The sequence below is a fragment of the Pituophis catenifer genome, unplaced genomic scaffold (genome assembly GCF_029215685.1).
Source record: "Pituophis catenifer annectens isolate HBS135680 unplaced genomic scaffold, rPitCat1.0.hap2 SCAF_2, whole genome shotgun sequence".
In the NCBI taxonomy this organism is placed as follows: Eukaryota; Metazoa; Chordata; class Lepidosauria; order Squamata; family Colubridae; genus Pituophis; species Pituophis catenifer.
Window position 1 is genome coordinate 66,907,518 of NW_027256882.1, and position 72,089 is coordinate 66,979,606.

A 72,089-nucleotide genomic window follows, 5' to 3' on the forward strand; every position below is an offset into this window, starting at 1 on the left:
TGTCTGTGAGATGGGGCATCACTGGGATATTGATGATAAATGCCATGGTCAGGCAGTTCCCTTGGAGGAGCAATTATTTTAGGTATACAGGATTGATTTGTCTATAAGTTAAAATCATAAACCTGATTAGTAGCAAATTAGTTTCCCAGGCAATTCTTTCATTAATAATGTGAAATGGTGTCTATCAGTGTACCACGTAGCAACTTTCCCTTAGATTGTACATCCTGACTATATATGAGGGTAACCACTTACAGGGCATACCAATAATTGAGTTGGGAGATTGCAGTGTATTGATGGTTAAATATTCTTGTAGGGGAATAGTTGTAGTTGATGTATCAGCCAAAGATGATAAAAAGTGGTCCTTGTCATTATGACAAGGGGCCTTTTTTGATGGTGATTGTTCTATGACAGGCCTGTCGAACTGGCTGCCCATGGGCCAGATATGTCACATGCAGGCCATGCCCACCCCAGCTCCGCAAAGGCAAAAAACATTGTGATACATCACGATCCGGCCCCTGACGCAATCAAGTTTGACACCTGTGTTCTATGATTACCCTCAAGTCACATACTGATTCATCCCCCTTAACAAAGAGGGTGAAGTTGTAGAAGAACAATGGCACAACACTACTAAAAACGACCCCGAGGGTCTGAGCCAGAGTAACAGAATCCCATCTCTCCATGGATAAAAGTCATCCATCGGGCTAAGACATTTTTTCATTCTAAAATTAGTTTTGAACCCAAATTGTAACATGTCAGTCTGGATCAGCCCTTCAAAGCACAATCAACATCTAATCACAAAGCAGCTATTTTAAAGCTGGTAGATGAAGAAGAAAAGTACTATATAAAAAGGTTTGTTTAGCTAAGCTGTCAGACTTTCAAAATCCAAATTATTTCAGCTTCTAGACTTTCAGCAGTTCTCTCAGTTTTGAAACCCTTGCCGGTTTTCTTGTTCCTTTGCTCCAAGACTCTCTCTCTCTCTCCCCCACTCCGTCTCTGCAAAATGCTAGTTATTAAACTCATTAGTTGCTACTTACTAGACTCAATCATTTTCCTTTATATTTCTCTCTTTTAACTATTAGCATGATCAAATTGGTGTCTGAAAGTGTCCCTCTAAGTCAAAGTTACTATGCGTTGCTGTATACATTGAAAGGAACAGGCAATTTTTACACTGTTGCAAAAAAATACCATTTTCATCAGGTAGAAAGTGAGGAGAAGAACCACTTTGTGAGTATTCAACCTAAAAATTAATTTCCTCTTGGAAAACTACTGTCTTCTGAAGGCTGATTTTCACACAGGCAATCTTTTTGGGGCCCTTGCTTACCATGTCCTGCTGATACTCTATTCTAAGCTGCTCGAGTTCAACTCAAGGTTTTCATCCTCTTTTTGCTGCTCCTGTGAGTGGAAATGCATACAGCAAGGGAGGTTGCAGCAGCAAGCTCTCCCCTCTCCCTGGCTGCGGTTGGAACTTCTAAAGTGCTCTGCTGTACAGTCTGCTTAATGGCAAAGCCAAGTCTGGTCTGTAGGGACAGCTAATTCAATAATGGAGGAGAATTTTGCCTAAAAAATATCAGAGGGAATACTGTCTGGCCTTCTAATGCTTTAATGAATACACGGATGTCTGAAGAATTAATGTTGCTAAAATGTAAATTCATTTGATTTTTGTTGAAAAAGAAAGAAAAAGAAAAGAAAATGCCCTAAACCCCCCAAATTTGGAACACTTTCAGTGAACATAATAATAGTTGTATTAGCTTGTAGTAAGGTTGTGCCAATCCTTTCCAAGAGGTACCTGGGAAAGTGCACAGAGCCTCTTTTTTTTTAAAAAAAAAATAGTTCAAAGCAATTGTACCTTTATATAGACTTGTGTGGCTATTTCAGAAGTTACTCCTAGTTTTTTCCACATATGCGTCCAGGTATAGTCACTTTTTTCACTTGGGGAAAATATGTGTACTGAAGCACCTTTTGCAAAGGATTTACAGAGCCCTGGCTTATGCTGCCTTCCATGCATAATTTGAATTGCTCTAAAGAATTTCTGGTTGTCAGTATCTCAGATTCTATTAAAAGCTTTTTCAAATGTAACCTTAATGGTAAATGATGGGGAGAAAATCCTAGACATGTACTTCCCTACATAGTGGGAACAAGTTGCATTCATTTATCACTATCCAAAAAGTTTGATTAAATGCATACCATTGCAATTGGGAGCAAAATGTGTAATTTTGAGGATCATTAGGCGAGAGGTCCTAAAGTCAGAAAAATACTCCCTAATTTGGAAAATTAGTCTAGTTGAGAGACAGAAGCCAAATTATAAAATATGAACTGACTTTATTAGAGAGCGCACTGTCATTATTTATGGATTTTAATAAGCACGTGATTAGATGTTATAAATTATTTTAACATTTGTAATTCATGAATTCATTGAACAGTAATTCATTTAGCACTGCTTAGTACTAGAGAAGAATAACATGTTTTCAAATAAGCAAAACATGATTTTTTTTAAAGCTGTGAAATAATTGCATATACTGTATGGCTCCCTAATATCAGGAGTCAGTAACATAAAATGTTCAGACCAGTCAAATATCTATTAAGAGCCAGATTGTCAAAATAATAAAATAGCAAATAGTTTTAGATTGATTTTTCTAGAAGACTGAGAATCATGGTTTGATTTGTAATTGCAATGTGATTTATTTATATGTAGGATGAGAAAGGCATTAGGATGCTTGTTTAGAATGCTTTGTTTCAAATATATATAATGAGCTACAAGATGGGGATTAGATTTATGAAGGACCACTTCTAAACATTAATTTACTTAAATTGCCAGTGATATATCTAATATATTAAAATAATGGAAATTTTATACAGTATATGCACTCTTAAGATCAATTTAAACAAATTGATCTGTTTCTATCTGGTAAATTGGGGACAGGTCTACTATTCATCATGTCAATTGGGTTAAATATACGTGCCTTTCCCAGGACATATTTGCAAATACAGTATAATAATAGTTTTATTATATCACTTAATTTTTGAAAATAGAATCAGACATTAATCACTAAGGCCCAAATATAATCACATCCACCAGTTTTATTATATACTGTACCTATTTTACTTTTCAGAACTTTACACAAAATGACTACTTTAAAAAGTAATTTTTTAAAAATGTTATTGCCCTTTTTCAAATGTATGTTTTTGAAAGAGGAGATGAAGTTAAGTGACATTCATCTAAGTGTATAATCTTTTCATTTGTTTTTTAAAACATATTTTAAAAGAGAGTTTGTTAAATATGAGCAACTCATGAAAATGATAAATGAATAGTTGACATATTTAATATGTTTTTGAATACATCATTGTCACATTTAATAGCTGCCATATATATAAAAATGAAAGAACTTAAAGAATTTATCAAAGCTTCTCACGCCTTTCCAATGGGGCCTGAATGATTCATTCTTCCATGTGTTAAAGCTCTGTGGAGACCAATTCATAAGCACATACTTTTACAGCAATAACTATATCGCTATGACAGAACTATTTACACTCATCCTGTATTGAAAGATCCACTGGCCAGATTGGATAGAGAAGAGTTAAACCAAATTGTGAGTATCATGAATTGCTAATGTGCTCAGCACACAAGCTTAAAAGCAGGGGTGAAATCCAGCAGGAGAACCGGTAGTGGAAATTTTGAGCAGTTCGGAGAACTGATAGCGGAAATTTTGAGTAGTTCAGAGAACCTGGCCCCAGAGTGGGGTGGGAATGGAGATTTTGCAGTATCCTTCCCCTGCCATGCCCACCAAGCCCCACCCACAGAACTGATAGTAAAAAATTTTTGGATTTCACCACTGCTTAAAAGCCCCTGACAATTCATCATTGATGGCACTTATAATCATTTCTGTAAGTTTCCCTTTTAGCATTTGGCCCTAGAACCAATATTCTGGGGCAAGAACACTTACAAAGAAAATACGTAGACTAGTAACCCCTCTGCCCAAAATAAGTCATAAGTTGTGGTTGTTCCTAGAACTGAAGATTCAGATCAAACTAGCCCAGAACAACAAAGGAAGTGAGGTACCATTGCTTAAGCAAGATTGCAATCTAAATAGGGAGGTTTCATTGATGAGTATTGTCAAGAAGAGTCCATGATCAAATCAGGAAAAAAACCCTAAATCTTCAACAAAAGAGAAGACATAAAGAAAACTGACTTACCATATTTTTCAGACTATAAGATGCACCAGTGTATAAGATGCACCAAGATTTCAAAGAGGTAAGTAAGAAAAGAAAGGGTTTTGCCTTCCCTGGCCCTGGAGCATTCTTCAGGCCTCCCAAATCCTCTGTCTGCCCCGTTTTTTGCAAAAACAGGTCTGTTTTTTGCCCATTTTTCACAAAAACTGGAGCATTTTTGCCCTCCCCCAGCCCCCAGGAGCACTCTGTAGGCTTCCCAAACCCTCTGTGCGCTCTGTTTTTGTGAAAAATGGGCCCATTTTTCGCAAAAATGGGACAGTGGGGTGGGGCTTCAGAAGGCCAAAAATGGCTGTATTCAGTGTATAAAACGCACCAATATTTCCACCCCTTTTTAGCAGGGAAAAGAGTGCATCTTATACGCTGAAAAATACGGTACATGGCCTCAGGATTTTACTGAGGGCAGATGGAGTATTTTATTCAGCACCCTGGACAGAACCCTAGGGTTGAATGACTTTTTAAGGTAAAGTATTAAGCTCCTGATCTTTTTCCTACTCGCCGTTCAGACACTCCTCATTCTGGGTTATGATCACTCCTATTTGCACAGCTGAGTGTCAATCAAATCCCTCTGGAGCTGCATCCTCCTCACTTCCTGCTTCCTCCTCAGACTTTTTCACTCAGCCATTGCAATAGCATCGAGTGTCTGTTCTCTTGATTGCATTTCGTTCTTTATTTAGTTATTTCCTTCTGAATTGGCTAAATATTAGTTATTTATTGTTTAAAGGTGCTGCGCTTCTTTTGCCTTCGTTTGGAGAAGGTTGAAGCGCGTAGCGGCGGTTCGGGGCTCCGGCCGCCGCTTGCGGCTTGGCTTGGCTGGCGCTTTATTTCTAACGTTTTTCCCGCCGTTTGCAGCCATTGCCGCCATTTTGCTGCCAGTCACTTTGCGAGGCTCCGGTTTGCCTTAGTGGCCATTGGATCGAGCGGCTTGAGTCCCTGCCGGCTGGCATACTCATCAGCTGCCTTTGAATATTGTGACTGCCTTTTTGCTGCAGCTTCAGTCCGGCCGCAGGCGCTGTGTTTCGCCTGGCTTAGGACTTCTGGAAATTCCCCTCGCGGGCCGCCATTTTGAGCCCTGATCATCGGCTCCGTTTTTGGATCTCCGGGGCCATAGCGACCTGGGCTTTGGTTTCCAGGGTCGCTAGCTTGCTGGCAGGTGGGGACGCTGTCCTGATCGTACCTGCAATTAACAACGGCCTGCAGAGGGGTGCCTGAAAGTTCAGGGAAGTACACTTTGCTTAAATTAATTTACATTTTTATTTAAAAAAAAAAAAAAAAAAAAAAAAAAAGGGGGCTGTTGCCTTGTTATATTGATAAACTGGTTGTGTTTGTACATATTTATTGCATTTATTACAATTAAAATATATAAAAAAAAAAAAAAAAAAAATAATAATAATAATAATAATATAATAATAACAGAGCATATAGATATATATATTACAATTATATTGCTAATATTCAATCATATATATAGAATTGATAAGTTCTATTTACAATTAATTCATTCATTAATTTATAATTCATTGGGGAGATTAATCATGGATGATAGGGAGGAAGGTGCCCTTTCCTCTGATATGGACAGGAGTCTCTCTCCCTCCCCAGTACCTTCCCCTAGGCAGCTCAGGGGGAAGAAATCTAAGGCTTCCAAGCAGACAAAGTCCTCCAAATCTGCCACAGCAGATAAAGATGCCCAAAGGAGGCATAAAGCACTAGAAAAGCAGTTTGCTAAGGCTAGGCAACGGGCCCAGGACCCTGGTCAAGGACCAATTCCTGAAGGCTTGAGCCATGAGGTGACCTGTGAGCCCTCGGCCTCTCATAATGTAGAATTGTTGGTCAGTGGTCTGAGGGAGGATGGCCCATCTACCTCTCAGGAGGCTCCAATGTCTGCGACTAATCAGTCAAGGGCCAGTGTTAGGTCCCGCTCCTCTAGTTTTGCAAGCCATTTTTCTCAAGCTTCTAGGCCAGGCCCTGAAGCTACTTTTACACCCACTGCAGCAGGCCTCCGCCCTGAAGCGGGCCCAGGGGTTCCTCAGCCTGTGGATTTTCAGTCCTTTTTTACTCAGGCCATGTCCCATATGTATCAAATGGGGTTGCAACAAGCCTCTGGTGCCTTCCCTGCTCCTACGTGCCCTACCACTTCGGCCTTTTCCATGCATCCCCCTGGTGCACAACATCAGCAGAGATCTGTTGACTGTAGCCTTGTGCCTGAATCAGCCCGGGAGGACGATTTCCTGGAAGATTTTGAGATGTCGGAGGATGAAGAAGAGATTCAGGACAAGCCGGCATTTCCAGGTCTATTTAAGCCTTCATTGTTTCGCTCTCTCCTACGCAAGGCGAAAGCTGCCACTAATATGGATTCCACACCTCTTCAGGGCTCCTCTTCTTCTAATCCATCTGGTCCCAACAGTAACCTGTTCAATCTACCTCAACCTGATGAGGACTTTGTTCCCTGTCCGGATCTTTTCTGCCAGGTTGTTCAAAAGCCTTGGGACCGCCCCGCCTCGTTGTCGGGTCCGAATTCATTTGATCGAAAGCTCTATGCCTCGGCCCCTGCGCTGGATGCCCTCCTGCAGTTACCTTTGATTGATGATCCGGTGGCGAGTCTTACATCGTCTTCCATCCTGGTAGGTGAGGCCGGGGATGGTCTCAAGTTTGAGGACAAACGAGCCGAAATGGGGTTTCGCAAAACACACCAAGCGGCGGCTTGGGCCATTCGTGCTGCAACCTCCTCATCATTCTTTAATCGGGCATCGCTGGTGTGGTTGCGTCAATTGAAGGACAGGCTTCCCCCCGAGGACGCACGACTACAGCAGGACCTGGCCAAACTGGTCGCAGCTGCTGAATATTCGGCTGACGCGTCCTTAGACGCAGCTAAGTTTGCTTCCAGGGCCTTAGCTTCGACTGTATCTTCAAGACGTCTCTTGTGGCTCCGTAACTGGAGAGCTGACGCCAAGTCCAAGTGGCGCTTGACTGCTGCCCCGTACAAAGGCCCTGCCTTATTTGGCTCATCCCTGGACTCTGTGCTGGTCGAGAATAGGGATAAGAAGAAGGTGTTACCCACGTCCTTCCGACGTCAGGACAGGCGCTATGTACCTTATAATCGACAGCCCTTTCGACAGGAGCAGGGCGCCGGGGGCGCCTCTTACTACAGATCTTCGCAGTCTCAGTACCAACCAACTTCGGACAGGGCGCCCTTTCGTGACCGCGGTCGCCGACAATCCAACTTCAGGCGACCTTTCAGACAGTCAGCGGGCCGTTTTGCCAGGCGCGGTAAGTGACTCACCGCCTCTGGTCCCAATCGGGGGCAGGCTCCAGGCATTCTCTCACCTGTGGCCGTCTACCACCTCGGATGCCTGGATTGTCCAAACTGTCACCGAAGGGTTACGTTTGGAATTCACCACCATGCCACAGGACTTTTACCTTCAATGCCCTTGGCCACTTCAGCCGGAGAAGCGGTCTCTTCTGTTGCTCGAAATCCAACATTTGTTGCAAATCCAGGCCATAGAACAGGTTCCATTGCATCAACTCAAAACCGGCTTTTATTCAACACTATTCCTGGTGCCGAAATCCTCGGGCGACTGGAGAGGCATTTTGAACCTTCGACGTCTCAATCAACACATCTTGTACCGTCGGTTCAAGATGCATTCTCTCAAGTCTCTGCTGGGTTGCATTCGTCCGGGAGATCTGATGCAATCTGTAGATCTAAAGGAAGCGTACCTGCACGTCCCTATTCATCAGTCGCACAGGAAGTTCCTCCGGTTTGCGTTTGGAGACCACCATTTTCAATATCGGGCGATGCCCTTTGGCCTTTCGTCCGCTCCGAGGACGTTTACAAAGTTGCTAGCGGCAGTAGCGGCGTCGCTCAGAAAGATTCCTGTTCGTCTGGCGTGCTACCTCGACGACATTTTGATCCTGTCGTCTTCTCCCGAACAGGCGACCCAGGACCGGGAGCTAGTACTTCAGTCCCTTCAAAACCACGGGTTCACTTTGAACCTTGCCAAAAGCCATCTTGTTCCCACATCGAGTATCCTACATCTCGGAGCAACAATAGATTCGACGCTGTGTGTGGTCTCCCTATCTCCCGACAGACAGGCCAGCATTCGGGAACTGACATCTCAAGTCTTACTACACCGGACTGTGACCTTGCTGTCTCTCTCCCAGCTTCTGGGGAAGTTGATATCTTGCTTAGACATTGTTCCGTGGGCACGTTTCCATCTTCGTCGCCTCCAATGGTTCCTACTCCCTTACCAGAGACAAGGTCGAGCGGAGTCTCTTCTCAAGGTAAAGGTTCCAGCTCCAGTTCGCCTTTCCCTGAGGTGGTGGCTATCTCCAGCCCTCAACAAGGGTTCTCCCTTTCTCGAACCAGCTCGGATGGTGTTGACCACGGACGCAAGTCTGCGAGGCTGGGGGGCTCACCTCGACCGTCAGCTAGCCCAAGGTGCCTGGTCATCGGCGGAAAAACTGCACAATATAAATTGGCTAGAGCTCAGAGCGGTCCGTCTCGCCCTGATACACTTCAAACGCCTTGTATATCGCCAGGACCTTCTGATTCTAACGGACAATGTGGCCACCAAGGCCCATATCAACAAACAAGGGGGGACCCGCTCCTGGGCACTGATGCAGGAGACGGAGCGTCTTCTGTCATGGGCAGAGCTCCACCTCTCGTCGATAAAAGCCGAACACATCTCGGGGACTCTCAATCGAGAAGCAGATTGGCTCAGCAGAGACCAAATAGATCATGCCGAGTGGAGGCTGGACCCCGGCTTGTTCCAGGACCTGTCCAGGAGGTTCGGCCTTCCCCTAGTGGACCTGTTTGCGACGGCAAAGAACACCCAATTGCCGAGATTCTTTTCCCGCTATCCATGTCCAGCAGCGGAGGGGCTGGATGCTCTTCGGAGTCAGTGGCCCAGGGGCCTTCTTTATGCCTTCCCTCCCCTTCCTGTCATCCCAAAGGTAGTGCGGAAGGTCATTCACGAACGGGCGAACCTTCTACTAGTTGCACCGTATTGGCCCCGTCGAGAGTGGTTCGCCGATCTCAAGAACTTATCAGTCGAACCACCGTGGAGGATTCCACCCGACAAGATAGTACTAACTCAAGGAGCCATCCGTCATCCGGAACCAGAATGGCTTCGATTAGCCGTGTGGCATTTGAGCGCATAAAGCTCATTAAGGACAATTTGTCTGCCGATGTTATCTCCATTATTCAGGCAGCTCGAAGGCCTTCAACAATTCGTATTTATAATGCCTCATGGACTGCCTTCACGAGATGGTGCGGAGATCATCACGTAGACCCCACAACTGCTTCTGTTCCGGACATTCTGTGTTTTCTGCATGCGGGTTTCTCCAAGGGCTTGGCCCCCGCGACTCTACGCCGACAGGTGGCGGCTCTAGCCACTGTCCTGTCAGGAGAATCTCGTGTTCCTTTGTCTCAGGACCCCAGGATCCGTTCTTTCCTCCAAGGGGTCTCAAATTTGCGGCCTCCGCCGATTCATCGCTACCCCACTTGGGACCTTACCTTGGTGTTGCAGGCCTTGACGGGTCCACCGTTCGAACCCATCGCTTCGTCCAGTCTACGCCACTTGTCTTTGAAGATGGCCTTTTTGTTAGCAATAACTTCGGCGCGCAGAGTATCCGAAATTGCTGCCTTGTCCATGAGAAGTGATCTCTGCATCTTCTATCCTGACCGGGTTGTTCTACGCCTCGACCCGGCTTTTGTTCCTAAAGTGAATACTCGTTTTCATCGAGCCCAAGAACTCGTTTTGCCTAACTTTTGCCCGAACCCGCGTCATCCTGCTGAGAAGCGGTGGCATACTCTAGATGTGAGACGGGCATTGAGAAGATATCTTAAAAGGACTGCCCCTTTTCGAAAGACTGAGGCTCTGTTGGTGTCCTTCCTTCCCTCTTCCCTGGGTCAGAAGGTTTCTTCAACTACAGTAGGAAGGTGGCTCAAAGCCTGTATTTCTAAGGCATATGACTTAAGAGAGGCCCCTGTCCCGGGTGGTATATTGCCCCATTCTACCCGTAGCGCCGCAACCTCTGCGGCTTGGGCTACCCAGGCTTCGGTAGATGATATTTGCCGGGCGGCCACATGGTCTTCCCTTTCATCCTTTGTAAGTCACTATAGGCTGGATAAGTTTGCTTCTGCAGATGCTGCCTTTGGCAGAAGGGTATTACAGGCTGTAATCTCTCCACAAGGCCAGTCTACGGCTTAATTCCCTCCCTTCCTTTCTAACTTGGGTATATCCCAGAATGAGGAGTGTCTGAACGGCGAGTAGGAAAATGGTCGTTGCTTACCTGAACGACCCTTTTATACTCGACGTTCAGACACTCCGTCCCTCCCTTTCTTGGCCGTGCCTGGCTTTGGTGGAGGTCTGCTTTTTCTCCCTCTGTAGCTGTCTGCTTCCTGTGTGTCTACCTGATGGAGTTTCTAATGGTCGATCCTGCTGCTATTGAGCCAAGTTGTCTTCGTGAAAAGTCTGAGGAGGAAGCAGGAAGTGAGGAGGATGCAGCTCCAGAGGGATTTGATTGACACTCAGCTGTGCAAATAGGAGTGATCATAACCCAGAATGAGGAGTGTCTGAACGTCGAGTATAAAAGGGTCGTTCAGGTAAGCAACGACCATTTTCCTCTCAGGTTCTTTCTCCTAGTTAATAAGTAGAGAGCTTCATAGAGGCAGCCCTGTGGCCTACCATGTAGCATTCCATTATTTCTCCATGGTTTCTTGATAGTTAGGGTTGCTGCCCAGTGTTCTGGAATAAAGTTAAACACTTTAGTTATTATTAGTTAAATAACAAAGTCACAGAATGGCTGTTTGTGTGATTTGGAATTGTATAAAATGTTCAAACTTGGGGCTAGGACATTTATAGATTGCATCACTGATCTTTTGCTGTATAATGAGGTTATGTATTTTATTAGCAGTTCTTATTGATGACAGTTGGTGACAGAAATATATCTATAAGACCATGAGAAATCATGGAAAGGTTACCTGAAGCCTTCCAGATGTTGATCAGCCCTAGCCAGCATGCAAAATGATGAGGGATAATGCTAGTCTACCAATGTTTGGAGGACACATGATCTGTGATGAACTAAGGAAACTTCAGTCTGTAATTGTGGTGTCTTAGTAGATGGAGCAATTGAACATATTGAATCCCCTGATTCCAGCACTAGCAATTCCTAACATCCTTCAGCAATCTTGCAACAAATTTAAAATCTGGTATTTGAATTTTGTTTGGACAAAACTCAGCAACACTTTTTCATGTGGCTGTTGATAAAAATAGGATTGCCAACATGATCGCCAATGTCCGATGATGGATATGGCACAAGAAGAAGAAGAATTTGAATTTTGAGATTAAAAATAGAGAAAAGTTAAAAAAAAAAACACTTGGTGTAATGCATATGGTTGTGTTTTCTGATCTCATACTGAAACACTATATATATATATATATATATTCTTTATGATGTATAAGCAAGTATTGTAATCAGTACCAGAATATGCTACTAATCAATTTTTTCTTATTGTTTTGATTTATTTACACTTACAGCTAAATATTCTGACCTCAACATTGAATATCTCAAAATCAGAAAACCCTTCAAAGCAGAAATAAAATGAAAAGATCTTTGTTTCTGTAGGGCAAAAGTTGAAAACATTTGATTGCAACTTTTATTTCTTTCACTGAGTTCTATATTTAGAAAAACATATATGTGAGGGTTGATCCAAGCCCACTGAAAGTATTTTGAGACAGATGCTTAAGAGGGACAAGTCAGATGTATTGAGCAAGTTACACGGTATGCTAGAAAACTATGCTACAAAACCTATATCTCTGTGTTTTCTATTTTCCTGGAAGGAAAAAAGGAGAGAGAGAAGAAATAATTCTTTCTGTAAGAAGTAGTCTACAAGGAAGATCCTAAGAGTCCCTATTCAGAGGAAGAAGAGCAAAGACAAAAGGAGTCCCTTAAGTATTTACTCTCTCCTAATTTCTCTAGTGGTCAGTATGAAAAAAGTTGGAAAGAGCTGATGCTTCTGGAGTTGCATCTCCTACAAGAAATTGAAATAGGGAAGTTCATCCCTTCCACACTATTTTCTACCTTGGAAAAAAAAATCTCTTGCTATATTTGTTCCATCAAGGGTTTCTTTGTACTGCTTTCACTATTGTGAGAAACCACATATGCAGGTATGTTTGTGTTTGTGCATAATTTTGAGTGTTCCCTATTGGCAGTTAGAAATGTCTCAGTTTAGTTAAACGATTTCTGATTGTTGTAACCCAGTTTCCTTATGCTACTTATAGCAATAGCACTTAGACTTATAGACCACTTCACAGTGCTTTTATAGCCGTCTCTAACTGGTTTACAGAATGAGCATATTGCCCCTAACAATCAGGATCCTCATTTTACCCACCTCGGAAGGATGGAAAGCTGAGTCAACCTTGAGCCTGGTGAGATTTGAACTGCCAAATTGCAGGTCCACAGTCCACAGAAGTAGCCTGCAGTACTGCATTCTAACCACTGTGCCACAGCAGCTCTTACCATTATCTTAGAAGATCTGTGAACTATCAGATTAAAGAGCATTAGTCCACCACTTTGTTTCTCATTTGGTCAATTAGATATTGGCAGGAAGCCTACAAACTAAATATGAGTATAGTGGCAGGAAGCTTTGCTTATATTCTCTAGCCTGTGGCATTAAGAGGCATACACTGCATGCTTGTACATGGGTTTTAAATATTTTTAATTGTGAAAAAATAAAAAGTTTTTACAGAATTAGATGATTGTGGTCATACCAATTTACTTTCCCAAAGAATGCTTGCTAAACATTTTGGCACTTGTATAAATCTCTGTTATATCACAGCATGGATCCAGAATCTAAATAATGCACTTTATCCCAACAGATTCATTTTCTGATATCGATTTTCTGTTGAAATGGGTAAACAGTTTTGTCCTACCTAAATGGACTAAAAAAAAAAGTGAAAAGCAAAAGGATAGACTTTTGGAAACTCTAGTGCTGAAACATAGCCATTCTTCTTTCCATGTGGCTTCCCTTTACGTGTTGGCAATACACATTTGCAAAAAATTTATGATTATTATCATAGAAAGATTTTATGAAGTCCTAAAGTGGTGCTTCTTGGATAAAGTTGTATTTTAAGAATTGGATAATTCTCCATGAATACAAATGAGATTATAAATTACAAGAGTCCTGTCCTATGAATAAAGTGCTTGTTGCCATTTTAGAATTTATAAGAGTCTTATAAAGTGGATCTCATGTTTTTAAGACTCAACCATTGTTCAGCTGCTTCTAATTTCTTATTAAAGCTTCTCTTTTCTTGGCATATAAGGGAAAAAATGGCATTCAGTTATTTAAAAGTACTCCATCTCTTGATGATCTCCAGAACATTTATTTATTTCATACATTTGATCAACACAATTGACTGCATTTATGACTAATAATTGTCTTTGAACTATTTTTCTTGGGTAATGTCCATGATATGGTGTTCTGTACCAAAGCATAGATCAGTTTTTCTATTCCACATTGATGTTTAATTATCTAATAACTTTAATGCTTCACTTGGATATTTCATTAATGAATTCTATACATTCTTAATAGAATTCATTATATTCTGAATATTTTCTAGTTTGCAGAACCAGGTGAACTTTTTTGGAGGATATTAGCAAGTTTTTAAATGAAAATTTAAAATTTGTATTTGAAACATTTTCCTGGTGTTATTTCTGGAAATTGCAGGTTCAGTTGAAACGAGGTACTTTAGAGTGTGGGATGTGATACCAACCTATTTAGGGGGGATTTTTTTTTAATATACTTTGCTTTATCCCAAACTGGAACAAATTGGAAACAATTAAAAAAACCTCTCCATGAAATATTTTCTTTTAAAATGCTAAATGCAACATGTTCAGATGCTCACAAATTCTTCAAAATATTTCGCTTCCGTCTCTGTAGTCTGTTGCCAGCTTTTAAAATTTATAGATCAGTCAATTTGTTCTTGGCTTCAAAAAACATAATAATGTAGGCTTTTTTCTGTTTTACAACTAACTTTTCCAACTTGACAAATTTACAAATTTGAGAGAGTTTAGGTTTCTTAAAATGCCATATGCATAGTTCCACTTATTTTAAAATAAACTGAATTAGTTAATGTAATTATTGTCTAAGCAATACTTTTACATTTTATGTGATAATTGCATGAGTAATCCTAGCCTAATGCTATATTCTTGAGTAGTGATTTAAGGCTTCAGGCTAGAAACCAGGAGATGCTGAAATCTAGTCCTGCCTGTCAGGTGCAAGTAATCAGAAGCACTAATTCAGGGCTTGATTTACAACTCAAATGAGAAATAGTGTCATTGACTATAGCAGAATCTGAGCCAAGACCTAAACCTGAGAGAGTGACAGCACCATAATGTGGAAGTCTGTCAAGCTGACTGACACAGGAGAGTGAAGCTGCAATCTTGGGTTTCCTGAGATTAAGAGTAACAGCTGTAGATCAGTCATGAGCCATCAAAACTTTCTTGGGACTTTTGGAGCAGAAACCTGTTAACTTTCTTAAGATATTATTGAAAAGAGTGCTGAAATTCCTTGCCTTGTCACTCTATGCTTGGAATTTGCCTTTCCTTGAGTAATTCAGATTGTCTAGTACCATGATGATGAACCTATGGCACATGTGCCCGAAGTGGCATGCAGAGCCATGTTGCTGGCACTTGCGGTGTTGGCTGTTCCTCTTCCGGGTTTCTGGCGCGCATATGCATGTGATGATCAGCTGGCCTTTGTGCAGTGCTGGAAACCGGAAGAGCTGGTCTTCCATTTTCTGGTGTGAGCATGTGTGCTGGTCAGCTGATCGGCACGTGCACATCTGCAGCAGTAACCGGAAGACTTGCTGGCTGGCGCGCATGTACATGCCGGAAACCAGAAGTTAATTTTTCAGCATGCACATGCCCCCTGGGCAACTCCTCTTCCTGATTGCAGCCCAGACTCGGTGCCATGTGCACACACACACATGCTCCCTTTTCGGCACTTGGTGCCAAAAAGGTTCACCATCACTGGTCTAGTACTTGCCTGACTCATTCAACTGTGACCACAATTCCTGGACTGAACTTGATCTATTTTGCTTGTAGTGGACTGAAATTCTTGCTGACTATCTGGAACTACTTGCAATCATACTTTCTCAAAATTCAGGGGAGAGCAGTAAGTTTCTGGAAAACATGTTTAAGAGGGGAATTTGAGTTTGAACAATGAATCTACTTTAAACTGTGACATAGAACCCCCCCCCCCCTTTAAATCTACTTTATCAAGTTATCAGGTTAACCATATCTATAATCCAAAGATGGCCCTCTGTCTCTGTAAATTTTTGTTGTATAAATTGGACATGTCTAGGTTGAGCGAGAGGAAATATAAGAAACTTACATATGACAAACTTTGATTTATGATTGAGCTGTTCATTTGTAAATGACACGGAATCCATCCGAATCAGAAAAACTCTTTTAACTTGTTCTTAAATGAACTCACAGTTCACTTCTCAAATGAACAGCTAACTGTTCATGACTTAAATAGTTTTGCAAAATCATATACTCAGATATTGAATTCCACGTACAATTTTCATCGAACCGGTATAGTTCTGCGATGGTTGTCCAGAGGCTCACTATGGAATGAATTTGTCATTACATAGATGTCTGAAAAACTGTGACAATTTTTTTTTGTGTTCATTTTTTTTTTAATTTGGAACTTGAAAGAAAAATGCATTTATCCCAATTTGGATTTACATCAAATTTTATAAACACACAGATACATTTGTGCATGTGCATAGATATATGTATACATGAATACTGAATTTCCTAAATTTTAGTTTATTGCCAAAACGTTACAGAACTTTAAACAGAGAATAAGCAGAGAATGTTATCATTTTTGTACTGAACAAGAAAGACAGATAAATTACTTTTCTGGGGAAGATATACAGGCTATGAAGTTACTGAAGGCCATCTAATGAACAAAAAGCTAGTAACAGAATGCTCCAAGCTGCCTGTAGGCCAGGGATAGTTTTCCAAATGCAACAGTGATCTCTAGCATACCATAGTTATAGGAATGCAGGAGAACATAGCTTAATTTTTTTTTAAAAAAAAATAGCAAGAGTGGTGATATTATTTATAAAATCCAAGCCTAATCAATGCCAGTTCTTGCTCTTTCAGTTGAACTAAGGCTTATGTTTCTTTGTGCCTTCTTTGTGTTTATCTGAATGAATACATTTCATTGTTTTAATGTTACTTGTTATTTCAACTGTATGGTTATTATAGGAAATTGTCTTGGTAGTATTTTATTTTAAAAGGAAGCTCGGTAAAAATTTTGGTAAACTCTATTTCTGTGTGTATTTTCTTTTGGGCATCAACATTTCTCAACATTTACCAACTTGTAGTGCTGCGTACAGATATTAGTTTTCCTGATCTTGTCTTATGAAATATCTTCCTTAATAAATATTAATGATTATGATTCTTGATTATTATTATTATTATTGTAACTATATTAAAAGCGTATTAAAATAATATGGAAATATTGTTATTTTTTAATTGAAAGGACAACAATATCTGTGCGAGTTTATCAGAAATAATAACAAGAAAAGGCTAGATTTTGGCCATCCAATTTGCCTTCTATGGTCCCAATCTTTTCTTTAATGAGGACCTGCTGCATTGTGATTGAAAGTCATTTACAGATTCCAATATGAAGAAGCCACTTTAACACATTTTTTTTTAGTGTGCCACACAAAACCCACTGAATTCAATTTTAGACTCTTAACATTCTAAAAACTAAACATATGAAAAACAATTATTCGCCTTAACATCATGTAAAAGTGTCCTGGTTCGAATTCAAAGAATGTTATAAAAATATAATATGCAAGGATATTTGTGAAGTAAAATACATGCAGCTAGTCCTCAATTTATGACCAGTGATGATAAACCTGAAAAAAGTGATTTAGGATCCAGATCTAACTGGAAACCACTTTCACTAACCACTTTCACTAACTTTCCAGTGGTGAGGCCCCCTCCACAATCATGTGACTGAATGGGCCCTTGACATGGCTGCATTTACAGTGGTTTGCAGTGTTCCATAGACAAATGATTGTGTTTTGTAATGATTTTGCTGGAAAATGGCACTTACTACCTGTTTTCAGCAAAACTGCTCTCATAGCAAACCATTGGTTTGCTTGATGACCACGGTGTTCACTTAACAAACATCACATTTGCTTAATGACCACCACAAAAGAATTGTAAAATTGGGTTGGTCATGTGCCTGACCTGTTTTACAACTACCACAACATATGATTGCAATAGGCAGAATACAAAATGGTGGCATATTAAGGACTATATGATACTTTACAGTATGTATTATCATCATCATCATCATCATCACATTATTTTTCCATTCATCAGGGACCACTTGCAATATCTTCACAGACCTCAGATTGGGAATCACTTGCCTGTTGTAATTTAGCTGATTTTTCTCATTTACTCTCAGACTTTTTGCTGAAGGACAGGTGAGGGCTAGAGTTCAATCATTGATACCTACATTGATGGACAATTTTGGCCCAAGAAATGTCTCTTCTGTCAAAGCATCTATGAGAATAAATTACTGCGTATGCTGTTCTGGAATCCTTCAGGGAACAACAGGACACAAAATTTGATCAATGAATTAATAGTCACTGCTTGCAAAATGCATTAGCTGGTTACGCTACTGAAATGGCTTCATCTGTCTTTCTTGAGACTGTTGGATTATGTATTGAGCTTCATTTCCTGTATTGAGCTTCATTTCCTGGCTGAAAGTATAGTAATTAGTGGAATGTCATACCTAGCATATGTCTCCTGACCTTTGACTCCTTTATTAAACTATTGACATTTCTTGAACCATGGTTTCTGAAAGTCAGCTAGTAATACACTATTGACAGCTACAGATGCTTGGTTCAGGAATTCTCCAGGCGACCCCTCAGAGTAGCTGTACTGACTACTGTAGCTTTTGGCTAGGGCTTTTATTTTCTAATGCACAACATAAAGATAGCCTAACAATCTATCAGAATGATGGGGTGGGAAGGGTTTTTCTATTTTTACTCAGTGGTTTTAGTTACATTGATCACCTGAAGGCAGGCAGAAGGGAGTGGAAGTCATGTAAAATCCTGTTATGGGGGCATGTCATAATGTGACCTCCATATATCTCTGCTTTGAGAGCTTAAGTGAAGGTGGAATACATACACCATTCTGAGAGCATCTAGATATCCCTTCCTTTAACCATTGAGTACCAGGTTTTGGATATACCCTAAAGCTATTTTATTACATATAATCACCAAAAGTGCAAAGGTCTTCATAGAATTCAATTGAATTTCCTGTAGTGGGGATTTGAACTACATAGTTTAATATCTGGCTACCCACCTCTGACAACTCCCAAATAAAATGAGTGCCTGCTTCCTGGTGGTCAATATAGAACAATAGAATAATAACAGAATTGGAAGGGACCTTGGAGGTCTTCTAGTCCAACCCCCTGCTCAAGCAGGAGATCCTATATCATTCCAGACTAGTGGCTGTCTAGTCTCTTCTTATAACTGTAAACAGTTGCCAAGAATTCAGTACTTTCTGTTTCTGGAACAAAGAGTATGATATACATATGTACTTACACATTTTACAGAATTTCCTAATGTCAGATTAGATCAGAATTGCCAGAATTAATCCATGGTGAATTTCAGTACCCATGGTTATTCGCCAAAATGGTTATTCACCAAGAAAAGAATATCTATGGTTAGAGATGTGTGCCATTTGTGATATTAGTTTTGAATACAGAAGATAATGGAATCCCAGTGTTAAAGTATCTAATAATAGCAAATAAAAAGAAAAGTGAGATTTTGATAGAGAATTCCTGGTTTAGAATCAATTAATCTCTACTCTTTGACAATTTCTGCTGCCTGTTGAAAATATTTCTTTTGTCTGGTGTTACCATACAAGTCTTCATGTTTTAGGGTTTTGCTTGCAAGAAAAAAAAGGTAAGATTTAAATCAGTAAATGAAAAAATAGAACTTTCTATTAGAATGAAGCACTGGTTTTTTCAAGTTTGGGAGCTGCTGGAATTATGCCCCAAGTTGGACTAATGCCTCCTATACTATCCTTGGATTTCTATTAGCCCATCTGTGGTCATGGTTGCCCCAAAGGTACTTTTTTTCAAAAGGCAACTGGACTTTCTGGGGTATTTTTGAAGACATTTCACTTCTCATCCAAGAAGCTTCCTCAGAGCTGGAGAAGCTTCTTGGATGAGAAGCAAAACGTCTTCAAAGAAAAACCAGAAAGTCCAGTTGTCTCTTGAAAAAAAGCATCTTTGGGATTTGCACAAGGATGTTTTATAAATTCTATCATCAACCCACAAAATTAGAAGACTAGCATCCAGAGCTTTTGAGGTTGACTACAGTCTGCATAATATAGTATGAACCTTTTCTTACATCTTGTTTTCTGAAATAAAAAATACTTTAGGGTCCCTCTCTCTGTTCTTTTCTGGTTCTTTTCTGTAGATGAATTGTACTGAACTCCTTTGTTTTAATTGTTTGCCATGTGAATTGATGTATGACACCAGATGGGGCAGTTAACAGCTCATTTTGGTTCTCTGCATAACAGCATCAGCCCTGGAATTTCAGGACAGGATCCAGGTGCAATATTAATAGGTCTGAAAATTGGGGTTGTGAAACATAACAGAGCTGCCCTTTGCACAACATCTTTTTTGGTTATATTCCATGATATACATTTCACATCCTTAAACTTTTTCTGTTTACTGTATCTTCTTCTTCTTCTTCTTCTTCTTCTTCTTCTTCTTCTTCTTCTTCTTCTTCTTCTTCTTCTTCTTCTTCTTCTTCTTCTTCTTCTTCTTCTTCTTCTCCTTCTCCTTCTCCTTCTCCTTCTCCTTCTCCTTCTCCTTCTCCTTCTCCTTCTCCTTCTCCTTCTCCTTCTTCTTCTTCTCCTCCTCCTCCTCCTCCTCCTCCTCCTCCTCCTCCTCCTCCTCCTCCTCCTCCTCCTCCTCCTCCTCCTCCTCCTCCTCCTTCTATAAAAATGGCTGTGTGTGTGTGTGTTCCAGCATAATTCTGGAACGCCTCAAGCAATTTTAACCAAACTTGGTATGCAGATCACTTACTCTCTGGAAAAAAAATACTGTGGGGGTAAATATAGCACTATACTCACCTTGTGCCACCTGCTGGGCCATTCCATACAGCAAGGAGGACCTTTGCTGGGTGTTGGATGTCAGATGGATGTTGGCCCAGGCAGCAGTTGCTATGGTGGCTGGCTATGCTTAGCTCCAACGCCGCCAGGTGTTGGATGGTGGTTACTGGTGGGTGTTGGCAGCCAGATGGACAGGGGGTGGGGCCCAAAGACTTATAGTGATTTTGTGTATGATTTTACTTTCTAATGTGTATACTGTACATATTGTCAGCACTTCAACCTGCATTTACTCTAGTGCTGACATAAGAAGGAGAAGCGAAGGTGTCTGGAAAGGGACGGCTGACTGAAATGCATTTTATTCGAGACGACCACGAAACTTGACACAGAAACTTTTAAAAGTCTGTAAGGATTGAGATACATAAATACCTGGGCAACATGGGGTTATCAGCTAGTTTTAATTAAAAATAAGAAGATTGTAATGCGGCTAAGGGTTAGGAAATGGATGGATGGATGGACGGACAATCTATTTAATTTTATGCAGCAGTTTCCCCATACAAAGCAATACAATAATCTAACCACAGGCTATGTAATAATATTGTAGGTTAGCAAAATGGCTTAAAACCCAAGAACTTTGGCTTTTCATCATCAGAAAAATGCTGAAGGAAATATTTCTATCCCATTACTTTAGGTTCTCTACTGAGGGAACCTTACAGTAGCTGATCTCTTAAACTAATCCCATTGATTTTTAGTGGCAATGTCCTGGGCTCACATTTTTCTGCTGGTTTTGCTCCACATCAGTATGTGCCTGAACACTTTTTAACCTCATTGTGCTCCTCTGGGCTTGCATATATAAAAAGTCACGGCCCTGTCAAAGAGTTGAAATTTGCATGAAGTCCTGTGGCAGCAACATGAAGAGTAGGGTAGAGGTCTTAAATAGATCTGTCAGGAAAGAAGAAAAGAAGATAGTGACAGATTTGTGAGAAATCCTATCTGTCTCTCACCAAAGACCTGGACTTTGCAGGAATGTGCAGTAGGTGGTAGCCAGAAACATTTAAAAGTCACAGTATGATACTATAATATCTTCATTAAGAGCATCTAAAATAATCCATAGTGACATTCCAAAGTAAGTCTTCATAGGACCCCATGGTTCTCTTCTGCTTCCTCACTTGTGTTGCTGTTATTTTTTAATATTGGCTTTGAAAAGCCTAGTATTCACATATAAAAGTACCAGATTTGGGTTGCAGAAGTTCAAGGGAGCGCTCAATCAAAGCAAATAAAATAAAATAAAATAGAGTACAGGTAGTCCTTGACTTATCACCACAATTGGCCCCAACATTTCTGTTGTTAAGTGAGACATTTGTTAAATGGATTTTGCCTCATTTTATGATCTTTCTTGCCACAGTTGATAAGTTAGTCACCTGGTTGTTAAGTGAATCTGGCTTCTCTATTGAGTTTGCTTGTCACAAGGTTGCAAAAGGAGATCACATGATCTTGGGATACAGCGACGGTCATAAATATGAACCAGTTGCCAAGCCTCTGAATTTTGATCACATGATCACAGGGATGCTGGAGATGTCATAACTGTGAAAAACGGTCACTTGTTTTCAATGCCGTTGTAACTTTGAAAAGTCACTAAGTGAACTGTTGTAAGTGGAGGACTACCTGTAATCTATATCCCTTTGTTATTAGAGGTTCAGTTTTTTTATAGCCCAGATCCAATAGCAATAGCAATAGCACTTAGACTTATATACCACTTCACAGTGCTTTACAGCCTTCTCTAAGCGGTTTACAGAGTCAGCATATTGCCCCCAACAATTTGGGTCCTCATTTTATCCACCTTGGAAGGAGGGAAGGCTGAGTCAGCCTTGAGCCTGATGAGATTTGAACTGCCAAATTGCAGACAGCTGGCAGTCAGCAGAAGGGAAGTTTTTGAGGGAAGAAGGGGGATGTCATTGGGCCTTTCAGGACAAACTCACAATATGGGAGGAATCAAATGGCTTTATCATTGGTTCTCATAGAATGGTAAACTTAGCTTATGTCAGTTTGTAAAGAGTATTTATAAATCAGTCATCAGTATCTGAGTTTCTGGACATGACATTTCAGATCTCTGTTTTGGAATGTGTGTATGTGTGTGTGTTCTAGGATGAAGTGTATTCTCTCCAGGGTCATTTGTCTTTCAGTTTTCATTCATCAATGTTGGCAGGTTACTTAAATCAAAACAGATCAATTCCAGTCTGACAACCTCAATAAGAAACAGAAGTAAGCACTCAGAAGGTAACCGAATGGTATGCAGTGCATGTATAAATCTGTGCAAAAGGCATGAATGGATCATTTTTTAAAAAGTGTTACAGAACTTATACTTACTGTTTCAGAAGGGCACTTCTTCTGTGGCATGCCATGTCATATTAAGAATGAGCCAAGAGAGGGATCAACCCTGAGGTGGAAGAATCAGGATGGGTAGCAAATCAAGCATTGACATGGTCAGGCACACTGAGCAGCTGAATATTATACAGATCAATAAAAGTAGTCAGCTGGTGACTTTGATTCAGTGTTTTTCCAATTTGTTTCTTGGCCACTTGAAGATGATGCATAGACTTCAACTCCCAGAATTCTCCAGCCAGCATGAGAAGAAATCCACACATCTTCAAGTATTCAAGGTTGAGAAATACTGCTTTGATCTATCATAGATGGTTTCTGCAGGGCAAAAGCTCAAAACAGACAACTGTGGCCATGGCAGCACAATCTAAGCCCTACCCCCTCTGTATATAAATCAGCATCACATACATACAGTATACAAAGGCATAAGACTTGGATCATTTTGCTGCGACCGCCATCTTGCTTATTTTAGAATGCTTTGTGGACACCGCTGTTTTATATTCTTATTACTTTACTTCAGAGAAGAAACAAATTGGGAAAAAGTGACTCAGAGTGACTGAGCATCATCCTGTTTTGCTGCCAAGACACAGATTTATTTTATAGAAGAAGCCCAAAACATTTGCCAAGAATATGTGGGAATTAGTAGGGCCTGTAATAAACATGGCTCATTCACCATTTCCTAACATTCTTTTTATTTACTGTGATGGCAAGTTGTCTTTCCATGAAGACTTGTTTCTAAAGAAGGTGTCACACTACAATGAACTCTGCATGTTTTTATTCATCAAAGATTTCAATAGGCTCATAGGCTGAAAAGCTTGCTTCCAATGTTCATTCTACTTTTTGTAAGAAAAAGCACAATACTAATAATTAAAAACATGATAGTGATGCATTTCAGCAGCATTTGAAACTTTATTAACAATAAACAATATTAAAAATAATTCTAAATGGCTAAATCAAGCAACCATGTCAAAACCTCTTATGCAAAAGTGCTGTATAAATACAATCCAATGGAAGAGCATTCCATATTTGGGAGAATGATGTAGGAAAAGGCCTTTTCTTTCATGCATTGCATGTAGAGTTCAGGGGTGGGTTCTACTTACCTTTACTACCGGTTCGCAATGGGGCCACGCACGGTCACTTCACTCATGCGTGCGCGCTCTTCTGCGCAAGCGCAGAAACTTCTGCACATGTGCAGAAGCATTTTCATGACATCAGGGTCAGTGGGCGGAGTCTCCCGCTGGTTTTACTACCGGTTCTATAGAACCGGTGCGAACTGGGGGCAACCCATCACTGGTAGAGTTCTCTTGAGCATCTCCTGCAAATTTTAATAGGTTTACAATGATTCTTCAAAGAACCACACCCAAAGCTATTTGAAGCTTCAAAAATTAAGACCAACATCCTGAATGAACCTGGAAAGCAACTAGCATCCATGCAGATCTTTCAATTTTGGAGAGATATGAGTACTGTTGAAAGCCTGGGTTGAATGATTTTCAATATTGCTGAGATGTGACTACGGTTGAACAGGTTTGGGTTGAATGATTTTGTCACATCATGATGAATACGTTAAATCAAAAGGGCAGAGTGTCATTCTTGGCCTCATTATACATCTTGAACATTGTCTAGACAGTTAAAGATTCAATGTATGGGAGCTTTTCAGAATTGCTGGTCATGAATTTGGAGGAATGGAATCCCATTATTAGCTGTAGAGTTTGCAGGGATGTCTGGGGCAAGGAGGGAGAACCGGCTATCGTGCATCACATGGTTTTGCAGAAATGATGCAGAGTATATACTGTATGTCTTTCATGCTGCATTGTGGTGACATTGACGCAAATTACATAATTCGTGTTATTTATTCAATTATGAGATGATACCATTGATGCTTTTCAAATATTTTTATGATTCTTTAAATTCATATATTTACAGGGAGGATACATAAGATATGGGTGTGGCCTACTGATGACAGCTAACGAGCTAGAAATGGATCTATTTAGGTCTCCCACCTAGCAGTTAGAGCTTGCTAGGTGTTAGAAAGGAAAAAAGCCCAGAACCGAGTAGATGTGATTCTACTGAGCTGGAGCTACAAAAAAACCTTGGCTACGTAGGGAAAACCTGGCTAGAAGAAAAACATATATATATATATATATATATATATATATATATATATATATATATATATATATATATATATATACACACACACACACACACACACACACACACACACACACACTTTTTTATATATTATATATCTCCAGTCAGGTCTTTTGAATGTCCAGTGACCTCTTGCAGGGATGAGGAATTTGACTGTGTTGCTTGGGAATATTGAAAGAGCTACTGGCAGATGGAGGATGCTGGTTTGATGAAGACAATATGAAGTAATGAAAAGGGTAAATGTTTAATTTAGCAACTGTCATAAGAATGGTGATGATAAATTAGTCAAAGTTATATAATAAAGATCCTTTTTTTAAAATCCAGGATAAATGTATTTTCAGTGTTTTCAGCTAGTTATGTTGAACTAAATTTGCTATGGAAATGTTGGTTAATTGCTGTATTGCGGGTAATTCTATGTAATTTCTCATACATATCCCAATTATTTATTTCCTGATGATTACATTTGTGTTTAAAGATTTCTTTTATGCTTTAAAGCTATTAGAATGGCATTCTTCTACGGAGATTCAGATAAAATAGCACTTGCAGTCAGCCCTGTGTGGATATTTTGAGAAGCGCTGACTAGTTAGAAAAGCCAATCCTAGACTTATATTGAAGAGATATAGATTCCAACATTGGTTCACTTTAGACATCTTTCAGCCAGTGTGTCTTTCCACCTATATTTCATATTTATGGAAACATTTATGGCTTGTTTGATCTTGCTGTCGCTTCCAGATCTTCATGACCCGAAAGGCATCAGTTCACCAGAACTGTCTGACTGCTTCTTCAAGTTCTTGAAAGCTCATGCTTGTGTCAGCAGTTAGAGTATCCAGTTACCTTGTCTTCTTCAGCTTTTTTTTATATTCTCTCCTGTTCTTCCAAGCATCAGGCTATTTATTTATTTATTTATTTATTTATTTATTTATTTATTTATTTATTTATTTATTTATTTATTTATTTATTTTCACATTAAGTGTCTGGACTATTTTCATTTCGGCTTCATTATTATTGCTTTCTCTCACCAGACTAGTTTTACATCTGGTAGTATTGAATTATTTACAGTTTGTTAAGTTATTCTTAAGATTATTTCCGTCAACACAAGCAGAGGCTTCATTCTTGTTTCTTGTTTCTTTTTTCTTTTGTTCAGCTTTTCTGAGGATTCAGCATTCACAGCCATACAGCTTGTTAAAATGAGGAACTCACGGACTCGACAATATGGACCTTTGTTGATATTACATTCGCTATAATGCAAATGAAATCTCTACACTTTTTGGTATTTTGTCTATTTCTCCAAAACAGCAGGCATATTATGGCTAACCTGGGAATCTTAGTGCCTAGGAAATGAAGTAGTTTACTCGTTCAACTGCTTTAATTATTTACATTCAGTTGGCTTTGCCTATTGATATAAGATTTTATATTGGGATATGATACAGGCATGTAAGTTAAACAATCTGCACATAGGTTAAATAAAATGATAGTAAACAACTTTGGCACACTCCATTCCCAATTTTGAACCATTCAGTTGCTCTGTTCTGGCTGGATGTTCATTATATATTTTCTTCATTAGGTAGATAAGGTGTTTTTAAACACCATCAGTGTTGTAGTCTATGCCATCAAGTGTGCTGCAATAATCAAATAAAACAAACCAGACATTATTTTGGAATTCCCTTTCGTTTTTCATTATCCATTGAATGTCAGTTATGTGTGTCTGCCCACTTTTAATTCAGCTGCTGTAGCTGACCATTTTGTTCTATTGTTGAAATCTCAACTTCAAAATTTCAAATACTATCTTACTAGCATATCTTTAGTACTTTCTCTCTCTCTCTCTCTTTTTGATATGCAATGGAAATTACTTTTTTTTTCCAGTTCCTTGACTACTGCTGTGTTTTCCATGTTTGTTTACAAGCTGCGAAGGGCAATTTAACTGCATCATTTTGCAAGGCTTTAAAGAGCTCTGCTGGTATTTAATCAAGTCCTGCACTTTCATTGTTAACAATGCTTTGTTAGACCCATATAATTTCACTTTCTAAAATGTCTATCTCTAGTTCAGTGGTCAAATTGTCAATGCATCATAAAATTTAGGAACTTTTTAATGCAGTTCATCCATATACTTATACATATACCGTCTCATCTTTATATCCTTTTTTTCTAATGGAATTCAATCTTCTCCTTTCCTACCACTAGCCGCACCTCCTTTGATTTTTTGCAGTAAAAAAAATTAAACAAATCTCTGGTCCTTCCTCAATTTCTTTGCCTTGGTTATTTAAATAAAATTCTGTGTGTCGTCTTTCCCCTTTTTTGGAACTCTGTATTTAGTTGGGGAAATTTTCCTCAATTTAGTTGACTTTTGCTTTCTATCTTTCATCAAGAATTCAATGAACCTACTTCTCCCCCCCCCCCATTTTAGAATATTTTTGTTTCAATTAAATGATGTTGTGCTTTTCACTGCAGTTATTTAAACCCTCCATTTACTTATATTTAATCCATTAAATCTTTTCTTTTCCTTTCCTGTCATGATCAGATGGAGTATTGCTGAGGTTGTATATTGATGGTCTGATGATTTTACTTGTTTTCTTTGGCTTAATTTGTAATTCAGCAAGATGGAGTTTGTGATCTGAGCCAAAGTCAATACCAGATGTTGATTTCGCTGAATGAATAGAACTTCTTCATCTCTGCCTGCAGACAGTACAACAGTTTGATTTCTGTGTTGTCCATTTGGTGATGTTCATGTATATACACTTTTACATTGTTGGAAGAAGATATTTGTTATAAACATTGTATGTTTTGGTAGAGCCTTATTAGTCTCTTCTGCTTCATTTCATAAAACTAAAATTATTTTCCCCACGATTCCAGATGCTGTTTTCCTCCCAATGTTAACTTTGCAATCTCCTATAATTAGTATAATCTCTTTTTTGATGCTGCATCAACGAGGTATTTCATCACAAAACTGTTCACCTCCCATATTTTTTGCATATGTAATTGAATCAGAATGTTAGTTTGTCCTACTATTGAATGGCTTGCCTTGGATTCTTACTGAGCTCATTATGTCACTTTTGGAGTTGTATCCGAGACCGACTTCGATACTCTTTTGTTAATACAGTAGTGATAATGTTTCCATTTCATCAGTGAGTCCCTTGTCTGCCATAGTATGTGATTCTTCTTTGATATGAAGTGATCTTTTCCAACCCATTTCTGCTCCAGTAGGTCATCATTCAGTCTTGATGGCATCAAGTTTGCCTCCATTCATGATTCTTGCCTTTTAACAATAGTATAATTGCAGCATTGCACTGTCCTTTTTTCTTTTGGTCACATCAAGAGCTGGATGACCTTTAATCTTAACTACAAAATAACCCCCAGTTCTACTTGTACTTTCCCTATGCTCTTCCCACTTAGTCTATTGGATATTTTCGGACATTAGGGCCTACAAACCCCTCAGAATCCAAATCAACTGTACAGCCAACCAGATACAGCAGCGACCCTCAACTAACCCATGCAAGCCCCCCAACCAGCACTTCACCTCCCAATGATCCTCACCTGATGTAACTTCCCTATCACAAAGCCCATCACACCTGATGATTCACACCTGACCCATCACAAGGCCCTCACTTGATATACCCACACCTGAAGCTGTTATAAACAGAAGAACACTGACACTGGCAACCCCTAAACTCTGCTGAAGGTGTTACCTAACCTGGTGATGAAACGTTTGGAAACCAACACAAACTTAGAGAATGAACCTTCACCCTCATTAGGACTCAACTTCAGTATTTTGTTAACATTGTCTTGATTGTGAATGTCCATTTGGTTTTTTTGAATATTGGAGTGGGTTACATTGGAGCCATGATGCACAGTGGTTAAAGTGCAGTACTGCAGGCTACTTCTGTGGACTGTTGACTGCCTGCAATTTGGCAGTTCAAATCTCACCAGGCTCAAGGTTGACTCAGCCTTCCATCCTTCTGAGGTGAGTAAAATGAGGACCCAGATTGTTGGGGGCAATATGCTAACTCTGTAAACTACTTAAAGAGGGCTGTAAAGCACTGTAAAGCAGTATATAAGTCTAAGTGTGTTAAGATATGGTGTAAGCCTAACAGGTTGTCCAGGCAATATATGGACAATATATGTGTTCTATGACTTTAACATGAATATGTATTCTATGACTTTAATAAGTACTGCTGAGTCATTGTAATGCTGAGTCATTGTAATGCTGAGTCATTGTATCCTGATTGGATAAGCTCTATTGTAACTGTATTTAAGAAGGGAGCTGAAATATAGTCATTGATGGTATGCTACCATCGGGTGTCGATATGCTAACATCGTGGGTGGATATGCTATCATCGTGATCTGTTACCAGCGTGAATGTGCTGCTATTTATTATCTACTGCTGTTTTGTATGGTAAGAAGACTTTTGTATCACTGGACTGATTTGACTGGCAAAGACTTCGATTGTTTAAAGACTATGAGATTGTTTTTCACTACAAAGTAAAAACTTTGATAAACCAGTTTGTATGTATTTTATTCATCGCTCTCAGCACCGTTTCCCTGTGCTCTACGCTCTGCTGGTTGGTTAACACAACAATATCCTTAACATTGGTTATGGGCCCAGGGCCAACCAGTACTAACTAGCATTGCTCAGAGCTAAATAGAGCTATATAGTGAACTGAGAGTTAATGTGAATAATACAGAATACAATAATACAATATCCTTAACAAAGTGCTACTGCTATTGCTATTTCCTTCTGGAGTGGGTCATATGAAGACTAAATAATCATATGTAAGCTGCCTGTCATGGGTGACAGTTTGGACAAAGTGCCCTTCCAATGGTAGAGCCCTTGGTGATGCTGAATGCAAGCCCTTTTACCAAATGATCCAAGAAGGGAAAAATTGGGTATACATACTGTCTAGAGAACTAAAACACATGACAGGACTATCAATATATTCAAGGGAATGATAAAATGAATCTTGAGAATCTCATCCAGTTGCTATTTTCATGCAGAATATTCCAAATTAGAGTATTCTGTTATGAAAGATGGCTGTTTAGCTTCTGTTTGAAGAATTTCAGAGATGGAAAGCTCTTTTACTAATGCTAATAATTGGCTCTACTATCTAACTGTTCCTGCTCTTAAGAAGTTTAGTAAAATATTTGGATGCTGACAACCTTGTTATAATTTGCCCATTTGGACTCATTTCTACCTGCTATAGCTTCCCCCCCCCTTTTTTTTGGGATTGAAAGCCTTTCAATAATTTGAAGCATGTTATCATTTCCACCCTGAGGCATTTTTTCTTCAGGCTAAATAAAAATGCATTAGACCGTATGTTAATTTTAGAGATTTTATAATAGAGCAGGGTTTTCTAACCGTTGCCATACAGATACAACTTAATTTTCTTCAATATTGAGCTACAGAAATTCTTGCTATTGTAATGAAATGCAAGACAATGGAACCAATTACCAGGAGAATTGCAGAGTCCCCTGCATTGGATGCATTCAAGTGAAGTGTAGAGTGTTGTTGTTTGAAATGCTTTAATTGGATTTCTAGATTGAGAAGCGGGTTGGACTTGATGGCCTAAATGTCCCCTTGCAAAGCTATCATTCTGTCATTTAAAAATAATATAATTTCATGATAGGAATCTCATTCAAAATACTGAGAGTCAATACGAGTGACTCTGCTGTCATAATTTAGGATTATAACTATGTAGTGTTATAACCATAATAATGTTGTCCCTATTACTTTCTAGAATGTCAATTTGAACTTTTCATTTTGTGGTGTTTTGGCTGAAACCATATCAGGTAGGAGGTGAATAATAGCACGCTCTGAATCCAAAACTTTCTGTTTAAATTTAAAACATTAGACTTAAATGAGAGGAAATGCCACTAAGGTCCTATATTCCATAGAAACCGCATTGCAAAAATATACATGTAAGCTGCTCAGTGTTGTGATCTCTTTTGAATTAATATCTTTTGAATGCTAGGAGCAGTGACTATATTTTCTTTTTTTGTCACCTCGTACACAATCATATTTAAAATCTGATGCTAGAATTTACTATAATCTTCTATGCTCACATTTTCCTCCCCAAAATGTTCAGCGTTCTCAAAACTAGGAATTATGCAGACCTTGCAGGTAGTTTGCTGCAATTTCAGCTCTTGACCTTCTTAAAATAACCTCTCTCATATTCAGGCTTTGCAATATATGACAACTGGATGATAACAGTCATTATTATTGATGTTATGTTAGCCACTGATTACCACTCAAATGGTTTCCTCCTTATTGGGACCCTTAAGGTATATGTACTTTCATACTAGATATTCTATGTTCAACCTTTTAACAGAATTTGAATCCAAAGGTCTTGTATTTGTTAACCATACAGTACATTTTAGCTTTTAGAGTTGTTAGCATAGAAAGCAGATCTATCTAGCATAGTATTGTCTATGCAGTACACTCCTTGTGCTAACTAGCATGCTACATTAGCACTAAGTTGGAGAATTTCCACCCTAACAGTTTTGGAGAGTACCAGACTGTGGGAGACTGGTATGTAGAACAGATGATAGGAGCCAATAAGCATTTTAGACAAAGCTCTCTCCCAATCAACGATTATAAATTGGATGTTTTGCATGTAAGTTATGGAAGCCAGTAGCAGATAAGTGGACTCCATGGGCACAATGTGAAGAATTCCCTTAAAGTTAAGCTTCTATGTGTGCATATGACCACAACTGAGCCCCAAATTTCTAACAAGATAGTTGTTAAGTGAGTTTTGTCCCATTTTATGACCTTTCTGCTACAGTTGTTAAGAGAATCATTGCAGTTAGTAACATGATTGTTAAGTGAATTATTGACTTCGCTTGTCAGAAGGTCGCAAAAGGTGACCACATGCCCCTGGGACACTGGAACCATCATAAATACATGCCAATTGCCAAGTGACCTTGAAAATGTGAAAAACAGTCATAAGTCACTTTTTTTCAGTGCTGTCATAACTTCAAATGGTCACTAAATGAATGGTTGAAAGTCGAGGACTGCCTGTACTTTTCTCTGTAAACTGGAGCCTCAGCATGTGGGTCACAGCCATCAACTCATAATGGACTGGAATAAACTGGGAAAAGATACTGAAAGGACAGACAAATAAAGAAGTGGTGCAGTGGTAGGTTCCACCCGGTTCCGCCTGGTTCCGCCGAGCCGGTAGCGGTGACGATATGACATCACTGAACTGGTTCTTCCCCCCCTGCACCCCCCACATTATTCTTACCTTTTATTTGGCCCCACCCCTAATCTATTGCTGCCTCCCGAGTCCCAGCTGATCGGTTAGAAGGAAAAAAACTGTTTAAACTCTTGCCACAGGGCTTCAAAGGGCTGCCCTACAGCTGATCAGTGTTAAAAGGCAGTGTGGTGGTAGATCGGTGCCTCCAAAAACAAATGAGTAGACCGGTGCCTGCAAAAATAAATGGGTAGACCAGTGCCTCCAAAAACAAATGAGTAGACCGGTTCAGCTCTGCAAACAGTTAAAAGCCTGGTAGACCAGTACCTCTGCTAAATACTAAAGAATTGTCACATGACCATCAAGCCACACCCACAAAATAAGCCACGCCCAGAGAACCGGTAGTAAAAAAATTTAGAACCCACCCCTGAAGTGGTTGCCATCAATTGCAATGCTAGACCAGGTAAAAGGCAGATCACAACACCTGGTAGTTCAGAGGCAGATCCAACCCATCCATCAAAACAGGTTCATTGTACTGACATATATTTTTGCGTATAAATGGATGTGCTGTTGAAAGAATCACAATGGGATGTTTCAGGATGACCTCCCCCCCCTTCAGCATTTCTTGCAGTCTGATTGGCTCTCTTCACTGCTCCTGAAGGAGGAAGGAAGGGAGAGAAGGCAAATAGTGTATTGCATGTCATATCCATAGATCATAGCATGGAGAAGAGGGCAGAGAGGCAGCTGCATGCCTGCAGCCACTCTCCTACCTCCTCCTTTCAGTGATGTGTTTCCAGTTCAGTTCATGTATTAAGGATACATTAATAGTCCATGATGACTGTTTCACGCTCTGTTTGCATTCTTTCTAACAAGTTCTCTTCACTTTTCATGGGAATATTTCTGCAGATAAAGTAAATGCCATCTGCAGACGAGCTGTTAAATTGCTGCCAAGGAAATGAACACAAAATTCACAAGGATTTACACAAAGTCCTGCTCCATTTGTTGGTGATTCAGAGGACTAAGCCCAAACACACTGAACATGAAAGACCTATCTTTCTAACAAGATATTAAGTGAATTTATAACTGTGCTCAAATCCTGAGGATCTAACATTGGATTAGGCTTGGTTTAGAGGCTGCTTGAGAGTTAGCAGTAGCAATAGCAATAGTACTTAGACTTACATACTGCCCCATAGTGCTTGAGAGCACTCTCTGGATGATTTACAATGTCAGCATATTGCCTCCAAAAATCTGAGTCTTCATTTTACTGACCTCAGAAGGCTGGAAGGCTGAGTCAATCTTGAGCCGATTAGAATTGAACTCCTGGCAGTGGGCAGAGTTTCCCTGAAATATTGCATTCTAACCACTGTACCACCAGGGTGTCTATAGTTCAGAGTGTCTGCAGGGAAAAAATTCCTTGCCCTTGTTTTCACATTATGTTAACAAAGGTAATAACTAAATCAGATCAGAAGAACCCAAATTTCACTTTTCCAAGGCCAACAATTTACAGTCAAATCTATTTCACAGGACTGTTGTAAGGAATATTCTGCCTTTGTGTGTGGATACAAGGGATTCTAAACTCCTTGGAAAAGAGTGGGATTAAAATGTACTAAATAAATCTTCTCTCCAAAAATTATTTTATGCATCTTCCTATCAATTTTTTTCAGCTTCCTCTGAACGCTTCTGATATTTAGTCTTGAAAAAGATGGCTTTATGTTTAATTTTCCTTCCAGCATAATTCAGTGAAAATTAATATACCAAATTGTTTTTGCTTCTCTTGACATTTTGGATGTTTTTTTTTCCTTGAGGGAAAAAAACCCAAATTCAATTTCAATTGACAAAGTTATAGCGAACCTAGTATATGCAGCACCTTTTGATAAATTATGTAGTTTAGTCTCCATTTGAATTCTTCAGGTATTTTGTCTCAGTTATATCACATACAGTCACTCCAAATGCCATGGTTGTCATAGTTAAACATTTAAATGGATTTCAGTCTCTTAAAGGATAAAATTGCCTGCAGATATAGAGAGAATTGGTGTCAGAGATTCTTTGAGCCATCAGCAGCTGGATCCTATATCAATATGGACTTTTATTCTCATGGCCATGCTGGCTCTGAAAGCTAATACGTTGTAATGAAGTGGATATGTGAACTGTCCTGCCAGCTCTGGAAGATTCCTAATCAGCAAAGCAAAGAAAAGTCAGATGTACCAAACGTGTACCTATGGGTGATCTCTGTCCCCAAAGAGAAAATCTTAGCAAATAATCAGGGTGGAGAAAAGCCCTGTTCAATGTTTGTCATTTACGGCAATTTTTTGAACATCTGCTGTTGTTGTTGGTTTGGCCTTCCTAGACAGAGTACTGTAAGGGAGATACCAAAAGCAATATTAGTAAAAATGGAATGGAAAGGAAAGCTAAATGGCAAAGCTATCTTTTGTTTATTGAATCTCCGTTCCTCTTTTTCTCTGAGAAATACATGTGGTTATTCTCCCATCCCAGCTCCATTATCCCAACAATAACAGCTCAAATGACTAACTCCCCAGTACGGTCCATGATTGGGTATGGATCTGAACCTGGGTTTCCCTAATTTCACTCCAGCACCTTAATTATTGTGTCACAGTGACTCTCCTTTCTTTAAGAAGATATGCAGCATTACAGGTTAAGTTCTAAAGCTGAATTGAGCTAAGTTTTAGAGTCAACCCTTGACGCTCAGAAATTCAATCTATTGCTCATTGGCCATCATCCTGACAAGCATCTCTGTAAATTTCAATTCACCCATCTGTAAACTGATGCTGAGAAGGCCTGTCTCTGTGTCAAAATGATTGCAACATAGGAAAAGAATACAGAAGCCAAGAGCATTGTCCCATGCTAACATTTTTTTTAAAAAAAATTGATTTATATGCCGCCCTTCTCCGGAGACTCAGGGCGGCTTACAATGCGTTAAGCAATACTTTTGTATATATTTATACAAAGTCATCTTATTCCCCCCACAAACTGGGTCCTCATTTTACCTACCTTAGAAAGGATGGAAGGCTGAGTCACCCTTGAGCCTGGTGAGATTAGAAATTACAGTAATTGCAGACAGCTGGTGTTAATCACAATGATTTTTAGTCTGCTGAGCCACCAGGCCCTTCATTTGCACATCTCTTGGAGGGCAAGAAGGAAAGCAGCCACAGCTTCAAGAGGCTAAGGTGAAAGAAGAGAGAGAGAAAATGGCTTTTGTGAGAAATGGGAGAAAATTTGTTCTTTGCTTCGGTGTTCATCAAACAGGATGAGGATTAGATGTACAATCAAGTTCTCAAATGGCAGGGATGTCAAACTCAAAGCCTGGAATCAGCATGCGGGGTACTTAGATCTGGCCCACGGGGCCACCCTGGTAACAGCAAAGGACCAACCCATGGTACCTCTGCCACCAAAAATGTAGTTCAAGTTTTCACTGGCAGAAGGTTACAGGAGGCTGTCACAGCCAAAAATGGAGCTCACAAGGCTGTAGACAGCCCTCCCAAGCTCCATTTTTGCTGGCAGAAGGTTGCAGGAAGCTGTCGCAGCCGAAAACGGAGCTTGGGAGCCCATTTTCACTGACAGAGCGCTCGGCCACCACAGGCACCCCCGACGTGAATTACATCGAGCTGGCCATGCCCACCCTGCCCATGCCCCCTGCCCCCCCAAAGTCAAGCAACCCTGATGTGGCCCGCAATGAAATTGAGTTTGACACCCCTGTCTTATAGCTAAAGAGAAACATAGATGATTGAACAAAGTGTAATAGGAGGGGAACTGCTGGCAGGTATGTACCAACAAATGTTTAGATTGGGTCAGGTCAGAGCAAGCAGGCCACATTATATTTTAAAATAGTTTTAAAACTCAGTTTGTATAAGTAGCGTTGATAAATATGGTCAGAGCACTTGAAACTGCCGTAGCTAGAGTCAGAACATTGGACTATATGAGTCAACAATGTCTAAGATTGGCAGATTAAAAAGAAGATAGGATAATCTTCAATTACAGGGGGGGGAAAGCAGGGATAAGGTAATGAACGTCAGGGAGGGAGGGAGGGAGGGAGGGAAGGAGAGAGAGAGAGAGAGAGAGAGAGAGAGAGAGAGATGTCTATGAATGTATGGGACTAGAAAAATGAAGCCTGTCAATTAAAAAGATAAAACTAATGCAAACTAAAAAAAAAAAATAGCTACCAAAAAAATAGAAAGTTGTAGAAAAGAAAAGAAAGGAAAAGATATATATATACAGAAATTACTTCCCCCTTCATAACAATAAATATAAACAATTTTTAATAACTTATTACCTTCTCTTAAAGTGCAACAAATCATCCGATTTAAAAAATTAATCTACAAATGAAATTTGTGTCCTGGCCTTTTTTCTCTGGTATAAATACCAGTAATGCGGAGAAATTCCAATACTACATAATCCAATACTACATATTCTGTTTTAGTATTATTCCTTCTGGATGGAAACAGTAGTTCTGGAGAATTCATTTCATGTTTGCCAATAGATTTTAAAAACATATTAGATTTCTTTATTTTTAGTGTATACTATAAGATAAGAATCAAAGAGGCCATTTCTAGACAATATCTTCAACTTAGCAAAAGATAATCAGCCAGCAAATGCATGCTCATGTTTACACATGTACATACTTATACACAGACAGATAGAGACAAATAAGTAAAGAAGTAAGCAAGCATGCAAAACCAATTGAGCTTTATATGAAATTTTCATTCCATTAAGCATAAAGATTTTCTACTTTACATTCCGCCACTATGGAAGATCTGTGCAGGAGACACTTTCCTATTTTGATGCTCAACAGACTATAAAATGTATTTGGTCACATTCATCACATAAATTAATGTGATCTTTCAGTGATAAGAGTCTTCTTTAAAATGCTCTCTTCTGAGCATCAGGAAATGGCATTATTTTCTTTCCAATAATTGTAATTTTGGTACTATTATAGTGTGCAAATGAAAAATAGACATTTGTTTGATTATAACAATAAAGGTAGGAATTATGCTTTATTCATAAAACAAAATAAAAAAGAGTCAACCATTTTATGGAATATCTATAAAATTATAATATATATATATATATATATATATATATATATATATATATATATATAAATATATATATAAATTTTCTTACTTCTTCGTAGGGTCTATGTGTGTTTTTCTTCTAGCCAGGTTTTCCCTACGTAGCCAAGGTTTTTTTGTAGCTCCAGCTCAGTAGAATCTCATCTACTCGGTTCTGGGCTTTTTTCTTTTCTAACACCTTATTTTAAAGGTTGCAGTGGCTCAGTGGCTAAGACACTGAGCTTGTCGATCGTAAGGTTGACAGTTCAGCGATTCGAATCCCTGATGCCGCATAACGGAGTGAGCTTCCATTACTTGTCCCAGCTTCTGCCAACCTAGAAGTTTGAAAGCAGGTAAAAAATGCAAGTAGAAAAATAGGGACCACCTTTGGTGGGAAGGTAATAGCGTTCCATACGCCTTTGGCATTTAGTCATGCTGGCCACATGACCACGGAGACATCTTCGGACAGCGCTGGCTCTTCGGCTTTGAAACGGAGATGAGCACCGCCCCCTAGTCAGGAACGACTAGCACATATGTGCGAGGGGAACCTTTACCTTTATCTATAAAATGTAATGCAATCCCTGTAGCAAACATCATGTTCCTGAATCACCACATCAGACAAGAAAAGGGAACCAGTTAAAAGCAAGAGGGCATATTTGGATATTGCATGTTGTCCTTGTTAGAAAATAACATTCTTTGGAGCAGGCAACATTCCATAATTAGATAAGTAGCAGTAAACAGAACAAACTGTTAGAATGTTGTAAGAAAAGAGACTTCCAGGGAAGGCATGGCAAACAGAAGACACTGCACAAAAGAGGAACTGATGGCCATAGCAAGGACCAAAGAACCTGGTTTTTCAGAAACTCTCCAAATAATGAGAGGATGAGAGGTCACCCAGATGTACTCTGATTGGCTGCTTCCCAGGACAGCAGTCTTCTGCAGATTGAGCACCAGGAGAGGAAGGGACTAGCTACATGGCTTGCAATCGTGGTGGAGCCCTTTAAAGGATACTAGATTTGCAAGCCTCATTTTCTAAACACTTTGGAGAAATTGTCTATTAACCATCTTGGAGCTTAGAGGAGGTTCTAATGAGACCTTCCAAACAACAAATTTGAAAAGTTTCTGGGTCAGTTTAGCTTTAGCTCTGAACAAAAGAAAAATTAATTAGAAGCTTAAGAACTTAAAGAATTTGAAATAAACTGCAGGAAACTAAATAAGATTATGTTCTAAGAAAGTTACAAATGGATTAACCGCTCAATTAAATTTGGAATATTGATTTGCACTATAAGATTTTGGAATTAACTGTAAAAAATAAATAGCTTCTTGGGGACCAGAATTATTTTGGCTATCTTGGCTCATAACAAATATAAAGACTTTTATTATTTTAAAATTAGAGGAGACTAAAGATTCTAAGCATAAGGGAAAAATACAAACCAGTTTATGATATTGGCTAACTGAGACTTTACAAAATGATACAAAATATCATAACAATGAAAATATTAAAGGAGATCTTTGAAGAATAGAGCCAGATATTAATAGCTATAGTATCCACACACTCAGTAATGATACCTATTTCTATGGATTATGTCCAAAAGATGTCAATGAGGAAATTACATAGCTGTAACAGTTTTTATCTGATAAGACAGAGAAAGTATTCAAAGCGAAACTAGAAATGACAGGCCAAGAGAACAATTTGGAAAAGAACATTTTGTATATACAAAAGAAATCGGCTGGGGTTTTAAAAATGAAAGGAGGAATACAAATGACAAAGAGAATGTCCTGAAAAATGTTTTTCTATCTACAAAAGAGGCTTGTTAAGCCCTGGAAGAACTCCTTATGATAGGAAGAATTGAAGAGAAATCAAATCCTATAACGATTTGAATGAACTAAGGATTAATACCGTTAGAAGTAAAAGTAAGGAATATAAAGTTGTACTTGATCAAGGTTAAAATAATATATTTATTTGGAAAATTCTGGCAAACTTTTAAAGACTTTTTGCTGATCCTCTCCAACTGAAAAGTTTTATAGATTTGTTTATAGATAAGGGATGGAATATGAGATGAAAAGATTCTTGTTTGTAATGTTATAGAGGGTGAAGGGTGACTGAATTGTCAATGCTTTTAATAAAGGTTGGAAATCACTTTTTAATATATTTCTTCTTCTTTACCATATACTTTCTTTTCTTTCTTTTTTTTCTTTCAGTTTAGCTTAGTTCTTTAAGTTTAGCTTGTATTAGTTTATGCTATTGTAATTAGATCTTTAATAAAATTACGTGCAAAAAAAGCAAAAAAATAGAAAACAAAGAATGTTATAAGGAAAGGCCCTGGAAAATACAGCATGGGAAGAAATAGTTTTCCCTCAACTCTCTGAACAAGCAACCGGGACAGAACCTGACAATTTTGTAGGCACACAACTAACAGAACATGCCTTTGTCCCTATTCTGAAACATGAAAAAGATAGCTAGGCAAATACGTGTGTAAATATGTATTATTTACACATTTATTGAACAGGTTAACAATGACTCTGAGTAGTGTACAAAGTTTCAGGAGTTAAAAAACAAGCAACTGTAATTGATAAACTAAAGTCTAGGTAAGAGGTGGAAAAAAAATATATCTCAAAGCAACATTGTATCAGTCAGCCAGTCAACTGAGTGAATTAATTAATACCGTGACCCAAATGTCTGAGGGAACAGTCAGGTTTTAAGTGCCCTCCCCAAAAAAAACAGGGAATATAAAGGGAACCTCAATCATGTCTTGTAATACTGAATATGGCACTAAATACGAAAGATTATGCTATATAATAGAAAGCCGAACCCAGGGGAGGGTTTAAAACTTTGTATCAGGTGCTTAGAGAGTTCTGATGGCTGAGAATGAGACTAGATTGCAAGGATAGTATTGCATCTTGCATGTTTGCTGCTAGGCCAAAAATTTTCCTGAAAATTCAGCTGGTTTACTTCATCCCTATAACAGTTTGTGGGAATGACCTTGGGGGGCTGGGCTAGAGATGCTGCCTAGATAATGGCCAGATAAGAGGCAGTGTAGTCCACACTGATAGTGAGCAGGACAAGAAACCCTAATTTCTTGTGGGAGAAAAGGAGACGGGAGAGAACTGTACTTTCAGAACTTGCAAGATTCTGTTAATGTAGCCCTACAATAAAATAGAATTAGCTTATCTGGTCGTGTTTCTTTCCTGGTCTCCCTGGTATGGCTGAAATCCCTCACTTCACCAGTAACAACTCAGAATTCTGATTCAATGCACACACACACACACACACACACACACACACACACACACTGTATACTGTTGCACAGTTCTTTTTGTGGTAGTCAGTGTCAGGGTTCCAAGTAACACCCCCAATGAAAGAAAGCTCCAAGGCTTGAATTTTCTCAAAGTTCCATTTTATTAGAGATGTCATATTGGCACATCTGGGAAAACCCGAATCTGAAAGCTTCCAGGTTTTTCCCACCTGAAAGAAAGTCCAAGTCCCTTCCCCTGCACCCACATGTCCATCACATGGTCCTATCAAAATACCGTCCCAACTGGAGAGGCCTCCCAGTTCCAGCTCTCCAGGTGCAGGGCAAGATGTCCTTGACTTTCCGAGAAAGGAATGTTATTATGACTATATATCACCCATGCTCCATACAATCCCCCCTCGCAGTTCTCCACAGTAGTAAATATGGCAGGCCTGAAGATCCAATGAAAAAGATGGCTTCCAGGCCTGACAGTCAATTTGTTTGCCACGATAGCTTGTTTTATTCTTTTCAAGGATCTTCTATTAGCTCATGAGACCGCCCAACCTTTTTTTTTATTGCAAAAGTTTTACAATTACATTTTCACCCCATTTTTCCCCCCCAACCCACCCCATACTCCCCACCCTAACCCCCCCAAACCCTCCCAACCCTCCCCCCTGACTTCCACAGAGTATAATCCCATCAAAATCCCCTTTTTATAAAACTTGAACCCCTCAAACCCCCTTATAATTTTTCATCTTCACAAAATTCATACATTTCTATTTTTATATAATACTTTCAATGAAAAGCTATTTGATACTTCCTAATTTGATATTTGTTCTGCACATAATCTATCCATTTTTTCCATTCCCATTCATAAGTCTCTTGTGAGCGATCTTTTAAATATGCTGAAATCTTCGCCATCTCCGCAAAACTGGCCATCTTCAAAGTCCATTCTTCAATAGTGGGCAAAGCTTCATTTTTCCAATATTTACCTATCAACAATCTCGCTGCTGTTATCATGTACAATATCAACTTAGTTTCATCCAATGTAAAACCCTTTACTATACCCAATAAAAACAATTGTGGAGAAAATTGAATTTTTTTCTTCAAAACATTCTGCATAACCCCGCCCAACCTTTTCTTGACCAAGTTTTTAAATACAGGGAATTAGTCAATCATGTATTTTGGCTCTCAATTTATATGGAAGTTTTGGAAAGCTCTCTTCCAGCTGTTCAACTTATAAACTTTGTATCATCTGGCGTCTAATGAGTAAATGGAGGAGATGAACAGATTACTGGTCAGTATTTGAGGTGCTGTGTCTTCTATCAGCAGACCAGTTGTATTCATCTGCTGCCTCCTGAAGAGCTCAATACTTTCTGCCACCCTTTTAGGTGGATTCTTGTTACCATCCTCACATCTTGCCCTCTAGACCTCCAGCATTTGTTGTTCCTCATATCTCAGACTTTCTGCAGAAGAGTCTGGCTGCTCAGCATCTCTTAAAGCCAGTGTCTATAAAAGTGGTTATTGTTTCATTTAAAAAAAGAAAAGAATACCTTTAAAAAAAACAGTATAAGTAAAGAAATATTTCACAAAGATTCTGTCTCGTGCAGAATATTGTATTCATAAATTCCATGTGATCTTACGAAACACGCTTTCCATTGGTAAAACAATCCCAAGCTGAATGTTATTGTATTTTGCATGTTGAGTAAATATTAGCCGAGAATCCCATCTTCCAAATCCTGTTTCCAGGCAGATATGAGAAGATGCATGAATTCGCCATGCCTGAATAAATCATCATCCACACAGATTAATGGAGTGTAGAGTTTCATGTCCCCAAGCTAAAAGCTCTAAGAATGCTGTCACATTAAAAGGCATCTTCCACTTTGCACAAGCCAAACAGCCCAGGAGTAGAAAAATTGTGTCCTTGTGGCAGCAGAAACCTTGGCAAGATTTTCCAGTTGCCAATTTAAAATTTCCAGCCTATCAGTTAAGCTTCAGGCAGAAACTTAGTTATGATGGATACCATTCTTCTATTGTAATTAATTCCTCTGGTTTTTAAAATTTTGTTTCCAGAGAGGATACAGAACTCATCCAGCAGTGTCTGTCACTCCCGCCCTGGAGAATGTAATTACTGTGGGAAGGTAGATAATGCAAAGAGATAGCAGAGGAAAAACAAAGAAGCCAAAATAGTACTGTATAGTTCTATGGCTTGGGAGATGTCTGAAATTATGGCTCTTGCTTTCATTCATATCTCTGGAAGCTCATCGTGCCATGGCAGGGAGATAATGTCATTATAATGTTGCTTTCTGCAGCTTTGTTCATGAAGATTTCCTACCTCAGGAAAATTTATTTGCCACCCAGTTAAAAAATTAAATAAACATTCCCTACTTTGGAAGAAAAAGGCAAAATATCTTTTTGAATCCCTTAATTCTCAAGGGAATATTGGCCATGAGTCCTGTAAATGGCACAAATAATTTGTTCTTTTTGTTTGGTTCAGTGGAGCAGCAATTTTTGTATCCCAGTCAGATCTGAAGACTTTCTGCTATCAAGCACACCCAAAATAGAGTGGGGGGGGATGCTCAATAGCCACCTACAGTTATTTATCCAGGATGGTGGGTGCTCTATGGATTTAAGTGTTGTCAGGGAGTGAGATGTAAGAAGTGTGCCTTTGCCAAGCAACTCCTTCCCTCTGGGATCTGAGAAGTCCCGACATTCTTAATCTTCTGGAAAGCTGTAAAGAGTTGGCTTTTCCACAGACACTGGAATAGGGTGAGGTTGGAACTTTTTTTTTTTTTTTAAATTTGATTTATATGCCGCCCTTCTCCGGAGACTCAGGGCGGCTTACAATGCATTAAGCAATAGCCTTCATTCTTTTGTATATTTTATACGAAGTCAGCTTATTGCCCCCACAAACCGGGTCCTCATTTTACCTACCTTATGGAAAGAATGGAAGGCTGAGTCAACCTTGAGCCTTGGCGAGATTCGAACCTGCAGTAATTGCAGGCATCTGGTCTTAATAACCAGCTTAATAAAAGGGTGCCTTAGACCACTGTACTACCAAGGCTCTTGAAGACTATATGGTATTGATGGTGAAACTTTTCAACACCGAGTGCCCAAATTGAAACGTGTGTGCATGCACGTTGGCCAGCTGGTTTTTGCATGTGGTGGAGCACTAGAAACCCAAACCGCATGCCTGTTTTTTGCCTGTTTTTTGCCAATTTTTGGGCTGTTTTCAGGCTGTTTTTCAGGCCATTTTTCGGCCTGAAAACGGTCTGGAAAACAGCCTGGAAAACAGCCCAAAAAAATGACCTAGCTTTTGGCTGTTTTTTCAGGCCATTTTCCAGCACTCCGGAGCCCGTGATGACCAGCTGGCAACAGCACACATGCCCACAGAGAGGGCTCTGTGTGCCATCTCTGGCACGCGTGCCATAGGTTTGCCATCACGGCTATATGGTCTGACCTACTGGAAATTTTGGGCCAGGCTCTTGATTTACTTATTTCTGGTTTTATTATTATTATGAGCGACCAAGAGTTATACTTTACATGATGGGCAGGCTAAATGAAATGAAATGAAATAATAAAATAAAATAAATCCATATTAACGGAATGATCAGAATTGTTTTTTTATTTAATATCAAAATGCTTTTAGGGATTATTTAGTTATAGCAACAGTATCAATTCTATAGTCCTTAGTGCCTGAACATTTCCTCCTCCTAAGGATAATAAAAAGGTGTTGTTTTTTTTAAATGGATTTTGGACTAAATATTGAAATAGCTTAAATTATGCTGACTCTTACACTTTGTTGGACAAATCTCACTATAGATATTGCTGAAATATGCTGTCATATTCAAGCTCATGCATCCGAAAAGACTTATAATTCACGAAGTCATCATATTCAAGATTAAATAATGTTGTTCTTATGAAATCTAAGTCAAATACTGTTGGAACTTATATTTATTTTATTTATTAAATTAGTTTTAAAGAAACAGGAGTGCCATATAAAAGAACCCCACAATCTTGAAAGAAATACTTATCTATAAGACCTAAAACACATAAAACTTTTTATATAAATATAATTAATGTATGTCAAGATGGTACTTATATGGAATGGTGCGGTGGCCTAGAGGTGGAGCCCTCACTTCACAATCAGGAGGCTGTGAGTTCGATCCTAGGTAGAGGCAAATATTTTTCTCTCTGGGTACACTGAGAATATATCTGCTGAACAAAACTCCACATTGGTGACAGGAAGGGCATCCAGCCATTAAAACACTCTGCTAGCTCCATTCAGTTGCCCAGACTCCACCCTGCAAGGGATTATGGGGTCATTAAAAGATGATGATGAAGATGGTACTTATACATTCCATTCTGTTTCCCTTGCTTGCAGAAGTGATGCCAGGAATCAGAAAAGATGGGGTTTATCTCTTCTCTTATCATGATACCTGGGCTCCTTGGTTCAATCATTGTTCATCTTTCATTGAAAAGTGAAACTATAGTTCCATCCTCAGGAGGATGTTTGAAGCAAATTAATAGTAGACACTTCTAGGAATGCTAACACTGTGAAACATGTAGCAGTTCCTTTGGAAGCAAGAACCTTAGAAATTATAGAAAATATTCGTAGCTCCATGGTAGTTTGTTCTCTTGCTGTTTAGCTTTCAAATGTTTCATCATCACACTAGGTAACATCCTCAGCGGGATCTCGATCGAAGTGTCTTCTTTCAGTTCTTCACCACTTTTATTGCTCTCATGTGGTCAGTTGGTTATGTGACCAGCTGGTCATGCTGTATGAGAGTCACTAAGTGAAGAGGTGGTCAATGTCATTGTTGGTTGGTCGCTCGATTGATATGATTCCTTATGGGTTCACAGGCTGGCTCCAAATTGACATGTTTGTTGATAGATCTGTTGATTGAATACCAGCCTTTGATGAATTTGCATGTGTGGTATATAGTGGCAGGGCCAATGATTTTTGTTCCATCTCAGTCGAACTGGTGCCGTTCAGAGTTGATTTGATTTGGATTTCTCTTCTGTTCATTTATTTTCCATTTTTTAAATTGATAAAATTAAACTATTAACACTTACATTTCTGAAAGCATTTTTAATTTACAGCATATTTGCACAATTGCCTAAAACTTTTACACAGTACTATTTATATTCAGTAAACAAACAAGATATAAACGTGGCAATGGAGTGACATTGGGTTTTATATTGACCACTTTGAGGAAAAAATGTGTGTCAAGGGAAGTGAAAATGACTACTTAGTAGAGCATGCATCACCCACTTATATGAGGAAGGGAGAGTTAGATATGTCTGGAGAAATATAAAAAACAAAATGGCTTTAGGGGGAATGAGTTATTGAAGAGGAATGTGTGGAGCAACCAAACCAAACCAAACCAAATAAAATGGGTCAAGACTAAATGGCTGCTGAATCAATGTGGATCAGATCAGTGGTGGAATTCAAATTTTTTTACTTCTGGTTCTGTGGGCGTGGCTTGATGGGCTTGGTGTGGCTTGGTGGTCATGGCAGGGGTAGGATACTGCAAAATCTCCATTTCCACCCCACTCCATGGGAAGGATACTGCAAAATCTCCATTCCCACCCCACTCCAGGGGAAGGATACTGCAAAATCCCCATTCCCTGCCCATTCTGGGGTCAGCCAGAAGTGATATTTGCCAGTTCTCTGAACTATTCAAAATTTCCGCTACCGGTTCTTCAGAACCTGTCAGAACCTGCTGAATTTCACCCCTGGATCAGATGCAAAAGTATATGTGGCCAGAATGAAAGAAGCACATTGAGTTGGTATGGTCATATAGAAAGAAGAAGAAGAAGTTCATAATACTAAACAAATATGTGGAGAAAGTATTAATTGGTTGAGAGGATGGACAAGTCATAGGTGGTTGAATAAAAGTCAGGTGTAATAATTAAGGTGGTGGCCCAGAAACCAGGAGACAGTGAGTTTTAGACATGAAAGCTTAGGCATGAAAGCTAGCTGGGTGACTTTGTCCAGTCACTCTCTCTCAGCCCAACCTATTACACAGGATTGTTGTGGGGAAAATAACAGGAGGAAGGAGTCTCATGTATGTTTGCCACCTTGAGTTACTTATAAAGTAATATAAGTATTAGTCACCATGATTTTGGTCGCCATGATGTAAAAAAGATGTTGAGACTCTAGAAAGAGTGCAGAGAAGAGCAACAAAGATGATTAGGGGACTGAAGGCTAAAACATATGAAGAATGGTTGCAGGAACTGGGTATGTGTAGTTTAATGAAAAGAAGGACTAGGGGAGACATGATAGCAGTGTTCCAATATCTCAGGGGCTGCCCCAAAGAAGAGGGAGTCAAGGTATTCTCCAAAGCACCTGAGGGTAGAACAAGAAGCAATGGGTGGAAACTAATCAAGGAGAGAAGCAACTTAGAAATAAGGAGAAATTTCCTGAGTTAGAACAATTAATCAGTGGAACAACTTGCCTCCAGAAGTTGTGAATGCTCCAACAAAGTTTTTAAGAAGATGTTGGATAACCATTTGTCTGAAGTGGTGTAGGGTTTCCTGCCTAAGCAGGGGGTCGGACTAGAAGACCTCCAAGAACTGGAGGTTATTAATTCTATGTTATTTTTGACATAGAATTGACACAACATAACTCTGTTATGCTATGTCAATTCTATGTCAATAATAAAAATAGGATAAAAATCTAATAAATAAATGCATTAATGTATGGAGCAACATACAAGCACGATGGAACCAAGGATGGTTTGCCAGAATAGAAAGTTATAAAAAGCTATGATGAATAGTTTTAGTATAAGCTTTATTTGGTCTTATTTCATTTTCTTTTCTCATATCTCTGGTCTTTAATTTTCTTCAGTATTTCCTTCCTTCCTTTGTGTATTTTGAATAATGTTACTTACTCTTAAAGAAAACTGTACTCATGACATATACTGTACAATCATCAGAAAAGAATGCTAGAAATTCAAGCCACCATCAGAGCTTTCAAAATGCTGTATCTTGTGTATGAGCAGTGATGCTTTATTTATAACCATTTGGGAAGCATTCAGTAGTCGTTGCAGAAGAGCTTCTGCATAAAGCTGATCAGATAAGGCTGATTTCTGGAGCTAGCTTTGCCAAGGGAAGGAGTTGCCAAGATGAACTTTACAAGTTCTGCATGCCACATAATGAATTTGAGTAATCCTTGTGCTTTTGTTCTACAGTTAAATGTGAGTTTCCTCTTCCAAATAAATGAGTATAATTACGAACTTGTATGCTATGCTCAAGTTCTTTGCTCTAATCCTTTCTGCCTGAAGTCAAGACTAGTTCCAAGCTGAGCCAGCTTGATAAATGATAAAAGAGGAAGACATTAATAGTTCCCTGTCTTAACTTCTGATATGCAGTATTATAATTAAGAAATGAGAGGAGATGAGGATTTGATCTGAAGGCTGCTGAATGTCTATAATAGAAGCTTTAATAGAACAGTTTAAGGCAATAGCAAAAGAAGCATATTTAACAAGGTAATTCAATTCGTGTATAATTCATTTTCAGGTGAGGTGCTCAGTCAAAGAATATCTCTGTGTTTTGAAGGAGCTTCCTTTCATATACTCCTCAGAAATACATTGTATTTTTGTTCATGACTTGAAAAGAGTCATTGTGCTCATTCGATGCATAATTATCAAATCACAGCTATTACTCAGTTATGGGCACAGTCCTATAAGACTAACAGGAATGAAAGGACTGGGGGTCATGTGTGTGAGGTCCATGGAGTTCATGATCTGTGCCCTTCTTATGTTGAGATGTCTATGATAGACTTCTACTCATATTTATTTAGTCATAGACCCACAGAGTTAGAAGGAGTCATTTACCTTCCAATCTAACCCCTGCTCCATGTAGGAATCCAAATTAAATATTAGTGATAGATGGCTGTTTAATCTGTATGCATCCTGAGTGCATCCAGTGTAGGAGTGTTTGGTAATTGATTTCACTTTCATGCGCCTGGGACCTTGCCTTCTCAGAATTCCCCATTCTACAAAGAATTCCACACATACCCAAGCAAGCAGAACACCTTCTTTCCTGCTCAATGTAAATAAGTGGAACACTGGAGGCAGGGCTGGTATAAGCAAAACTCTCTAAAAAATGAAGTCAGAAAAACTACAGCCATCCAAATGTTATCCTTGAATAGGTATCCCATTAAGTTATCACCTACTGAACTTCTTTCCTCTCTCCCTCCCTTTGACTTTTTTCCTTCTTTCTTTCCTTCTTTCCTTCCTTCCCTTCCTTCCCTTTCCTTCCCTTCCCCTTCCCTTCCCTTCCCTTCCCTTCCCATTCCCATTCCCATTCCCATTCCCATTCCCATTGCCTTCCCTTCCCTTCCCTTCCCTTCCCTTCCCTTCCCTTCCCTTCCCTTCCCTTTTCCTTCCTTCCTTCCTTCCTTCCTTCCTTCCTTCCTTCCTTCCTTCCTTCCTTCCTCCCTTTCCCTTTCCCTTTCCCTTTCCCTTTCCCTTTCCCTTTCCCTTTCCCTTCCCTTTCCCTTTCCCTTTCCCTTTCCTTTCCCTTTCCTTCCCCTTCCCTTTTCTTTCCTTCTTTCTTTCTTTCTTTCTTTCTTTCTTTCTTTCTTTCTTTCTTTCTTTCTTTCTTTCTTTCTTTCTTTCTTTCTTTCTTTCTTTCTTTCCTTCCTTCCTTCCTTCCTTCCTTCCTTCCTTCCTTCCTTCCTTCTAGTCACCCAACCAAGTGACTGCCCAGCTTACCATTGTAAATTTTAAAATTATAAAACAGTTTAAAAACATTAAAACAATAAAAACATCCACAAAATGTGATGATTAATTAACTGATAGTCAAGTTAAGTAATAGGCCCTTTACATATTCTGAGCCCCAGGCCTGGATACGTAGCCAAGTTTTTAATGCTTTGCAAAAAGCCAACAGGGTTGGGGCCATTCTAATCTCCAAGGGAAGAATATTCCAAAAGGCAGGGGCTACAGCAGAAAAAGAGCTTCTTCTAGTTCTCACCAGTCGATACTCTTTGGCTGAAGGGATCTGCACTATGCCCAATTTGTTGGATTGGATTGGACGAGTAGAAACTCTTGGAAGAAAAAGTCCTTCAGTAAGCCATGTAGAGCTTTAAAGGTGATAACTAATACCTTGAATTGTATTCAGAAAAATACCGTCAGCTAGCGCACAGAATAGTGTTGTTATATGTGCCATATAGTCGGAACCATTTGAGGTTTCCAAATGCTCTTCAAATGCCATTAGAGCACATTACAGTAATGTAAGCGGGAGGTTATAAGGGCATGGGTGACAGTGAACAGGGCCTCCTGGTCCAGGAGTAGGCCTTGGGGTAGTGTACAAGTGGCACACTACCCCAAGGTCCGCAAAGGTTCTCCTAACTACAGCTGCCACCTGCTCTTCAAGCAGGAGCTGTAAAGTATAGGAGGACCTCCATTGGGTCTATCTGGAGTATTGCCATCCCACCCAGAACTAGAGATGGAAGAACCTTGTCTCTGGGAGGTCCAAATGCTCTTGTTTAAAAAAATATATGTATATTTTTTTTATTTTGTATACAAATAACACAAACATAATACATATAACTCTAAATAAAAAAATATTTTTAAAATGCAAATTTTCCCCTTATATTTCTTCTTCTATAACAACTCAAAGTTATACAATATATTCCAATTGTGCCCTTATCTCCTCCAAAACAACATATATTCTTGAGTAGGTTTATTCCCTTTACCTTCCACCATTACTTTTTTTATAAAATCCCCCCATATTTCATTATAATTGTTTACTTTAATCATCCCTTTTTAAAATTTAATTTCTGTTGTTAATTTATCATTTGTTGCCATACTCCAAATTTCATTATACCACTCATTTCTTTGAATATCCCAATTTCGTTCCCAATATTTAGCCATCACTAATTAGCTGCCATTATCAAATTTACAATCAATTCCTTTTTTGTCTCATTTATATGCTGTTTTTCCACCAGCAACAGTAATGCAATTCTTGGTGACATATCTAAATTTACACTTAAAAGTGCTCTAATTTCCCTAAACAACATGTCCCATATTTTTTGTGCACTATCACAATCCCACCACATATGTTTATATGTTCCAACCTCTTTCTCACACCTCCAACAAATATTTGTATATTTAACATCTATTTGATTTAATTTATGTGGTATTAGGTACTACCTCCATATCACTTTATATCCATTTTCCATATAGGGTTGCCAGGTCTGCTTCCAAAAAATAGCGGACAAGCGGAGGGGGGAGTGTTAAGTAGTAAAAAAATAAAAAAAAATTTACAATTAAATTATATATTTTCTTACAAACATTTTAACACACCATTTTAGGTCAGTCGACACAAGCTACAATACATTTTAAAAATGTGAACTGTACATAATTTTATAATATATTTTTATTTTAATCTCATCAATTTTTTCAGAGAATCGAGTTCAATAGATATTCGATCTTTGTCTCATTCTAACTTATGAAAAAAAAGACAAAACGCGATTCTCCTATCCTTATTCTCTTAGACTGTACAGCTTTAGATTACGTACCATTTCATCATAAAGCTTTTGAATAAAAAAAATGTCCACTATTTTGTGAAAAAAAAATAGTGAACATAATGTGAAAAAAGTGGACTGCCCGCTCAAATAGTGGACACCTGGCAACCCTATTTCCATAACTCTAACTGACATATTTTTATATACTCTTCTGTTCCAGATATTTTCCAATCATTATCATTTATTTCTCCTAAATCTGATTCCCAAATTAATTTTAAATCTTTTGCCTGATCTTCTAATTCAGGTCCAAACACTCTTTAATAATCTTTTCAAAAGGAAAAAAAAAAAAAACCTTACCTTGCTTAGGATGACTGCAAATCTGTTCATCACCATGATCCTACCACTCCAACAGAGTAAAAAACTCTTATGATTATGAATTAGCCTTAAAGCAGTATCAGGAGAACAAAATCGTTTCCTGAACATCCTCAGATTTTTGTGCTACACCAGGGGTGTCAAACTCGTGGCGTCACGTTGTCATCACATGACGTATCATGACTTTTCTCCCTTCACTAAACGGGGGTGGGCGTGGCCAGCACAGGATGCATCTGGCCCGTGGGCCGCAAGTTTGACACCCCTGTGCTATACTGAGTCATTCAGCAACCGAAAATGTGTGAATCTCTTTCTGATAGTTGTGTTGGTGTTTGGCAAATATACAGGATAATACTCTGAATACAGTGTCAGTGAAGAAAAAAAATAATGAAGACACGGTTGTCATTAAATCCCAGCACTGAAAAAGCCATTTGGTACTAAATCAGTGTTCAGTCCTAAGAAGTAAACCATTTCCAGGGCTCATGCAGAGAGTAAGGGAGATCATCTTGACAGAAATATGCAAGAATCATTTTACATAAGCCAAGAAATCTGAAAGAGTATTTAAATCCCGAGAAGCAAGAACATATTTGGAAATGATTCAAATATTCTCTTCCCTGATTCATTGGGGGTATTAGAAGGAGGGGAGGTGAAGTACTTGCAAGATTTTGTTATGATACTGACTCTTTTTCAAGCAAGTACAGTTCTATCTTCCTGTGAAGTTGATTTTCTGGTCTGGTCTAGCTAGTAGAACAAATGACAATTTGTCAACTATCTGAATATGACTTATTTGGATTCATAGGAAGTCACAATGATCCTAGAAAGTAGATGAGCAATATCTCTTGCAATATATAATGATGTTGTGAGATGAGCAGACTAGTGTTCTTTCTTCTTTTACCTGGGAATATTTGCATAATATTTTGAGTTCCTAGGAGAACCCCATGAGACTCTCCTTCACAGACAATTCCCAAGTATGATGTAAGCACTTCAGAGAATTGTCCTCCAAGTACAAAGGTTCCAGGAAAAGGCAGAAGTATTTTCCCAGCATACAATGTTTGTTTTTGGTTGCTAAGAAAAAACTCACTTTAGAAGTCCCTTGGCTGAATGCTGTTTGGAGTGGCATTTCCGGTGAACTACATCTCCCAGAATGCCTAGTATTAGAAAGCTAATAGGATATTAAAAAAAATTAGAAATGAGCCACAGCATTATTACAGTCAGTGTTATTATAGGGCCTCGGAGTGTAATGATTCCACTGTGGCACTTGATCGATAATTGAAATCACCAGAGAAGCATAATAATACTTGAAAACTCACACAGTTAACTTTATTATGGGCTCTTGTAATTCAAAGGTAATTCTGAAATCAATATTAATGTGACTCTGTTACAGCATGTAGGCAATTGAAGTAGGTTTGGCCATAAGTGGTTTTGTTACTAAATGCATTCTATTCTGCACTGGGGTGAAAGAATAGCTGTTACATAGAAGAGACTTTTAAAGCAAGCAAAGCAGTGGTAGGTTGCTCCCGGTTTGGCCCAGTTCGGGCGAGCGGTGAGTGGCGATCGCACACAAAGCATGTGCACGAAGAGAACCGGTGGTAATACCAGTTGGAACCCACCACTGAAGCAAAGGTAAAGTTGGTTTCTTTGTCTTGAAAAAGGATGCAGTGAACATCATTGTTTTTAGTTATCAACATAATGGAATACTTTCCCCCCCTCCATGACTAAAGTAATGCTCTCTCAAATAAATGTTGCTTCTCTAGCTCTGATGCTGTTACCTAGTTGAGTAATGAAACATCTGCAAGAAAACCACCAAGCTCAGAGCACCAAGGACCCCACAGTAACATGCATAATTGCAAGGAATTTTCTTTCATAAAGATAATCAGATTCTATCATAGTTAAAAGAGAGTTATTAACTTAGTCAACTTATTTAACTAAGTAGTTAAATACTTAGCAACCAATAAAGAACTCTCTTCCTGGGGCCTTCATATTCCAAATAATCAGATAAGCATTCTAGGCAGTTTATATCAATATTGCTCAAGATCTGGAGTAAGCAGCATTTCCTAAGAAAGCTAGAAATAAAGTGATGGACAGTTGCTACAGTGTATACACTTCTGCTCAGTGATGGGATTCAGCCAGTTCGCACCACTTCGGGAGAACCGGTTGTTAACTTTCTGAGCAGTTTGGCAAACTGGTTGTTGGAAGAAATCATTAGGGCAGAGAACTGGTTGTTAAATTACTTGAATCCCACCACTGCTTCTGCTGCTCTTTATCTCTTATTGTAATGGCACATCTTAGTAAACTATAATATTCACGTCTGATTGTGGTTCAGTCGACAAGTTATTGTTAAGCAAACCAGAGCCTAGCTCACCATTTGCCATCTCTCTCTCTCTCTCTCTCTCACTCAAAGTTCACAAGCTTTTTATGTGTACAACTTGTGAAGAGGAAAACAGTGAGGTGAACTCACTCTGAATGTTATATGGTTTTATTAGAATATCCAAAACTTCTTTGGGTTGTAGGGATAGGAAACATGGTAGGTTAACAGGCAAGGCAGAACTACAAAAGCTGACCCTTACCAATGTGGGAGAGAGGAAAATATGGAAATACTCTTCTGTAACTCATAACACTGTCTTCACCTTGGTTCACTGAATGAATTACAACTGACTGGGTTCATATATCATGCCAAATCATACACAGTAGTTTATGGACTACAGTGACTGACTTGATGCATCATTCTAAATCACAAAACATTGTGACTTTCCACAATGTGTGAAGTCACTATTGTTTGTTCCATAAAGAAAATCTGTGATAGCTTCTAGAAAGCCAATCTAAATTTCACAGATTATCATTCTTTAGATTATCATTTTATTAGATTTATATGCATAAATCTCAAATTCTTTCTCATTCAGTGGTTGGCCTTCAGATTCAAAGTTTTATTATCTTGCTTTGAAAATAAAAAAGTGCTGAATTCAAATAGCCACCATTTGAACTTACAACAGCACTGACAAGTGGTAGTTACAACCATACCTTGTACTTATTGTTGCTGCAGCATCCTGTGGTCATGTGATTGTGATTTGAGGCCTTCCCTGCTAGTTTTCCAGAACAAAGTCAAGGGGGAAGCTGGCAGGAAGTCAGAAGTTGTGGCCATATCAGGTATTTGTTTAACGAACCATGCAGTCCTCGTCTAATTATGGCAACCAGACCTACTGGAACTGCCATCATTAAGTTGCACAGTGTCGTGGTTTTTCTATTGCATTGTTTAATGACAGAGTTTCCAGTCCCAATTAGTGTTGCTAAATGAAGATTTCTAGGTACTAGGTATTCCAAGTCATCTCCATATGTGATTCCATATGTGATCATGTCAAAAGACATGATAGTGGATAATAGAATCACTATTGTAGTATGTTTGGGGCCTGGTCTCCAGTGCATTTCTTTGACATTGGAGAAGGAGTTTAATTTGACAAGGAGAAACTCTCCCCATGGGGAAGAATACTGACAACAAAAGCTCCTTAGTATTTATGGGAGATTACCATTTGTGTTTAATTTTTTTGTGTGTGCTGTGATTGGTTTTGTTTGTTTTTTTTAAAAAGTTGACACATTGTGGACCATCTGACAGCCGTGACAAGGAGGGCTTTTGCACAGGTTCACCTGGTGCGCCAGTTGCGCCCTTTCCTAGACAGGGATGCCCTCCGTACGGTCACTCATGCTCTCATTATTTCTCGGCTGGATTACTGCAATGCCGTCTACATGGGGCTGCCCTTGGGGTGCACCCGGAGGCTCCAACTGGTCCAGAATGCGGCCGCGCGGGTAGTTACGGGTGCTTCCCGTTACTCCCATATAACACCATTGTTGCGCGAGCTGCACTGGTTGCCGGTGGTCCTCTGGATCCGCTTCAAGGTGCTGGTGCTCACCTATAAAGCCCTTCATGGCATGGGCCCGAGGTACTTGAAGGACTACCTCCTACCGGCCTCCCACCGCTCACATAGGACTGCCCTCCTCCGGGTCCCATCGGCCAGACTGTGTCGGCTGGCGGCCCCCAGGATGAGGGCGTTCTCTGTGGTCACACTGACCCTCTGGAATGGTTTACCCACTGGGCTCCAGACGGCCCCAGACCTCCGCACCTTCCGCGCTGACCTAAAGACATGGCTCTTTCAGCAAATTCCCTGATCTGCCGTGCATTTTAATTTGGGGGATTTGGGGTTTTTCAATCAGATTTTAACATTTTAATTCTATTTATTGTTAGGTTGTTTTATTCTGTGAGCCGCCCCGAGTCCCTCGGGAGAAGGGCAGCATATAAATATGACAATAAATAAATAAATAAATAAATAGTATTTCGAGCAGAATAAAAAGAAACATTAATGAGAAATATTGGGATCCTGCCAACCTAGCATTTTGAAAGCATGCAAATCCGGGTAGATAATTAGATACCTCTTTGTTGAGAAGGTAACAACATTGTGTGCCTCAGCATGTAGTATGCTGGCTACATAACCATGTATTTGGACAATGCTGGCTCCCTCGGCTAAGAAACAGAGATTAGCACTGCCCTCTAGAGTTGGACACAACTGGACAGGGGAAACCTTTACCGTTTACTAATGAATTTGAGAAAATGGACTATTCATGCCATTTAAGAAGTTTTAATATTCAACTTGTAGGCAATTGCTTCCTGCACATATAAGCCTATTCACTGCAAGGAGCAATATGTTTTCTGTTGCTTTATCACTTTTATTTAAATCTAAAAGGTTTAACTTGGCGTATCTCTATGGGATGTACCTTCAGCCAGTTTGACTGATATTTTCAGGACTTTTATTTCCTTTCTTTGTCATTCAGTTCTCCTTTTCTTTTCTGATTCTGACCTGTGCAGGACAGGCATTAACAGATTTGCTCACTCTACAATACTGTATTTTCCGGCGTATAAGACGACTTTTTAACACATGAAAATCTTCTTAAAAGTCGGGGGTCGTCTTATACGCCGGGTGTCGTTCTCCTGTAACCAGGCAGACCAGCCCGAAAGGCTCTGACGAGCCTTAAATGGCTCTGGCGATCCAAGCTCTGACGATTTCAGTTGAGTTGCCTGCTAATCAGGCAACTCAGCTGGGATCGCCAGAGCCACGTAAAAGGAAAAAACTTTCCTTTCACGTGGCTCTGGCGATCCAAGCTCTGACGATCTGCTAATCAGGCAACTCAGCTGGGATCGCCAGAGCCATGTAAAAGGAAAAAAGTTTCCCCCTTCCAGCTTGCTTACCTTAGCTGCTAGTCGCAACGCTTGCCTTGCTTCACTTGCCTGAATCCATTCCATCAGCAAGCCACTCCCTGCCTGCAATCATGCAGGCAGGAGTTGTGGACTTCAACTCCCAGAATTCCTCAGCCAGCAAAACAAAGCTGGCTGAGGAAGTCTGGGAGTTGAAAACTACAAGTCTTAAAGTTGCCAAGGTTGGAGACCCCTGTTCTATTGGGTAAATTTTTTTTCCCCTTTGTGATCTTTAAAAAAAATAGCTAATTGGGGTTTTTTTTTAGTTGTTCTTTTTTAGACCTAGCCATTTAAAGTTTAGGAAGTTTTAAATTACCTTTCATATAAAAATAAAAATAAAAATAAAATAATATTTGTGCAGCTTTCTGAGATTTAGTGTATTTTTGTAGTGTTTCACTCTAACTACACAAACACACAAAATCTCACAAAGCTGTATGTGGAATTTTGTGTGTGTAAAGTGTGAAAGTTGTTTTTGGGGGCTTTTTGTGGCTGTGTGAGGTTCCTGCTTGTTGCAGGGGCCATTTTGGGTCTAGCACAGCTGCTTTTACATTGTGGGTGAGCCAGTTGATGTTTTTTCATTTTTATTTGGTGTGCGTTGGAAGAGGGGTAGTCTTATACGGCGAGTATAGCCCAAACCCTATATTTTAACAGGAAAATTCGGGGGTCGTCTTATACGCCCAGTCGTCTTATACACCGGAAAATACGGTAATAAGAAGAGCACACTTAGAAGCAGTTGTGTAGCACGTTTAGTAACTCAGCCTGTGCTATCACTGTATTATTTCCTAAATTCAGCTAATCTTCATTTTTCTTCCAGAAAAAGCTCCAGCCACAATATTTTGTCCTAAAAAAGTCAAAATTATTAACTTCAGTATCTCTTTCCAATGCACTCTGATATATAAAAGCTAGCTGCAATTTAGCACAAAGGACTGTTTATACCTATGGGGAAGTTAAAAGGAAACAATCAGAAGAGAAATAAATGGTCCAAGAAAATTTGAGAAATCTCTACTGTCTCAAATTACTCAAAAAATGACACACACACACACACACACACACACACACACATATACATATATATATATATATATATATATATATATATATATATATATATATATATATATATATATATATATTCTTTATAGTAGAATCAAGAGCAAAAGTTGCTGTGTTGTCCATAAAAAAAGAAGAAGAAAAAAAAAATCACATAATTGGATATTAGTTGCCTTAAGGTCATAACATAGAGTTTAAGCTTTTGGATTCTCCAGAGTTCTTCATTAGAACAGGTGCTAAATGAAGCATTAAAAAGGATGGGGAGAAGCAAAGGAGTTAATATGGAATCAGCATTTAGTTACATTTCGAAGATGGCAGGTGGAACCGGGCTGCAGACATTTAAAATTAGGCTCAATGAAGTGCAAAGATGGTTTCAGATGACAACTACAATAAAAGCTAGCTATTATTCAAAATTGTCTTCAGTGGGCACTTTCTTGAATCCACGATCTAATCATATAAAATTGCTCCCTTAAAGGCTACTGTGTAAGTCAGTGCTTCCCAGACTAGGTAAATTATCCAAAATTGGGTAAAAGTAGCTTTTCTTCGGGTAATGACACACAGTCGCATTACCCATTCACAACAGGGACATTTAAATTAACTTAAAGTGTTTTCCTTACATCACGTTGGGTAAAAAGGACTTTGTGGTAAGCGGTTTGGTAATGAAGGAAAAAGTTTGGGAAGCATGGCTGTAAGCATACCGATGCCTCAGGGCAAATATTATGCTTTGGAGATGATACTGATAATCTTCCAAGGATTTCCTGTGCCATTTAGAAAGGGGGAAAAAAAGGATTGTAGTGACTATTCAGTATCCATTTGGGCATATCCTGTCTTTGCCCACCCAGGTGAACAAACTCATTTGCTAGTCTGAAAAGCTGAAAAACCATCTGTGAAGGAAGTAGTGGCAAACCCTCTCTACTGCTGCCAAGAAAATAACTTGGAATAGTGCTTGACTCAAGGGACAATTTACTATTACCTTTTACTTGCTTTGTAAAGTAGTAAGATTAGGAGAACATGCTTTTCAACTTTCCCTGTCCATGTCCCTTGAGCTGTAGCTTCTTTCAAACACCATAGTTCTTAATAAGTACCAAAAAAAATATCCTAGGTCCATGGAGAAGAATAATTAGGGGAACTGAATATATAACAAACTAGTAATTCGTGAAAGGGAATAAAGTGTCAGTCTGGTTGAGAGCCATCTGTATTAGTTGCATTTAAACCAGGGGTGAAATTCAGCAGGTTCTGATGGGTTCTGGAGAACCGGTAATGGAAATTTTGAGTAATTCGGAGAACCAGCAAATACCACCTCTGGCTGGCCCCAGATTGGGGTGGGAATGGAGATTTTGCAATGTCCTTCCCCCAGGAGTGGGGAGGGAATGGGGATCTTGCAGTATCCTTCCCCTGGAATGGGGTGGGAGTGGAGATTTTGCAATATCCTTCCCCTACCATGCCCACCAAGCCACACCCACAGAACCGGTAGGGAAAAATGTTAAATTTCACCCCTGATTTAAACACGTGCAGCACCCCAAGGAAGGGACATGGGATACAGGCAAATACATTCATCGTAGAAGAAAGAATAAATGAAGAAGGACTTTTCTTCCGATAGGTCTCAGGAATGGATGCATTTGTGGGACTGAACTCTGCAGTAGCTTAATTTCTTTCTTTCCAAGGTAAATAAGATTTATACATATACTGTAAACGTGCTAAATTGGAGAGAGGGGAGTTGTCCATTACTTTCCTTCTAAGTGGATCATGTAACATTTTTGCCTAGCAAGATGGAAAATGATGATGTAATGTCTTCAGAAATATGTATAGTCTTTAGGTCAAAGGTATTTCTTTCCCAGTGCATTTACTAAATGAAAATGTCAGCCCAGACCTTTCAATTGCCTAATATCTAACCAAAATCATCACTTTTCATTCTCCAGCAGCCCAATAGGGATCCATCTCAGCTACATCACATCATTCTGTGGGCTAAATCCCCAGCATGTTTTCCTTATACATAAATCTAAGAGGTCTGGGGAATGTAAGTTATGGTAGGCCGTGATGGTTTTTGCAGCGGTACACTAGAGCAAAGGACAGTGAATATACTGCACCAAATGGCCACTTGTTTGATTAGCATGTTCTGTGTACCATATACTAATTACATCTGACAGTATATTCATCATTTTTCCCATTAGAGATGAAAGGAAAGAGTAGAATGCTGAGTTAAAACTCCAAGTCCTAGAATTAAATTTCTAGGCTAATGAGAAACCTGCCTACAGTTAGAATTGGCTGATTAGGGCAACCCCACCCCCCTAATACTTATTATTTTACAATCCTTTATATATGCCACAAATTTTGCAAGCTGGAAGCATGCATCTTGAAATACAACAAGTGTGTTTAGTCACACAAGATGTGGAGGCGAAAAGGGAAGGAGTACCCTGACTCCATTTTCAGGCTCAGTTTTCTTTTGACTGGAAGTGAATTCAGCCAAAGGCAAAGGACTCCCCGCAGAGGGAGAACTCTGCAGTCCCTACTCACCTGTTGGCCTTTGGAGGTTTTAAGGTAGTCTTTCCCCTCCAGCCACACAGAGACTTTGAGATAGAAAATGCACACTACCCTGTTTCCCCAAAAATAAGACATCCCCTGATAATAAGCTCAATCAGGCTTTTGAGCGAATGTGCTAAAATAAGCCTCCCCCCGAAAATAAGCCCTCCCCAAAAATATTTAAACGCAGAGCTGGAAATCAGGTCAGACAGCAAGAGGAGACCCATCCTGCTCCATATGCCCCAAAATAATAAGAAAATAAAGCCAAGAGTTTATTTTGGTGTTCAAAAAAATATAAGACAGGGTCTCATTTTCGGGGAAACACGGTAGTATAATAATAATAATAATAATAATAATAATAATAATAATAATAATAATAATAATAATAATAATAATAATAATAATAACTTTATTGTCATTGTACGTATATACACAGTATACCCATACAACGAAATTCACTTAACACCCAAAGACCAGGTCCAACACACATAACAATCCCCAAACACCCCACTACCGCCCACAAATTCCCCACCCCTAAACCACTCAAACATCCACACAACAGACCAAGTAAGCCCTATAAGTTTGCAAGTGAATCAGAATAGAGCTGAAAGGGACCTTGGAGATCTTTTAGTCCAACCTCCTGCTCAATCAGGAGACCCTATACCCATGTTGGCGAACCTATGGAATGTGTGCTGGAAGCGGCATGCAGGACCATCCGGTGAGGGATGCGCAGCCCCGCTGGCTCCTTGTCCGTGCACCAGTCAGCTGGCCTTCGCACACGTGGGATTACTGAAACCCAGAAGAGGAGTATTCTGTTGCGCATGAGCAAATTGGCACCTGAACCTCCAGGTTTATGTCGTGCACATGCGTGACAGCCAGTTGTTCATTGGGTGCGCATCTGTGGCAGAAATCGAAAGTTTGGGTACCGGCTCGCGCATGCGCAATGGAACGCTGCTCTTCTGGGTTTTGGAGCTCCTGTGTGAGCGAAGGCCAGTGAGGCCATGCGGTCTAGGTGGGATGGTTTCGTGTGCCATTTCCAGCACTCAGGCCGGCATGTGGTGACGTAAAAGGTTAGCCATCATTGCGCTATACCATTTCCAACAGGTGACTGTCTTTTCTTAAAAACTTCCAGTGGTGAAATGACAAGGAGAGGAAAAAAGTGTCAGAAGTGGGATGGGGCAGAATATTTCATGCCCACTGTTGCAGTTCTCATAGTCTCTAAAAATATGAATTGGAAAAAGATCAGAGGGTTGACAGTTCTCCTGAAAACTTCAAGGCTTCTGCCATTACCCATAATTACCTTTACTTTACTTTATTCTTCTCAGTTAAGTTTCTACTACTGCTGTGTGAATATATAGTTCCAAGACTAGATTTAGAAGTAGCTTGATTGCTTTGATTCACCTAATCAAATTACTGCAGCAATTCTTATTGTCAAAGTTCATTGGATGCTCCAAATTGATTCCAAGCTGATGCAGTGATCAGTTTTGGGTATCTACTTCCTGCCATTCTCTTGCCTCCAGCATCTCCTACCTTTAGGCAGATTTCCCCAGCTGGATGATTGCAAGTTCCTTGTGATTTATCACTGAGGATTTCCAGTCACATGCCCAAAGAAAGATACAGTCCAGCGCATCTGGAGAGACCCTGTTTGAGAAAGCTGACTTAAGCACTAAGAGATTTTTTTTCTATGTTTCTTCTATCTTGCTTCCAGTTGGGTTTATACAGTAGGCTAAATCAGGGCTGTCCAACTCCCGACTCACGGGCCGGATGCGTCCTGCACTGGCCACACCCCCACCTGGTTTAGTGAGGGAAAAGTCCAGATATGTCACATGATGCTGCCATGACAACGTGAGTTTGACACCCTTGCACTAAATCATAAACTTGTCAATCACAGTTTAGCCTAGTCCCTGGTGTGAACTCAGCCTGTATTGTCAGTTTGTGCTTCACTGTGTCCTATGAATCAAGAACATTGGGCTGGGTAAACTACTGATCAGGTGATCCTGGGTAAACATGCTGGATTAACAAAGAATTCCTCCATTCTTTATTCTTTCCCTGAGTTAAGACCAACTGGAGGTTGAGAAGATAGGTGTCTCTGCCTTTAACTAGCAGGTTTTTAAAAATGCAAATAGCCTGAAATGGGAGAGGAAGGAAAGGACTGTTTAAAATGCAAATTCTATCAGTTTTGAAGGGGAACTGGTAATTAATAGAATCCAAGTAGGCATGTAAGAATTAACCTTTCCTCTCTTTGGAATAGTCCTGAAGGAAACAATTGTTTCTTAGGCCATTGCTTGTTTTACATTTGTTTCCTTATTCAAGCTACAGAAGGACCCAACCGTACCAGTTTTATGGGAGGGGAAGATAATTATTTGGTTAAAATGGAGGAACATGGGCTAGAGAGCTTTTAAGTTTAAGTAATCCCTCCCCCATATCTACTGATCAATATTTCATGTGCACAGAATTTAATGATGTATTTAAGTTCATTTCATAGCTCAAGAAGGTTGCATGGAACTATCACGTTAACTTACAGACATTAAAACTTGACCGCATGGAATAATATTGATCAGTTTTTCCATTACATCAACAAGGAATCGGTTCATAAGCAGAAAGAACACAAATTGGCTATCCAAGATTATAAATCTGGGATCACATTACTATTCCAACATTGTAAACTAATTTGTTGCTCCCTTCCCAATAAATCCATAATTCTTCATATAGTGACAGCTTCTGCATGTTTAGTATATAATTTTCAAGTACAAGGGAAAACCTATTGTCATATCGGTAAAAGTCTCTTGACACCCCCTATTTCAGGGATGTAAAACTCGCGGCCCACGGGCTGGATGTGTCATCTGCTGGCCACACCCATGCCTGGTTTAACGAAGGGGAAAAAAGTCACACTATGTCATGTGACGATGCCATGACGATGTGAGTTTGACACCCCTGATTTAGAGGCTGCTGATGCATTTGGATCAAGTTGTAGAATCAACAGATGCTAATCAACTGTTTAATTTGGCTCTTTTCTTGCCATTGAGAGTAGAATAATTGGCTTTTTGGTTCTTTCCCGTTTTCCTCAAATTCTGTACTGATCAATAGAAAATGTTAAATGTGCTTGTTTAATAAATTAACCTTTATTTATGTGAAACAATTCCTATCTTTCTCTTTCCGTGGAAAGTTCATCGCCTAGAGAAGGATCAAAATAATAATGTTCTATTTCAGCAATAAAGAGTTGGGGTAAAATATATGCAGTGGAACATTTCCTCAAGCTGCTTTTCTTATTCTTCATGTTAAAGATTGTTCCATTTTTCAATAATGAAGCTTCCCTAACTTATTCACACATGTTTAAACTGCAACTCCAAAATTTCTAGCAAGCACATTAAGAATTTCAAGAGCTTAATTTCCTAACCAAACAAAAAATGCCAAGTTGGAAAAGCCTTTAATAAGAAATAATTAACCAAAAATTGATCTGGGAGGTCTCCAGTGGCTGTAGGCTTCACTGACCTGCTATCCTCCAGCTGTTGCACTCTAACTCCTATGATATCCCATAGCTGGCAGGCTTCTGGCAGTGCTTACTGGGGTTTATAGGCCTCGGAAGCCAACGTATCTGTTGGCAAAAGCTGTACAAAATTGCAATTTTTCTGTGAACTTTTGTTTTTCCTTGGCTTCATAAACACAACGCAACTGAAGTTTATTTGCAAATGATGTGCCTAATTGCTACAAATTCAAGCTGTTTGCTGCTTGCAGAAAAAAAGAGTGGTTCTTAATGTAGCTGAGGCTTGTTAATGAGTCTCCTATGCAGTGGCAGTTAATGAAATTCAGAATGAACAGGTTGAATTAGATTAACTAATAGAATGCTTCGCTTCTGACTTTCCTGGGATTCTGTGTGCTGCCTATTAATTTTCTGGAGAAATGACAACTCTTATGAGATGGACTTCAGCACAAATCCTACATTTCATAAATGTCCTGAAACCCGGGGAAGGATTATTTTTTTCTTCCCAATAGAACCTTATTTGTAAGCTAAGTCTTTAATGGTAGTGATCTGTAAGGTTTGCTGACAAAAATGATCTAGAACGGGTGTCAAACTCACATCATCACGTGACGTATCACAACTTTTTGTGATACGTGGGCATGGGCAAATTTGACAGCCCTGATCTAGAAGAACTGGGAGGAATTTCTCTTTTTCCAGTTCTCTTAGAGTTGCATATAGAAAATGTACAAAAGTGCCAGTTTTACTTTTGATTTTATTCTGTTTTCATTTCCGCTTCTGTTATCATTCAACTTTGAAAAAAAGTCCCCACCTAATTTCTACAGATGAAGGTGTGGAAGGTAGGCTGGATAGCCGGTTTCTAGTTGAGGCCAGTAGATTCAAGGATATACGATGACAGGGGTGTCCAACTGGCGGCCCATGGGCCAGATGCGTCATGCATAGGCCACGCCCACCCCAGCTCCACGAAGGGGGGAAAATGTCATGATATGTCACATGACGGCAACGTGAAGCTGCGAGTTTGACACCCGTGCACTATGGGGATGCAAGGTCAGTGGATAGCTATGCCTCCCTTTTGTGGAGTTTGAGATAATTGTTTTATGGTACAATAGATGTGTGGAACCTAACAAAGACTCAAAAGACCTATATTTTCCTCCCCTCTTGTTCTCTCTGTCTTTAAAACAGGGGGACAATAGATTGATTTACTGCCCAGTCTGAGCAGTGCAATTTTGGAAGGATGTATGGTCTGTATAAGTGGAGTTGAGAAGAGTTTCTATAGCCAACATGTTAAAACCATTGGGTCACAACTTGGAAGTCTTCATTCAGGTCAATCTTCATCTTTGGTAATTCCATGTTTCCTTAGACTATTTCAGTTTTATAACTCAGGTGAAGACTTTTCCAAATTTAGTATGCTACACAGTCTGAAACAAACCAAATTTATTTTAATCAATGAAGACATTGTTATAGAAGATGACTATTCAGGAAGGAGATCCAGAGCATTTCATTGTTTCATAACAAACTATTGTAAAACAAAATCAAACATTACTCTTAGGTGATGAAGAATATACAAACATTACTTTGGCAATGGTGATATTATTAAATGTTTATGTACTAGTGCCTGGTCATGCCTGACTGTGAATAATTCTAATTCTGGGCCACATTTATGTGTGTGTGCGTGCCGGTATGTATGTGGAAACTAATACTTCCATTCTTCCTTCCAACCTTGATGAAAATACCCTTCATAGGTGTTTGATAAAAGTCACAAATGATATCCCATGTGAATTGACATCAATTGCATAACTTATATGAAGACTCAATTACTCATGTGACATCACTTGCCCCTTTTGGGTGAATGCCATGTCTTCTTTCCCAAAGAATTATGACAATAAAAGATAATATTTGTAACTCAGGGTTGAAATGAGTTTAGAGGTGCTCTCTTGGTTGTTTTCTTGTAAACATTTCATTATCCAAATTAAGTAACATCATCAGGTATGTCTTCAATAACTTGTTGTTAGGAAAGTGATTACGCTTCCCTCTTTTTCTTTGCGTTGTGGTAGTACCAACTGCAGTCTTTTCTTCAATTTCAGATTGTTATTAAAAATAAATTCTAGAATGGCAGAAAGGCAAATTTTTTTTGTTTCTTTATTCATTCCATTTCTGCACCTGCCCATCTCAACTAGCAAGTTTAGGCAGCTTACAATCTAAAACTATAAAAACAATTGAGGCTAAAAATATTTAAAACAGTAAAAACATCCAAAAATAAATATATACAGCAGCGGAGATAATTAACCAATTAACAGTAAAGCCAAGGAACTGTGTCCTTAACACATTCAGAGCTCCAGGCTTGGGTATACAGCCAAAATTTTAAAGACTCATGAAAGGCCCGCATTTATCAGAATGTTTGGGCCTGTATGCCATGAACATAGAATTTTTTTTTCCTTGGAGCTATTGGCAGTGTAGTCTTAAAAACCTTGGGTTGAAAGACTTAACAGCAATCAATCCGTTTGATTTCTTTAGGATTATGAATATGTATTTTTAAATTTTCTTTGAAGCATTGGTGGTGTGGCCAGGATAAATTAAATAAAGACATTTTCTTTCATTGCTGGAAAGAGATGCATCTGCCAAACATATCCATGGTATTAAAGAAAGCGATACTCTTTTTGGGCTGGATGTTGATAGGATTCCTGGTAGATTTCTTTTGACTTCCCAGTCTCAAGAAGCTTGAGTGAATAACTTATCATTGCTGCTTACTTGACAGAAGCTTGTAGAAAGCAAATCAAATTCCTTCTTTGATGCATTTACTAGTGGCATAACCTTATTTTAGGAGTAGTGGTAGATTTATTACCAGCATTTCTTTTACTTAAATCTTGGCAATCCCTTGGAATAGCAGATGCGACTAGACACATCTTTGCTTACTAGCTGCTGAATTGTTTAGATACGGAGATACGGTGCAATGCATGTCACTAGAAGGAAATTCAAACGCAGAAAAATGTGTCCATGTTTAGATACCAAAACTCCCATATGAGTTGAGATTGTGCTCCTATGGACAAGGAGCCATTGAAACAATGGCTCATCTCCGGTTATAATATAACCTTTACAAGGATTCACAGACTAATTTTATAATTCCTTACCTGACCAAATATCCAGGAAATTCTGCTCTCTTTTACATACAGTTGTTGCTAGTGGATTGGTGTGATAGAATTTCTTTGAACACAGTTAAATTCTGCTGTATTGTCTGTAAAATATGGTGGCCTCTGGCCGTCCACTGATGATCTCATTACTAACTGTAATATGCCATTATGTCTTGTTCTATTTTATTTTAATGTTTGGTTTTTAATTCTGGTCTTATAAAAGATTTAATTGAGTACCTATGTTTATTTGTAACCTTACTGGATATTTAAATTAAATGTAACATGTAGTTTCTCTTATTGGAAGCATTACTTGAATTATGTTATTCAACATAATTATTCACTTGATATCAAGTATGAGCCAATGGAGAGGCATTAAGAGTGCCATAGATACAAAGGTGACCAATTTCTCTTTCAATGTGTCCAATTGACCCTCCAGTTCTACACATAGAACTGCCGACATCACTGAGTAAGTCAAAATATAGTTTTATGTGTTTGATTTAGTATGATATGGAAACTACATGGCTTTGTGACTGGACTAATAAAGTTGCCCCATTACTTGTAAAAATTCAGGATCCTAGGAACTGAAGCTGAGCATGTTCCAATTATCCCTTTTCACTCCTCATATTTCACAGATGAATATTTGTGATAAAGTTCCCAAATTAGGATTATAGACCTCACGGTATAATGCAAGTCGAATTGTTGGATGAATTGAACCCATGAATCAAAAAGGGGTCTGAATCAAAAAAAAAAAGAAAGAAAGAAAGAAAAAAGGAAGAGGCAATTCCCAAAACATTTTTATAACAAGTTTAGCAAAGGACTCTGACAACAAGATGACATGTCTACTGCATCCCAAATGTGGAACACAACAACCTTTTGAGACAATCTAGTTATGGCAAAGCAGCTAAAATGTTCTCTTTGCTATTATCTCTCTTGCAATCAGTAATGAAGATTTCAAGTTGGAGAAAAAAGGCCTCTGAACTACCCATCATCAGCCCAGTAACAAACTGTGTTGGTGGGAGACAGTGAAGCATCACAGAGATTTATCAGAGATGGCAGGCTACCCAAACCTTGCTGGAGCTGGCTGCTCTAACTAATGATCTGTATCGCATGGTTGCTTTTAATCTTGAAGTGAACAAAATGCTTGCAAGGACGTTTCTTGCAACATCATTTCAGTGGAAATCACAAAGGCTACTTTCTGGGATGTAGCTACCTCTTCTCCCAAAAGATGGTATTGTGAATTCATTTTTACTTCTGTTAAAAAAAAAAAGCAGTGTTTCATGAGTAAAACTATGAAGGTTCCCCCCCCCACCTGCTTGCAGATAATCCTACAATTGTAAGCTATTTCAAAAATGTACCAAGTGAAAATATTCCCTCCAAGTGCCTAGAAACCTAGCTCCACTATTAATACCTTCACAATGTAAGCTCATAAAGAATTGTTGAAATCAAGACTGAAATTGTAAACGTATATTTGAGGAAAGGATATCCATTTTCCTAAGTCTTGTCAAAGTTGACAAGAGGGATTTATAGTTCATGTTTTTAGATATTTTCTTCTGTTCTATACTTGAGAGGTGGGGGAAACACGCCTATTCTGAAAGCATAATTCTGGGTAGGTGCCTTTATTACCTATAAAACCCTAATCAGTGATGGCTAACCTTTTTTCCCTTGGGTGCCAAAAGCGTGCATGCGTGTGCTATCGCATGCATGTGCATGCCCACACCCATAATGCAATGCCCCTCCAGCACGCCCCGCCCCCTGCACATGTGTGCATGACCCCCCATTTTGGCCTCACATCCCAAAATAGCGCTGGGGGGGGAAAGCCTCGCCTCCCAAAATGGCTGGGAGAGGGAAAAAAGCCTGACCTCCCAAAACGGCTGGGGTGGGGAGGAGGGGGGGGGGGAAAGCCTCACCTCCCAAAAACAGCACTGGGAGGGGAATCTCTGGAGATCTGGGAAGGCATGGGCAGCAGAAAATGAGGAGAAAGGTAGCCCCCCCTCCCCACATGCACGCTTGTCTCCTGCTTGCAAGGCAGAGACCCGAAAATCAGCTGGCCGTAGTGGAGCTGAGCTGGGCAACGGCTCGCGTGTCTGCAGAGAGCATGCCATAGGTTCGCCATCACGGCCCTATATGGCTCAGTGTTTAGATATCTTTGAGACCATTTATCCTAACTTTATTTGGCCTGCCTGACCTGGCTGAATAGGGTGACTTGATGAAAGTCCTCTGCTATCAGGACATACAGTATGAAGGACACTGTGGCAGATACTTTTGGTGGCTGGTCCCCTTCCTTAGGACAACAAGAACGGTCCCTGTTGTAATGGCTAGCTGGAGAGTACAGCTTTTCCATAAGGCCTTTGGTGGTGAACAAACTAGAAGAAGATTGGTGCCATTATATCTGTCATTGCTTACAATTTTATTATGTTTTACGTGGCATTTGTTTTTGTACACTATCTAAGGCTCAGATTTTTAGGGATAAATAAAATAAAAAATAATTCTGGAATCTAAGAATAAAAATAAACAATCTTAAGTAATTGTGATGGCAAATAACAAAAGAAGCTAAAAAGCAAAGCCTTAGCAAGGTAGAAGAATTTATCTCCATATCAGTGTCATCTATTTTCAGACATAAAGATACTCACACACCTGTTGTCACTTAGCTCCTGCAATTCTTTTCCCCCAAAATCTTTTTTCCCTATAATTCCCATTTGTATTTCCTATGATATATGGTATACACGTCTATGTAGATTCTCAGTCATCCCGGTCATGGTTGTTCAAAAGGTGCTTTTTTTCAAGAGGCAACTGGACTTTCTGGTTTTTCTTGAAGACGTTTCGCTTCTTATCCAAGAAGCTTCTTCAGCAATGACTGGATGGTGCGGAATGGAAGGATTTATATTCCTTGCTGGTCATTTGCATTACACATTATTGCACATTAAGGAAGACAGAAGCCTTAACATTGAAGTTTACAGAAAATCCACTCACACAGATCAATCTTTGATTCCCACCACCCACTGATGATGGGAGTCATCAGAAGCTTACATCACCGAGCTGAAGGCCTGCCTACCAGCAAAGATGGGAAAGAAAAAGAACATAAACACATCAAGGAAGACCTCAGAATGTGTGGCTATCCCAAGTGGGCCTTCATCAAATCTCAAAAAAGACCTTACAGGAGCTCCTCTGTAACAGACAATGACGAGAACAATAAACGAAGCAACGTTGTCATTCTGTATGTTGCAGGCATATTGGAAAAGCTCAGGAGGATAAGTGGTGGGTTGCTACCGGTTTGCCCCAAATCGGGTGAACCAGTAGCGGCGGTGGCAGGAGGCTCCGCCCACCTGCCCGGACGCTTCTGTGCATGTGCAGAAGTGTTGCACGCATGCACGAACACCTAGGCGCCCACGAGCGAACCAGTAGCGACAGGTTTTGAAACCCGCTCCTGAGGAGGATCTTCATATGTGCATACTTCAAACCAGGGGTGAAATGCTCCCGGTTTGGACCGGATCGCCCAATCCGCTAGTGATGGAGGCAGCAAATGGAGAACCGGTAGCAAAAATCCCTGCCTCCCCCCAATTGCCCAGCTGAGCCGCGCAATCATCAGAGGCTTTTTTAAAATTTTTAAAAGCTTTTTTCTACAACCCCTTTGGCCAAAAAAAATGCTTTTAAAAGTAAAGAAAAGCCTCTGATGATTAGCTGGGATCATCAGAGGTTTTTAAAAGCATTTTTTCCTACAACCTCATCGGCCAAAGAGGTTATAGAAAAAATGTTTTTAAAAGGAAAAAAAGCTTCTGCCGATCAGGCAAGTCAGCTGGGATCGTCAGAGGCTTTAAAAAAAGAAAGCCTCTGTCGATCAGGCAAGTCAGCTGGGATCATCAAAGGCTTTTAAAAGCATTTTTTTTACAACCTCTTCAGCCGAAGAGGTTGTAGAAAAAATGCTTTTAAAAGTTTAAAAAAAAAAGTTATCCACCCCAAGGATAAAACACCTGGACAGAAACTGAGCAACGTGATAAACGCAGTACAATGCAGTGAGCCATGTGCAGATCTGTACATTGGGGAAACGAAACAACCACTTCATAAGCACATGGCACAACATAGGAGGACAAACATATCAGGAATAGATTCAGCAGTCTGTCTGCATTTAAAAGACACAGGGCACTTTTTTGAAGACAATAAAGTCCATATTTTGGACAGAGAAGATTGCTGGTTTGAAAGAGGGGTTAAAGAGGCCATCTATGTCAAAATTGAATAGCCCTCTCTCAACAGAGGGGGCAGGATACAACATCATATATCTCCAATCTACAACACAGTCCTTTCAACCGTTCCAAGAAGGCTCCACACACATTTGCACCACTCAGGTGACCCTGATGACACTGATAAGGTGACCTTAAGGACCCGCTAAAAGAATGCAAATGACCAGCTGTCTGCAAGGAGTATAAATCCTTCCATTCCCCCAACATCCAGTCAGAGCTGAAGAAGCTTCTTGGATGAGAAGCGAAACGTCTTCAAAGGAAAACCAGAAAGCCCAGGTGCCTCTTGAAACTGTATGGTATACAGTTTCTTCAATATGCCCTTTCTAAAATGCTTTTCTGGAGCTGAGAATTGCATTGATAAATGCAACAATTTGAGAAGTTCAAATTAGGGCAGTTTTTTTTTTTTAAGGGGAAGAAACGATAGAGAAGGATGGAGAAGGATTGAATCTGGCTGACCCTTATGATGATACCACCAGTGATTGCCTCTGTCCAAGTGAACTTGAGAGCAGCTCACCACCATTCATTTCAATCAAAAAGATCGTGGGAGGGTTAGGGGAATCTTGGGAGAGAGAAATCTTTAATTTTACTGCTCATTCTATCACATTGCTTTCCAGTTTCTAATCCTTGGCAGTCAAATGATATTTTGTAAACTTTCTGAACTACCTGATTAGCTCTAATTACTGTTTTCTTTTATGCAAATGAAACCAGCAAGTTCATCTATCATACTTTATGTCTTCAGCTCCCAACAATCAACTGCATCACATCCAGGAAACTAAATAATCATTCTTTACTATCTCCACCTCCCTTTGCTACTAAAACCTATCAACCTCTCTTTCTGCAATTTCTCACAGATTATTCCTCATTAGGGAGATGTTTTGTTACCAAGTCTTAATCTTTCTCTCTCTCAAAACAAACAAATAAATAAATAAAAATAAAACCCAGTTGTTAAAAGAAGTACAGCTTAAAAATGCTGCTCCAGTTATTAAGATGTTTGGCATACGTCTTGCCATCATGCTGGTTTAGGTTTTCTATACACCCCATAGTAGTGAAAAGCAAAAAAGTGGAAACTTGAAAGAATTTGATGCTATTGTTAGCAAAGTAGAATATAAGGGTTAGAAGGCACTTCGACTATCATCCAGTTCAAACCTTGCTCACTGCAAGAATGCAGTGATACATCAGCTCCAACAAATTGTTAGTG